This window comes from Gossypium hirsutum, chromosome A11, assembly GCF_007990345.1.
Source record: "Gossypium hirsutum isolate 1008001.06 chromosome A11, Gossypium_hirsutum_v2.1, whole genome shotgun sequence".
NCBI classification, from domain to species: domain Eukaryota; kingdom Viridiplantae; phylum Streptophyta; class Magnoliopsida; order Malvales; family Malvaceae; genus Gossypium; species Gossypium hirsutum.
Genome location: NC_053434.1, coordinates 87,245,664 through 87,317,752, shown reverse-complemented (window position 1 = coordinate 87,317,752; position 72,089 = coordinate 87,245,664). Strand labels below are relative to the sequence as shown.

Genomic DNA, 72,089 nt, shown 5'->3' with positions numbered 1-72,089 from the left:
GCCTTGATTGTGGCTACAATGAAGCTTTGCCCCAAATTTCAAGCTCACCATATCACGGTATTATTGGACCAGCCTCTCAAAGACATCCTAGGAAAAGTTGGCATTTCTAGAAGAATGATCAAGTGGAGTGTTGAGTTAAGTGAGTTTGGGTTAAAGTATTTACCATGAAAAGTTGTTAAAGTACAGGATTTAACTGACTTTGTAGTTGGTTGCTCATTTTCCCAACCATCTAAACCCTTTCAAATAATTTAAGGCATCTGATACAATTTGAAAAGATGTGGCACATCCTTTTTTCAAAGTTAGTAGCTTTGCAAGTTTTATTAGCAAGGAATGGTTCAAATAGTGGAAGGATAAGTTCCATTCAATTTACTTGAAATAAAAAAAGTATGGCCAATTATATAAAAACGACAAAGTAAAATAAATAAATGATGAAGAAAAATTTTATTAATCCATAACATTTACAAAACTCTCAAGCTTAACATTACAATCATTACACTGAGGATGGGTCAAGACCTTCTTAAGAGTAGTCAAAGGAACCAAAAGCCTATCTCAAAACTCCTACCAACCCTTATCCTTCGGGGTATGGATTGTGCAGGTCAAATTTCATCACTTCAAAATCTTCTTCCAAAAGAGGAGCTATGTTCACGCGATGGAAGTCGAATAGGCCATAAACAACCTAAAATGCCAATACTAGTCAATCCTTGAGGGGATCTAACACCTTCCTTTGGGCCAAAGCAACAAAAGCCTTATCCATGGCACAAGACTCCTTTTCCTTATCTAAGTCAAGCTTCAGTTGTGTGTTTTTATCCTCCAGTTCCTTGACACTCTCTCCTAACTGAAGGCTCATTTTCTTCTCCTCCTCTAGCTAATTTTTTTAGAATCTGCATTTCCTCAGTTAAGTTCTGCATTTTCTCTTTTGATTTAGAGGTTGCCTTTTTGGCTTCAACAATAAATTTTCTCTTTTCCTCTTTTAAGGATTTGGCAACATCTTTCGCTTTGGCATCTATTGTCTAAAGGGTTAAAATTTCTTGAGCCATCAATCATGCACTAAGTTCAAAATCACCAACAGATCCATAGACCCTGCATTAGAATTTAATGTTAACAACATAAACACAACTCAACTAAATTAGCAAAGCTCATAAAATTATCTGAAGCATTAGAGATAACAGACGGAAGCATAGTGGTAGGAGGAGAAGGTGGAGAAGAAAAAGAGGAATAATAAGAACCCTTAAGCAATAGAAAGGTTTCCAATAGCAACAACAATAAGAGATAAAGCCTTTTTAGTAGAAGAAATGATGGCCAAACTAGCATTAATGGTGAACGGATGGGTCAGGTTGTTATTATCACCATCACCTTGAAGATCAGCCCCAGTAGTAAGATCTTCAATATAATAAAGAATGACCTCCCACTGTTGCTCTTCACCCATAACTTCTTCAAAGGGAACTCTTTACCTTTTCTTGCTGACCTATTTCCTTGAGACAAGAAGAAATGCAATTACCCTTTTCAGCATGTTTTTGGCAACAACTTCAACCTCCTGTTGAACTATTTTGCTATCTATGATTAATCTTACATAAACAAAGAACGTCAGATATGAACTAGTAACTTAATAAAAATTGAAAATAAGATTTTATCTTACGGTGACATTTCCTCGTTAATCGAGCTGGAGGAAAAACATAGGTGGCCTTCTTTAAGAATTGGTTAGTCTAATGTCAAATGGTGCCATAAGGACCTCTACCTGGGGAAGTTCAAAGGATCCACTTCTACTAACTCAGGAATGGGCCACTTCTGGTCAAGGTGAACTCTTATAGCTACAAGATGGGTCTAAGGCTCAAGTGCTCTTCCTATTAGCATTCAAGCTATATGACAATCACTATTAAAGGGAAAGGATTCAACTCGAATTCTCCAATGTTCTTCTAGATTAAATCTTTTAGCGAGATCTCCTTTAGTGTAGATGAAACCTCATTAATCAAAAAGACAATATTTGAAGACCTTTCAGAGGGAGATTTCCTAATGAGCAATAAGCAAACCCTCCAAATTAATGATCGTAAATTGTATTTGAGCCTTTGGATCATTGGTTAGAGAGGGTTTGAAGTTGCAGATAACTCTAGGAGGTAGAAGCCATTCGATGGGGAAGCCCAAATCGTCCCCGAATTTTAGTTGGATAGCAACATATTTGCAACGATCAATTCCTATGTTTCTTGCTTTCCCATATGAGATATTTTTTGCTTAAGGGTGACCCTGCAAATAATAAAACTATAGTAACCCTAGTTGTTTCTTTTAGTTCCCTTAGATAGTTGGAACAAATTCTGAAACACTCTAAGCTTTAGATGTATTCCCTTCTATTGACACAAGATGATGAAGCTAGTCAACAACAACCAAAAAGTATCAGATAATTTCTTGAGGGTTATCTTATAAAAGTTTAACACATCTCATGCAAAAAGATGCAAAGCATGCAAAGGGAGCAGGAACCACAAAGAATTTTGGAAACTCTTGTTAAGATTGTTCTTCCTCTACTCTCGAGATATTTGTACATAGTTATCTTATGGTAGAGTCCCTTGTCTTGTAACAGCCCTGTAATGGTATACCAAAAATGTTTACTGTGAGCAACCATCCATGTCATTCGAAGAGGATTCTCTACCTTATCACCACCAACGCCTTCAACCGAAAATTTTTTCATTAAAGATTCAAAAACTTCTGACAAATTGGACTGAGTTCTAGAAAAAGACATTGTAAAAAAAATGAATGTAAGAAAAGAAAAATTCTTACTCTAAGAAGAAAAATTGAATGAACAATAAGAGAAACAGTGTAAAATCAAGAGGATTTGAGCAAAAGACTGATGAAAGCAAACCAATAGAGGAACAACACAAGAAATAAACAAATGAAAAAGAATAAAAGGGTTTTTATAGACCTTCCCAACAAAATGGTGTGTTTCGATGAAATAAGTGATGTCCTGACACCATCCAATACAAAAGTAGCATGTGACCGAACATAAAATTCTAGGTAAGACGCCATCATTGGTGTCATTTTCCTAAGTGTCACTATTGGGCCTCGAATTAAATGCTCTTAAACATAGTTGATGTTATTTGTTAACAGTTAAAATTACCCCAAGTAAAAGAAATTATATACCCACTACTTCATAAAACGGAAGGCCATTTAGAAATAAAAGACAACTTCCAAATGTCATTTGTCAATCAATATAATATCATGACACCAACAGGTTTTATGAAACGAAAGGATAAAGGAAAAAATACAAATATTGGAAATTTTGTATATATTTCATCAAAAACAACATGATATACAAAGGAAGGAATTACAAGCAAACTATACAAAATTTTTTTTACAGAAGTCTATCTTACTTGAGGATCCTTCCCCTTATTGTGAGAGCATTTGAACTTGCAAGCCCTTTCCCCTTATTACGAGAGGTGTTGGGATCAACGTCATCATCATCGTAATCGAAAGAATTGGAAGTACGGTTACTGATAACACCATTCGTAGTAGCTTTCTCGAATGGTTATGCTTGGGCTACAACATCTTCAGAGAGTAGAAAAGGATTACAGTGAGAACACCCCCGTAGTATACTCACCTACTAAAATAATTATGAAATTTCTCCTATTCAGGTCTGTAGGGCAGTATACATCGAAACTATGGTTATGACCATCATAGAGCATGTCAAAAGAAAGGTTGAAAATTTAATGCAACAAGGCTTAATGGACTGGAAGCCAATTGCATAGCAACGAGCACCTCGTGCACAACAATAACAAGGATAACTATTTCCACTGTATCTATTACTTTTTTAATTTCCACCTGTTTCCACATTTATTTCTTTCGAAAAACTCTCTCCTCGTTCAAGGATTGAGTTCACCTCTCCAACCTTTCAGTGACAATGTTAAGTTGTGCCCCCAGCTGACAAATCTTTCTATCTTGCTCATGGACCCACACCACATACTCCTCTTTCTCTTTCCGTCACGTCTCTTTCTCACTCTAAGATACACCTCTTGTAGGTGTGTGGCTCGAGGAAGCTTAGAAAGGGCCTTCTAAATGAGGACTTTGGCTCTTCGATTGTGCACTAACAACCATTAGACTTTGAACTGGAATCGACGCTGAAGATTTACTAGCAGCAACCTAAGGGAGAACTCCATGAGCAAGACACAACTGTTTACTCGAAGTAACCAAATAGTGAGAGGCATGGTCAGGGCTAGTAAGGTCATAAATCACTGCCTTAGCAAGCTTCGCAAAAGTCACCCTTTAGGAAAAATCTTCTTTTGTTCACTTCCTCCCGGATTCATCATCGATTTTATTTGGCCATTTGACACGTGAAAAAGGGACATCGTTTGCATTATATAGCCGATACAAGGGTTAATTTTAAAAGAGCAGATGATCCTATCAATAAAATGACCATTCGAATGGTTATTACTAGACTCGCCATCACTTGAAGAAAGAGGCTCTGAGGCAACTATGTGGTGATCATCTTGGAGTTGAGGAATAATTGGGTTGCTGTTTGGTGGCACCTCCCACACGCAATCAGGAAGGTGGCACAACTTAGTAATATAGCATATAGATTCTAGTTACACATTGAAGACGTTTGACTAACACAAACATTATATGAAAAGGAAAAGCATAAGAAGCTAGAGGCACAATGCTGTCATTTTTAAAACCATCTACTATATATTTGGTTGTGTAACCACTGACACCCCTATCCTCAAGACAGTACTTGAAAACACTCCTCAAAGTGATATCAAGGAGGATCTTCTTGGTTCATCATTTTGAAATGATGAGAACCATTAAGAATATCCTATAAGTGTGAATGATAATAGCAAATCCCAGTGGAAAGACACAACCATTCAATAGGAAAACCAAATCCTTTTCCGAAATTTAACTCTATGAGGATAAACTTATTATAATCAACTAGCATGGTAACTTTCCCGCCACAAAGTAAGTTTATCATTCAGGGTCTGTTTGAGAACTAAATTCGAACAACTCGAGAAACTGGTCTTCATTTAACTCCAACAAGAAAAACATATATCAAAACAACCGATCAGAAAGATATATTCCTTTCTTATAATCTATGATGAAAAAACCAATAAATAACCACTAAGAAAAACCCATCAGCTAACTTGGTGCCATGTGGAATTTGTACAGAACATCTCAAATAAAATCTGGGATGGGAAAGGTAAAACTCGCTTCCAGATGAAATAACGGGAGGTAGAACTCAGGCCTTCCACCAGTAGAAACTGGATTGAAGACTTCACTTAGATTATGCAACCCTTTTAGGATGCTAAACTCATATTTATGATGTTTACCGAGCAAACCACGACATAGTAGCAAAATTTTCATCTCCTAATGAGTCATGGGAGACTAATAGTTGAGACTAAAAACATGCTCATCATCCCCTTTCGGATCTCGTGACAGTAACTTTGTTAGATTTTGTTGTGGTTGTTTTTTTTTTATTCTCGATAGAACACGACTAGAACATCACCACATTAACCTTGAGTTTTACCAGATTGCTCATTTCCCCTAGCCATTTATTAGTAAATTTTTAACAAAAATGTCAAAGTAACTTTGATAACATTAGAAAAAAAATTATGAAGCAAATTGAAATGAAAGAATTCCAAAAAATGCATAAATTGTTCCAAAAATCAATAAAGACTAGTAAATCTATAAAAAAAGTCACAAAAACTTCAAAAATAAAAGGAGGCAAAGTAATCTTGAAGAACACCCAGAGAATATATAGACCTATCCCTCAAAACACATAGTTTCGAAAAATAAGTGGCATCCAATAGCAACTTACCACTTGTTCCAAAAGGATGTTGTTCATCATTATCAAAACTCCCTAGAAATGCAATCCTCAAAATAAACTTCTGATGGAATCTCAAACATTTGGATATAATGTTTCACCATAGAATAAACCCCTACCTGGAATAACTCGGAAAAGAGAAAGTTATCAGAACAGAGCATCTCAAGGAAGGCCACTTTTGTAACCCTTCTCTCGACTCAAAATGAGGGAATATTGTTATATCCCCATTCGTGATAAGACACATGGCAAGCCTAAAAGACATCTGAATAGTAAGCTTTCCATCAACAAGCTATGAGGTCACCTATGAACTCACCCTACCGAAAGGAATATTCGAATAACGGATGGCTTGATCTTTTTTAGGAACATGAAGTCATTTGGTCACCAAACATCATGTGGGATCAATTGTTTTATCCCACCAAAGTTAGAACAACAACAAAATTTCTCCTGTCACAGATATCATCATCCTATCAAAGACATCCCACCCACACACTCCGTAATGATGGCTAGATGGCAAATCCAACACGCTAACACCATATTACATGGGATCCTTGCCTATAAATACCCCAAGAACGATGAAAAAGGGATAGACTCTGGGAATATAGTTAGCCTACACTCTTTCTACACTCAGCCTTCAAACTCTCTCCACTTTCATTCTCTATAACCTTTAGCTCTCTGCCCAACTAAGTAAACCGACCTTCTTAGAAACCGTTCTCTTCTCTTCTATACTCCCCTATTGTTGAGCACTGTATCAATAAATTGGGTTCTATGTAATATTAGTTCCACCCCATTTTTTTTCTCATTTTAGTTTATGCATTTTTAGTTTGTTCTTTAGTATAATATTTTTAGTGTATATGATAGCTAATATATATGTTAGTTAAAATTGAACTTTTTTTTATTGCAATAGGTTTTTTTGCTTGTTTGCTATATATTTTATAGCATTTCCACGACTATTCACTTAAGGATCAAAATTACTAATTCTAAATTCTTAGTTAAAGTGGGCGTCAACTTAACTATGGCTCAAAATTATATGAAGTGCATTGGTGGGTTTGGTAGAATTAGGAGAATCAAACAAATGGAAAGAACAAAATGTCCGGTGAAATTATATTCTATGTTTTCTTTTTCTTTCTTTTCATAAAAGTTTTTGAAGCTTTATAGAAACTAATTAAAATAGTGCCTTTCGTAACTATCTAATTGTTCCTTTTATCAGGTTGTAGGCTAAAAAAATCGGAATTTAAAAATTTATGAGTTCGTAGAGTCATTTTAAAAATAAGAAATAATTTTTTTTTTAAAACTTAACTCTCATTTGATGTTAGCAAAACTCGATTCAATTAGAAAAAATTATTTTTTTTCGAATTTTAAGTTAATCGAATTGAGTTATTTGTTTTTTTAGTTAACTTGAATAAGTAATTCAAGTTTCGAGTTCGAGTTGAATTTCACAATTCAAATAACTCAAATAACAGATTGGTGTAAACACTCATTTGGTCTATGTCAATTTTAAAAATGAACAAATTATTCTCTCTCAACAAAAATTACAAAATAATTCAAAATAATTTTCAAAAATTCAAACTAATTTTTAAAATTCAAAATATTTATAAAAATTACAAATTTTATATATTTTTAAAAAAAATCTAAAAATTAAAACAAAAAACTAAAAAAATCCAAAAGAATATTTTTTAAAGTTAATTTTTTTTAAAAATCTAAAATTTTAATTTTTGGAGCTAAAAAACTAAATTAATGATTCAAGTTTATCAGACTAATAAGTATTTTTTTTCTCTTATTTTGATTTCAAAGAGCTTTCAAATATATATGGTTTTAAATTTATATGCTTTAACATGGAATTAGTTATATTGTAACAAGATTTTAATTTGACATCTTTTACAATTTTAATTTAACTCTAATAATTTTACTCGATTTAGCTCAACTCGAATTACATTTCACTCAACTAGATTAAAAAAAATTAAATCAAATTAGAATGATAAAATAAAACTCGATTAACTCAAAATCTTTTTATTTTATATTCCATTGAATACTCACTCTTATCCTCCATATCTATATATTCATTTTTTATTAAAAAAGGTTGTAAATTAACTACGTATATGGAGTGATCCAACAGTTTAGTAAAAGTGGATATGATCAGGTCATCAAACAAGCTAGTACTTATAGCTGAACAGCCCTTCTTTCACTTTATTATTAAAATTAAAAAGGTTTTGACGAAATGCAAAGGTGAGACCATTTTTCTTCATATACTTGGAAATTTGTAATAAATTCTTACACAACTAAAGAAGGAAAAAGGAAGCTATGGGGGCATTCATAATTACCATCCACAAATCAGCATAAGTAATAAGAATTTAATAATTAATTTCGTAAAATTTAAATTTTATAGTCAACATAAAAATCGAAGGTAAATGGAGTGACCTAAACTATAAATTTAGCTATGAGTGGAGAAGTGCATGTCACCCCAATGTGCTATGCAAGTCTGTTTCTAGCTCGTTTTGTCAATTTAATTAGTTTTACTCGTATAGTCGTGTCGAGATACAACCGGTAACTTGGATATCGAAGTGAAATGCTAAGGCTGAGTATACATGTAAACCAGCATGTGCATATGCATATATAAATATATAAAGGGTATTTAAGCGATTGTGAGATGAGCATTCAATCATGGATTTAGTTATTTGCACGTTCATGTGACTTTGGCATGTTAAAATTTCAACTGATTCATGTTATATTATATTATATATATATATATATATTATTTCTAACATGAAAATACAACCAATATATTATGGTGCTTGATTTGTGACATTAACTAGTGTTGTCTACTAATCATCCTAGGCAAAACATGCACAGCCACCACTTCCAACCCACATGGTGGCTCCACCTCCCAAAACCTGGTAGGCTTGTCCCTTACATCCACCACTATAATCCTTTCCCCTTTGGCTGAAACTGCACATATTTTCCCTCTCCCTGCTGCTATATGTTCTGCACGTTTAAGCTGTTCCAACTCGATCACTTTCACCCAACAATCTTTTTCACCATCGTATTTGCTTAACCTTCCTTTCACTTCATCAATCACATAAATCTCATCTTCATCCATCGAGGCTGCTGGTCCATTCCAACCAGCAACCATCCCTACAGGCATGTCTTCCCACTTATCCAATCCCACGTTATAAACTGCACCTTCTTTCAATGCATTTCCTTTGACATTAACCATGCAAAGTTTCCCTCTACACCCAACTGCTTCCACTGCTTCTCTACTAAACCTTCCATCTTTAAACCCCGCCTTGTTTTCCCATACCCAATTTTCTCTCTTCTTGTTTAGGTCCCACTGTTCCAATGACCTTGCTACATCTCCTTGGTAATGGGAGCCAAAACCGCTTGCCATGTAGACCACACCTTGGGCTGAGCCTGCAGCACACCACCGACGAGGGGCGGAGATTTGGGGGCCATAAAACCAGATGTTAGACTCTGGGTGGAAGACTAAAGGGCTGGAAAGAGCTGGGAAAAGATTTTGAGTGGTGGCAGCTATGACGATTAATTGGTTGGAGACTGTCAAGGATTGGATTGGAAGGTTGCGAGAAAGAAAAGAAGGGTGACGACGGAGGAGATGGAAAGAAGGGTTTTGAGGAGGGCTAGGAAGAGATCTCCAAGATGACGATATTGGATCAAAGGAGAAGAATACAATTGTGGATTGAGGAACAACTTCTCTAGGGAGTGCCATAGTGGGATTATGCAAAGGAGAAAGAAGAGCATAGAGGGAGAAAAAGGGAGGGAAAGAAGGAGAGTAAAGGAGGCGACGCCATGAATGGCAAACAGAGAAAAGAAGAGAAGGAGAAAGAGAAGAGAGACAGCGTTGAGCAAGATCGTCAGGGAGGCCTGGCAAAAAGGTTCCATTTTCAGAATCATTATCATCAAAGGGATCATTCTTAGATTGCTTGCAGCATTGAACAGTGATTTCCATGAAGGAGGTACTGTAGTAAAACAGTGGATCAATGAGGGACTGGAAGGAGAGCCTGCGAGGGATGAGAAGGGGGTGGCTTTTATCTTGCATGTTGGGGCTCAACTGGAATTTCAACTTCAAACATAATGGAAGATAAAATTACCATGAAGCCGAGTGAGTAAATGAAAGAGTAAAATTTTCATTTTTATTATTAAAATTTATTAGGTTATTCTATTAACTAAACAATTTAAATAAAAAATTTTAATAAAAAAATTAATTTACTTTCCAATTTAATATATATAGATTAATTTAGTTATTTTTAATAAAAAAAAATAAAATATAATTTAAGTTTTGGTACAACAGCTCATCATGTTTTTCTTTGCTTTTGGTCAGATATTTGACTGGCTTTTCAATACATTAATAACACTAACATCTTTTTGCTGTAATGACACTAACTTTAACGTACCGTACGTTTAGCCTTTTTCTTGTAGAAAATGTTTCCTAAAAACATAGAAGTTTCTATAAATTATTTTTAGAGTAAATTAATTAGATGATTAGTCCATTTCTAAGATGTTTTATTTTAAAAAAATTTTCACTCAACTTTTAGAATGTTTTTATTTTACTCACCTAAAAATTAAATCTTTAATAATAATTGATTGTACATGTTAAATCATGTCTACATTATATTTACATATTTATTTTGATAACCTAACTCCTAGTTTGGTTTTATTTTGGTGACCAAAAATAATATTATTTTAAAGTCTTGATTCAAGTAAAAAAAAGTAAAAATTAAAGTAATGCATTAAAAAATTATCATATTGTACTTCTTTAGAACTTTCGAAAAGGAAGTAAACAAATACAACATAACAAATTTTAAATGTATTATTTTAATTTCTATCTTTTTTTACTTTAATCCTTAATATTTTTTACTTAAATTAAGACTTTAAAGAAAAATCGGTAACCAAAATAAAAATGTAAACGTAATATAGAAATGATTTAATGTATATAATTAATCACCATTCAAGATTTAACTTGAATGTCTAAAATAAAAATATTCTAAAAATTAAACGACAAAATTACAAAAAAAAATTGGATAACGAATTTACCTTTTTTTTTCTTTTCACAAATGATAGAAAATATTTAGTAATTATACTTGGGATTAATGTCAACAAAAGATAGCAATCTCAAACTTTCTATCATCACCCTTATGATTTAATCGACTTAAGGGTAAGTTAGGATGGACAATTGAGCGCGGTGTAGTGTGTTTAGCTTACTTTTTGTCTCATGCTATAATATTTAATCTCACCGTTAACACAATTAAATGCACTGCCCATCCTAACTTACTCTTAAATCTTGTAATTTATTAAATATTACATTTTAGAAATTGCATGAATAAATAATATATATTTTTGGTAGAATTACAAAACGGGAGAGGAGAGAACAATATCAAATTTTGGAATTCTGTTGAGATGCTAATAAGGGAGCCTAGCTCAATGTTCCAAATAGGTATTCATGAATTTATATTAAACTTTATATTTTAAGTTAAATAATTTTATTTATACTATTAAAATTCTAGACTTTTGGTGTAAAAAAAAACATATAGGAAATTATTTAGTACCGTATCAGTTTTTAGACTCTACAAGTAGGATTAAGTATTAATAAATGTTCAATAGAGATATAGTCAAATATTAAAAATATATTTTTTAAAAAAACATGATAATTTTTTAAAATTATTTGTGAAATAAAAAATGTATTTTAAAGTCGGTTGAGTCTTAGTCTGATTGGCATTAATATTATTATCAGTGTAGGAAGATATGGGTTTAAATACGCTGAAGTACATTATTTTCCTATTTAAAGATTAGGCTATGAGTAGTTTTAGAAATTGTATAAAAAAATAGATATAATAAAAAATTATAATGAAGTTAATATTAAATATATATATATATTTCTAATATATCAAATACTAACGACAAAAAAAATACAAACTAACGATTCGAAGTATATCATATATACTTTAATAAACTTTTAACTTCTTTGAAAAGTATAAGAATCCTTTAGAAGGGAATAATAAAATCATGAAAAAATACGGAATCCTGAAATAAAGGCAGGCATGCATGATGTATGGTATATGTTCCAATAACTTTTTGGGTGTGGTGGCCTACTATAGATAGCCATATTAGCCTTTCATGTTTCTACTATTGCTATTTTGTACGACCACTTAATTAGATGTTTATAGTCCCCAAATAACAGTTACATTTTCCCTTATGAGGGGCCTAAAGGGACTTCTTTGTTATGCCTCTCAATATTTTTACGCAAAATTTATTTCTTCCAAATTATTTCAACTAATTTAATACAAGTTATATATAAATGAGCAGTTGAAGGTAAAATTCAATAATTCTTAACGCAAAGGAATTGAATACATTTATTTTTTTGGTTTGAGAAACTGGTTCAAGCTTTATAATCTATAATGGGTAGGCACGGCACTGTAGATGTACCTCCTCATCTATCCAACATTTCTTCCTTTTACTTATTTTATGTTTAGAACAAGTAAAGAACGAAAATGAAAGGAGAAAAAAAGATATGTATGCTTTTTTGTGTTTTACACTATTAAAGATTATTAAGTCCATAAAAATTTATTTCACCAAAAAAATCTATAATTTTTTTTAATAAAAATAAATAAACAAGATACATGCGTAGGACTGCAACTTTGCAAGTAAGGCTTTCAAGAATTCAACCTTCAGTTAAGGATAGTAAAGTTTGAATCATTTGATAGATTTAAAATTTATCAATTTCCTTTTAGTGAAAATTAGTTTGTCGTTTTGGCACATCTCTGTCTGTCGTCTTTGACACAATTTTTGTCTTTTTCCTGTTTTTTTCTTGCTTCTCTTTCTTCTTTGACTTTCTATTGCCTTGTTTCTGGTTGTTGCTCTCTCTTGTTGGGTGGTTTGATTTTGCCTTTGGTGTGAAAAGTAATGGAACGAGGCATTGAAGATCTGAGTTTGGATGATGGTGAAGAAGAGGCGTTCTCTATGCCGGGCGAGGCAGAAGAACAAAATGCTATGTATAGTTTTTGTTTGGTGGGATGTTTTCTTACTATTAGTGTGGTGCATTTTCCAGCAATGAGAAATACTATGGCAAATATTTGCCATCCCTTGGAGGGTGTGCATATTTCTAATCTGGGGGAGAAACGTTTTCTCTTCAAATTTTTTAATGAGTTAAATATTTCACGGGTTATTACAAGCGCTCCTTGGACATTCAATAATCACCTTTTGATTTTCCATAGGATTCAGGAGAATGAAGACCCGATGTTTGTTCCTTTGGTGTATCCAGATTGATGGATTCAGGTTCATGACTTGCCTCAGGGTCTTTCAGGGATACAATGGCAGTGCAATTTGGTAATTTTATTAGAAGATTTCTGGAATATGATATGAAGCAATTGTCCAATGGGTATATGAATTATATGTGCATTCATGTCCAACTTGATGATCGAAATCCTCTAAAAAAAGAAATAAAATTATGACTTCTGATTCAAAGTTCACTTATGCAAAATTTAAGTACGAAAAATTAACATTATTTTGTTTTTTATGCGGCTGCCTTGGTCATGGAGATAATTTTTGCCTGATGAGGCTACAAAATGGAATGCAGGAATTGGAGATGAGATGAGATCTGTCGTTGAAGGCTCAGGGGAGGAAGGCTTCCATTGTCAACAGTATCTGGCTAAGAGGGGATGGAGAGAATAGTTTTTTTGGAAAGTCTCGATTTGGGCAACAATCCAGCCAAAACTCAATACATAATTAAGGGCGTGAATCAAGGGCTAATATTAACCTTATTCTTGGGATTTTTGGAAGGTTCTAAATCTCTAGCTGTTTTGAATGGCTTTCAACAAGGAAATAATTTGTGTCATAATGGAGAAATGGATTTGGGACATGGGAAAAGCCAATTGGTGAGGCCTTCACTGAATGGTGACGATCTAAGGACAGCTCCAGGTGGGCTGAGTCAGTCAAATGGATTGGAGGTGGCAAATATGGACTGTGAATTAGAGGAAGAGCCATTCACCAATGAGGAAGGTAGAAAAAGACAGAGGTTTGATATTTTGGTCTCTAATGTTTCTACTGTTCATGATTCATTAGAGGTTTCTAGTGGGCATTCAGCTCATATTAAACAGATATCGGTGGCTGCAATTAGGCAAGTCGACCGGAATAAATGAAAATCTTGTGCTGAAATGTTCGTGGATTGGGGAGTCTGCAAGCAGTAAGAAGGCTTCAGTATATGCTGAAGATTTATCATCCCCAAATTGTCTTCTTTATAGAGACTAAATTGAGTACTAATAAAATGGAGGTTGTTAGGAGACGTTGTGGTTTCTTCAATGGTATTGATGTTCTTGCCAATGGTTCTCGAAGGGGTTGAAGTTTAGGCTGGAATGGGAGTAACTTGGTCAATTTGAAGAGTCTCTCAAAGAATCATATTGATATTGAAATTCAAGAAGATGAAGCAATTTCTCAATGGCGTTTTACCGATTTTTATAGGGCTCTAGATGTTAGGAATAAATCAGAGACATGGGATTTACTTCGACGTCTGGGGAGAAATAATTCACTACCTTGGCTATTTGGTGGCGACTTTAACGAACATGAAAAATAGGGAGGAATGCTAAGAGATGAGGCTCAGATGGAGGCTTTCTGTAGAATGTTAGAAGATTGTCAATTGGAGGATATAGGTTTCTCTGAAGCGTGGTTCACGTGGGAAGGGGTCAAATAATGGAACGGAATATTAGAGAAAGAATCGATAGAGGGGTGGCTACAGATGGTTGGCTTCAACTTTTCCTAACGTATTCTTTGAGGCATCTTTCGCATTCTTTCTCGGACCATTTTCCTTTGCTCATTGAGATGGATGACGAAGGGATGGGTAGAAGATATATTAGGTTTCATTTTGAAGTCTGGTGGGTTTTAGAGGAGTTGTGTGAGGAAGAGATAAGGAAGTTATGGGAGGAAAGTTTTGGTTCCTTTTAAAATTGTATGACAAATCTTGCTAATAGGTTGAAAGTTTGGGCAGGTAAGATTAAGTATAAAAGAGGGCGTGAAGCGAAATAATTGAATAGGAGATTGGAAGAATTGAATTATGATGAGAGATCGGAGGAAAATTTGGGTGAGCTTGTTGTGGTCAAACTTCACTTGAATATGGAGATGGATAAGGATGAGAGATATTGGGAGCAATGAACAAGAGCTAATTGGTTGAAAATGGGTGACAAGAATACTTCATTCTTTCATAAATATGCTTATCAGAGAAGATGTATTAATCGAATTCGTGGTTTACAAAGAAATAATAGGTCTCTTGCTATAGATGGTAGGAGGTGGAGAACATTGCTCGTGAGTATTCTTCTGACCTTTTTGTTTCTAGAGGAATTGGTGATTTGGAACACATACTATTAGGGGTTCATTCATGTATCTCAGACAGCATGAATCAAATTTTGATGGCCACTTACACAGAGGATGAAATTATTGAGGCGTTGAAAGGGATGGTGCCTACAAAAGCTTCAAGTGTTGATGGTTTTCTGGCAAATTTTTACCAAAAGTACTGGCACATTATTGGTAAGGATACTAGTGACTTTTGTTTGGATATTCTGAATCATGGAAAATCTTTGGAAGAAATTAACAAAACTCAGCTGATGCTAATTCCCCAAACCGCTAATCCTATTAATTTGAAAAATTATCTTCTTATTAGTTTGTGTACAGTTATCTATAAGATTATTGCCAAGACTATTGCTAATCAGTTACAAAAGGTTTTGGACGATTGTATTGATGACTCTCAGAGTACTTTCGTACTTGGTAGACTCATTACTGATAATGTGTTGCTAGCATACGAGGTACTTCATTCGTTGAAGAATAAAAGATTTGGGAGAAAAGGTTTCATGGCTTTAAAACTCGACATGAGTAAGGCCTATGATAGAGTGAGTGACCTTTTATCAAAGGTATGATGTCAAAAATGGGTTTTGCAGATCGGTTTATTGATTTTATTCTCTGATGTGTTAATTCTGTCCAGTACTCTATTTTACTTAATGGATAAGAAGGGTCAAGTTTCAAGTCTTCTAGGGGATTGCGCCAAGGGGGTCCATTGAGTCTGAACTTTTTTTTTTGTGTGGAGAAGGGCTATCTGAGTTAATGAGATTGGAAAGTCAGGAAAGGAAAACTTGTGGTGCTAAGGTTTGTAGGTCTGCTCCACCAATCACCCACCTCATGTTCGTAGATAACTGTATAAACACACACACATAATTTTTGATAACTTCTTGCTGCCTCTTCCAAAACTTCCCGATTTACTTTTTGTTAATTTACTGACTTAGTGTGAGATAGAAACATGCATGTCTCGTCGTAATAATGAGTGAATCAATGAATGAAAATGGAAAAAATAAAGTGTAACTCCATTTTTTATGTTTATGTTAAACCAATCACTGATCTTATACTTTGGGAAGAATTCTTTTTTTTTTTAATTGCTTATCATCCGTTTGGAGAGGTCTCGAATCGAGGGATTAAGGTATTGAAGGATATCATTGAGGAGTATAAGTCTTGCTCAGGGCAATGTGTTAATTTTGAAAAATTTACGGCTTTCTTCAATTCGAACGTGAATGATCACGATAAGAATGTGATTTTTCAGGTTCCTAATGTTCGTTGTTCGACTGACTCGGAGAAATATTTAGGACTTCCAAATATGGTGGGTCGTAAAAGGAAATTGACCTTCCAAACTCTGAAAGATCGATTGAAACAGAAGATAAACAACTGGAGTATAAGGCATATTTCATAAGGAGGCAAAGAGGTTTTTATAAAGGTTGTTTCCCAAGCAATTCCCACTTATACAATGGCTTATTTCCTTTTGCCAAAATCTCAAAGTCTGGAGTTGGAAAACATAATAGGTTCACTTTGGTGGAAAAAATCCATGAAAAATAAGGCATGCATTGGTGTGATTGGAAGTCTTTATGTGCACTTAAGGAAAAGGGCTGTATGGGTTTTCGTAATCTGAATATTTTAAGTATCGCGCTATTGGCCAAATAGGGTTGGCATTTGTTACGTAATCCTAATTCTTACTAATGCGTACTTTAAAAGCCAAGTATTATAAAGATTTTGATTTCTTGAATTCCAGGTTGGGAAATTTACCTTCCTTTACCTAGCAGAGCCTATGGGTTGCGAAGGGCCTCCTTTTGAAGGGTTTGGGCTGGAGGATTGGGGATGGATGAAAAATTTCTATTTGGGTAGATACTTGGGTTCCTGAAAATGACGACTTTAGAATTTAGAATATCAATGTTAACTCGAGACTTATAAAAGCTGCAGATTTGATTGATGTTAATTCTAGGAAATGGAAATTTGAGTTGGTTTATAATACCATTTCGTAGCAGGATGCAGAGAGGATTCTTTGTATTGTTTTGCCTTTGTTTGAGCATGAAGACTTTCTCATCTGGCGAGGTGAGCCCACTGGGGAGTATTTGGTCCATAGTGGTTACAAATTTCTTTACATGATGGGCAGAGTCAATTACAGGCAAATTACAAATAATTTTACAAGAATTTGCGGAACTTGGATCTACCCCCTAAAATAAAAATTACAATTTAGAGATTCTCCTGTAACTATCTACCTACTTTTAGTAACCTTCACTACTGAAGATTGATAGGTTCTACTACTTGTCGGCGGTGTCAAAATGGAATGGAAATGAGGGAATACTTGTTTCGTGAATGCCCTATAGCAAAGGAAACATGGGAGAAGTTAAGTATATTTTGGCCTATTCCAGATGAAAACAAAGATTTCAGAGATTGGCAAAAAATTATCTTTGAGTCCAGATCTATGGCTAATTGCAGAATGATAGCATATGCATTATGGGCGATTTGGACTTCCAGGAATAGATTTATTCATGAGAGTGAAATCAAATCAGGTGCTCAAGTTGTTGCTTTTGTGAAAAATTATCTAAAGGAACTTGATGGGTTAAATATGTCTGTACCTAAAAGAAGGGTTGTTCAGTATATGGGTTGCTCCAGTGGGGTTAAAGTTAAAATAAACTTCGACGCAACTTTCAACAAACATAGAAACGAGTCGTGTTCTGGGTTAGTGATTCGAAATGATAAAACAAAGTTTATTTGCTCAAAAATAGTCATGAACAAGAATTTACCGTCCGTTTTTGCAACAGAAGTGGTGGCGTGTTTCCAGACACTGAATGTAACACCCCTATCCCGTGACCGTCGCCAGAATAGGTAAGGGGCATTACCGGGCTTGTAACTCATGTCAGAACCGTAAAATTTTAAACTTTTTCTTGAAATAAAGGTCATTCATTTAGATAAGTACTAAGCACAGCCAGGGATAAAATTTAAACTTCTCTAAGTAAACATTCAAAAGATGCCATTTTCGCATGGCTTATATACATTAACCAAAATATTCTTCCGCCACTAGTCTATTTTATACATGCCATAAGATAATCCAAAACATAGCAGTACCAAACAGTGGATAGTGATAGTGTGACTAGTTGCTGATGATCCCCGAGCCTGTAGCTTCGCAATGAGATCTATAAAACAGAGGAAACAGAGTAAACGGAGTAAACATTACAATGCTTAGTAAGTTTTAAGCAGTGTCAACAGATAACAATCAAATTATAACATAGTTGTTCGTATTTTTATTTCACTCTTCCTTCGGGCATACCATCCATTTACCGAATATGCACATCTCATCATATACAATAGGCAGATAAACTTTCACATAAAAGTGAGCTCATGTGACATAGATATATCGTATGATTTCACATAACCTCTCACACTGATCCGATGTCACATAATCATAGGAATAGTCTCATAGATTGCTCTCGTATGCATCACATAACTACCTTATGATTTAGTGCAAATCAAGCTCACATATAAACTTGGAGTACATACCTGTTTAACCTTTCGCATTGAATATATTTATAAGCAATTCTTATTACGAAGTCTTACCCGGACATAATATCCACACGAAGTCATCGGGTCTTTAGAGCTCGGATATAGTACGAGCACGAAGCTTACGGACATTAATCAGTGATAATATTCTCGCATAAAGCCTGCGGGGTTTTAACCCGGATATAGTACTGACACAAATGCCCTTCGGGACTTATCACATTTATACACTTTCACATCCATCACGTTGGCCACTCGGCCCTGTCACATATATACACTTTCACATTCATCACATCGGCCATTAGGCCTTATCACATATATACACTTTCATATTCATCACATCGGCCATTAGGCCTTATCACATATATACACTTTCACATTCATCACATCGGCCATTAGGCCTTATCACATATATACACTTTCACATTCATCACATCGGCCATTAGGCCTTATCTCATATATGCATGTTCACATCCATCACATAGAATCCTAAATCAAAATATAGATTTTCATGTATTCACATCACAATTATCCAAATATACTTCACATACCACATATACTTTCACGTATACACACTGTCTTGGCTGAATCTACATCTATCATTTTCCAATATCACAATTTAGAATTCACGTATGGGTTTAATCAATAGCTTATGAGCAACTAAAACAAGTTTATCGAGGTTTACAACACAATCTCAAATTCAGCACAAGCTGTTTTTCCTGAGCAATAGTCACTAAATTATTTATAACTGGAGCTACAAAACTCCAAATCACTTTCCGTTAATTTTTCCTGAATATAGACTCGTATATCTTCCATCCATAAAATTTCCAGAATTTTAGGTTTGGCCAATCAATACCAGATTTTTCTTAAAGTTTCCCCTATTTCACTGTTTGACTAATCTGACCACTCTTCACTACGAATCAAATTTCTCATTTTACAGAATTCAAAATGTGTTGTATTTGATTTCATTTCAAGCTAGACTCATTAAGGAGTCTAAGCATATAAATTTTATCTTATAACCATTTTTGTACAATTTATAATGATTTTCTAAAAACAGAACAGAGGATTACAGTGTCATTCTGCGCTGTCTCACACAACTTTAAGATCTCATTATCGGAAATTCCTTTGCTTACACGGTTTCTTTTATAAGAAACTAGACTCATTAAGATTTAATTTCATGTCTCATTCAGCCTCTAATTCAAATCAATAAATTTATGGTGATTTTCTAAATTCATGTTACTGCTGCTGCCTTAAGCAGGTTTATCACAAATTTACTCTTCTGACATATCCTTTTAGCACTTCATAATATCATATCCATTTGGCAACATATCATATCAATAACTTACCTATACTTCATAATAGCCATTAGGCTATATGCATAAAAATTTACAATAGAGTTATGATTCTTTTAATATGTGCTTAACATATCATACTCAATCACATTATAGGCTTTAATACTTAAAACTTACAAAGGAATCAAACTCAATTACTTAAGAACTTACCTCGGAAGTTGTCGAACGATTACAAATCGACTATTCGGTTAGGTAGCTTTCTCTCTTATCCGAATTAGACTCCCTCAGCTCTTGAGCTTGAATAAACAAATTTAATCTATTACAAACCAATTATACAAACTCATGGCCGAATACAATAAGAGGACTAACTAGATTCTACTAGCCACTCATTGCTTTATTATTAACCTTACTTAATTATAAACACATTTGGCAACTACCTCAACCTCATTTAATACAATTAACACCGAATTTCTCATGTAAAAAGTACCATTGCCGAATATCATTTAGTTCACCTTAATCCATCTCATGATCGAATACCTCTAAGCTTAATATCATGGTATCGTAACTCAACATTTATCAATATGTCATTAACAAAGTATGCTCATATCAAATTTACTCCCAATTACATCTCAAAATTCAACAAGCTTATAACTCATTAATAATTAAATTCCATTTCAAAGTATCAAAACATTATCAAATGTATACTCATACTAAATGACCAAATGCAAATTAACTAAGCACTTAACAATTTTCTTTAGCCATTGAACTCATTCGGCAATGATAAGGATAAATTTAACAAACCTTAAATTTAACTTATAATTGTACATATCTCATTCAAAACACCCACACCAATTTATTATCCAATCAACCATATCCGAAAACCTATCATACAATTAAAACCCTTGTTCAAATTTTTATTCACTATAATACCATGGCCGAATCCCTCAATTAGCTAACATAGCCTCTTGTTTTCAATCTAAACACGTATATACAACCTAAATCCCTCTTTTAACACATAATTCACTATCTTGGAACTCATTTCTTAACTAATTTAACTTAGTCCAAAGCCGAATGCTATTTGAGCATTAAGCTCATGTTCTTTTTATTATTAAACAAGTATTATAACTCAACTAACTTCATTAGCCGACTACTCAAGCTCATTTGAGCCACATATAGTAATTTAGTTTGTTTATACTCAATTAGAAACATTTCTCCTCACAAATTATCAAAACATACACAATGTAACCCATTGAGCTCATGATCGAATGCTTCATGCATCCCAAACACAAAATCACATACATGGGTCATTTTAGGAGCTTTAAAACCAATTTAAATTTCTCAAAATCCAAAGAAAAACATATGAAATCATACCTTAATTCCCAATACAAGATGGCCGAATGCCTTAGGTGTTCTTCCTTCCATTTTTCTTTTTTTCCTTTCCTTATGGTTTCGGCAAGATGAAAAAAAAGATGATGGGACTTTGTTTTTATCACCCTCCATCTTCTTATTTTATTACTAACCCCTTATTTTATTATTTCTAACATAAACCATTAACACAACATGTCTATGACATGTTTTACCCATCACCCTTTTGTCATGGCCGGCCATTAGTAATTAAATGGGGGAAATTGACATGCAAGTCCACCCCTTTGATTACATGCACTAATAGATCCTTATAGATTAACCTATCATATTTCAAAAGTGTCGCACATAAGTCCTGTTAACTAAATTCACATGCAATTAACTAAATCAAAGCTTAAAACTTTCACACATTCATATTCACATATTTTAGACAATAATTATCATATTCAAATAATTTGGTGACTCGGTTTAGCGGTCCCAAAACCGCTTTTCGACTAGGGTCAATTTAGGGCTGTCACACTGAATCTAGGGCTACACCTTGGGTTGAGGGAGGTGAAGGTTGAGGGAGACTCCCGGTCGGTGATTCGTAAGCTACAAGAGAAGAAGGAGGACAGATCTAGAATTGCAGTGTTTATAAATGATTCTAAGAATCTGAGTTTAGGTTTCAGGTATTGTGCTTTCCTCTTTACCAATAGGGAATCTAATAAGCTTGCTCATCTTATAGCATCTAAAGGAATTAAAAAGAGGGAGACAACTTATCTAATGAATCTGGTTTCTTCTAATGCTGAGGAAGTGGTGGTTGACGATCGAAGGTGGACAGAGGTCATGAGAGAGACAAGGGGTTGGGGAACTGTAGATGAAGATGGAATTGATTTTTGAATTAATCTGTTGGTTGGAGCATTCAAGAAGGGTGGTGTCTTCAAGAGAGTTTCGGGGGAAATGAAAAGGTAATTTGATGGATTTAATGGATGATAATTAAGTAGTAGTTTGTTGTTCCCTATATGGCTTTTTGTTTTCAAGATGGGTTATCTAATGGAGTACAGGTGGAGCGAAAAGTCTTTAGAGCTTCCCTTTTATCGTATGCTGGATATTTGATTGGGTTGTTTTTTTCATTTGTTTTGTTTTTGGGCTTGATTTGGACCTTATTGTTTTATTTTGTTTGTTTATTTAGTTTATTGGGTTTGTTTTGGTCCTGGTTTTGAATAAAAATCCAGTAATTTATTTCAAAAAAAAAAGATACATGTGTAAGATTGATTGATGTACAAATCGTGATAAGTTTTATAATTTATGAATGACCGTTCTTGAAAACTAACTATTATCACAACAAAGGCAAGCGCACCTATCGAATAGTAGTATAGCTTATGGCAAGATCGGAATGTCGAACCCAAAGGAACTAAAAGTACTAGTATTAACTTTCTTTTTATCATCTGGCCTAAAAATAAAGGATTTGTTTTATCTAAACTAAATACTAAACTAAGAATGCACGAAAAGTGAATTGGGGAAATAATTTTTGGGAAAACTGAATGATTTGGACAATACCTAAGGAAAAATCCACCTAGACTTCACTTGTTATTGACTCTAAATTAGATGATTTATTCATTTAACTTGATCCATAGAAATCCCTAATTTATATTATTATCTCTCTCGAGACTAACAACGTCTAACCCTAGGTTGATTAATTGAAATCACTTTCTAATTAAAATCCCTAGTGTTGCATTAACTTGATTTATGGATTCCCTTATTAGGTTTCACCCTAATCCGGCAAAATTATGTCACCCTATCTCTAGGGGTACAATCAACTCCGCTTAATTATGTTAGATCTACTCTTAGACAGAGACTTTTTCTCCTCTGAATAAGCACATCAAAACTTGAATTAATATCCTGGAATATCAAAGCAAGAATTAAGAAAACATAATTAAGAACAAATCAAATATTTATCATATAATTCAGATAATAATAACAAGATCTGTCTTAGGTTTCATTCCCCTTAGGTATTTAGGGGGTTTAGTTCATATTTATGAAAGAAAACATATCAAAAGAATAATGATAACAAAACATAAAGAAAACCCAAGAACTCTTGAAGGGAATTGAAGGGAGATCTTCAGTCTTGAAGGTGAATCCGGCTTCTGAGATGGATCAATCGAATTCCTTCGAGTAATTCCTTGCTTCTTTCTCTCTGTCCCCCTTTCAGGTATCTCCTGGGGTGATTATATAGGCTTTAGGATGCTTCAAAACCCTCAAGACTGGCCTTTTTCGAATAGGACTAGACTTGGGCTCGACAGGGACATACTCGTGTGCAAGTGCTTCAACCTGTGTTCGAGTCTGTTGAATAGACACGGGGTTGTGGTCTACCCGTGTAAGAAAGTCCAGGCCGTGTTGATTTCCTACATTGGCCCATTTTCTCTATTTTCGGCCCGTTTCTTGCTCTTATAAAACATGAAATTAAAGGATTAGGAGCATCGAATTCACCAAATCTAAGGAGAAATCATCTATAAATGCGTTAAGCCTGGGATAAAAATATGTATAAATTACGGTTTATCAAATACCCCCAAACTTAAGCATTTACTTGTCCTCAAGCAAAATCCTCAACTCACAATTAAGAATTCATTTTTTCTCAACTTATAATTCTTGTCAATAATATCTCAGAATAAACCATAAGTAATCATACATTGAGAATTCGACTAAAAGAACATCAAAGTTTCAAGCATTCCAAGTTGAGCATTTTATCACGAAAACATTAGGTGTCTCCCCCTCATCTAGGTAATCACCTTTGATTCAAAATATCACATAATTCGACATCCTCACTAAAGATTCACTCAAATCACTCGAGGTGTTTAAGGACAAGAAATTTAGCACTCAACAGTCAATATGAAAAGTTATTACCATAAACTTGCATGAAAATCAAATCTCCACCACTATATAATAAGATGATACATCAATCAAAAGGTCTTTAGAGGGTTTTAATGTGGTTTTGGTTAGGGGGTGTGGTCACAAGCTGAAAGAAAAGGTTAGAATCGAGATTGAATTGAAAAATTACTTAACTAGAAAAATACTAAAATTTGATAAATTACATTCCTAATTAGAAGATCCTAGAATTGAGCTTTTCTTCATAGGATATGGAATTAAATACTTAAGCTCAAAAATAAAAATTTACTACTAATATGTATGTTTTTTTTAAGAACAAATCAAATATTATAGAACTTTGCTAAAAATAAAACATAGCTAAGCAATTTATTCAAATCGAATCTCGACAAAAAATAGGGATCAAATTAATTGAGGGGATTTCAACAATAATGGGTTATGGGTTAATATTGAGGGTAATTCAATGAATGGCTTGTTAGGCTTAAGGGGGTTCACTAAGGGTTAATTATGGAGGTAGGCTTTTATGGAGTGAGTGGGTTAAACCTAGGTGCCTTTATCATCTCAATATCAAATTAATGGCGTGGTCTTGACATGCATAATCGAAGCAAGTTCTAGAATAACAAATCAATATTGACGCACTCATAGCAATAATAAAAGTGAGGATGAAAGAAATAATAGATGCTCTAAAGGCTTAAGATCTCACAAAAATTAAGGCTTTTTAATGTTAAACCTGTGAATTTCAATTTAAGATAATACCTAAACTTGGGGGAACAACCTCAAAATTTTAATTCTCAAAAATCAACTTATCATGCTTGATTCTCTAATTCCTTAAAGTTTAAACAGTCAATGCATAAATGCATATGTTTTAATTCAAGATATATCAATAAAAATCATAAATTAATCAAAATTCATTCTAATAATGATATGAGAAGATTATTTGAGAATAAGGCAAAATTTAGGGATTTTTCTGATAATGATATGAATAACCCCCCACACTTACGATGTACATTGTCCTCAATGTAAAAAGATAAATTTACTGAAAAATATAGATATAAGATCATAAGATAGGGAGAGAAATGAAACTTCCTGAATGTTAAATGGAATCCTTGAATCATATTCATGGAGAGTGGTCAGCTAAGGCAAGTGTGAGATTGGAGGAGGATAGTCCGGTGGTGGTAGAGGTTCATTAGTCCACAATTCCTGCGCCAAGAGATTATTATATCTGGTGATAGCTATGGTCGTGGTCGAGCAGGACATGGCAGTCGTGGAGAACCTTTTCCAATGGAGTTGCAAATTCCTAAGTAATAGTGAGCTTTGGAGCTCTTTATAACTGCGATAAAATCAATAATTCTTTAGGAAATATAAAGTAGCATGATTACTTGTAAAGAAATGGCCGAAAATATAAATTTTTTAATATAAATTATAAAACCTAAGGATGTAGTAAAAAATAGAATTAAAGAAAAATAAAATAAAAAGTAGTTTTAAAAAGATAAAAGTAAAAACATAAAAATAATAAATAAGTCTTTAAACATATTTATCGCTAGATGGTTCAATAAGTGGGGCGGCGATGAGATGTGAAGGTGCTGACAAATCTGATGTAGAGTTGCATCAATGTGATCAAAGCGCTGAAAATATTGTTGCTCAAATTGAGTGAGGCGCTCAGAGATGTCAGAGAGTGAAGCTGCCGCATGAACTGGACGATAAATAGGTGGTGGCTGAGAGGCTGGATCCTCGTGAGGCAGAGGGACATCATCGGCAATGTCCTCTAGGTCCTTCTGCTCGGCTGACTGGACTAGGCGGTACTGAGGAGGATCAAATCCACGTCATCGCTCGATCATCCTCATATGCAGCATACTCGGGATGCCTTGGAGGGACATCTGACCGATGAGAGTGAGGGAGGTTGCTTGCGCCGCCATGTTGAGGAGACCGAAGTACCATGCCAGGCGAGTCACAAAAAGGCTGATAGATATGACTCCCTTCCTGTGTTGCTCCGTCTGAAGGCGAATGACGAGGGCGATGAAATAAATAAGGTCGAAGACGTGTCCATTCGCCATGCTCCATAAGAAATAGGCGTCGTGAGTGTTGACAACACCAGTGCTCTCTCGCTGTCCTGCCAGGGTGTGGGCTAGGATGGCATGTAGGTATCGTAGGGATAGGGTGAGAGCCGATGCCTTGGAGCGACTCGGGTCATAGGTGGCCGAAGCAGGGATAAGGGCCCTCCAGCAGTTTGAAGTAGAGTAGTGAATGTGGCGATGGAGACTCACGAAGTCGTCATCGTCCATGAACTCCTCCGTAACCGCCAAGATAGAATTGGACTGTTCCAGGATTATCGAACTCTGTCATAACAACTTGAAGGTAGAAGGTCGAACAGAGTTCGAGTGTGAGCTCGAGGTAAGTTGGCTCGACGATTTCAAAGAATAGCCCTCATAGGTCAGTCGTCAGGAAGGCCCAAACTGCGTCGCCCAGTTGGATTTGTTCTAGTACGGCCCAGTCAATGCAACGGCCCACAACTAGGGGTCAGGCCCGTAATACTGGAATAGCTCCTCTTGTGGTCCCGGTGGAAATTGAAGGAATAGGTGCCTGATCTCGGCGGTAGGACTCAAGGAGGATGTTGCTCCTTTGCGTTTCTTCGAGGCGGGAATGGCAGTCTTCTTGCCACGTGGATTTGACATGATATACCTGCAAGAAGAACTACTCTTATATCTTGATGAATGTAAAAGATATCAACAAATTCAAAAAGGAATTAACCATGAATTAAACTAACAAATGCAATAAAAAATTACTAACACTAACAAGACTCAACCAAAAGCAATCAAACTTGACAGAGATTTTATGGCAAATGGCAAAGTGATAGCATGACTAAATTAAAAACGAACTAGATGAAAATAGCTAAGTATGGTAAGAATATGGTACAAAGTATGTGAACTAAATCCTAGGAATAAGGATGATAAACAATTAGTAGCAAAATGATAGGGTAAAAATCATGTTAGTAAGCATCAAAAGAAGGTAAAAGAGAAGAGAAAATTGTTAGAAGAGGACCGGTGGTCGGAAGAGCGACGGGGTAAAGTTTGGGTGTGGTTGGGGTCGGCTACGGGCGTGGGTGATGGGGCCGTGTGGGTCGAGCAAGGGGAAAAGAGGAGAAAAGGGAGAAAAATAGGAGAAGAAAATAGGGCCAGGGGTGGCCAGTCGATGGTGGGGAAGAGAATTTCGGCAGCTAGGGTTAGGTTTTGGGGAAGGGGATGATGAATAGTGAAGGGTTTATATAGATTTTAAGGCACACGGCCGTGAGGCACGTCGGTGTGCCCTTATTTTAGCCCGTGCGTTTCGTGATTTTCAAATTTGGGCACTCTGAAATTTGGCCCACGCCCGTGTTCCTTGGGCGTGTTGGTGCACACGGTCGTGTCACACGGCCGTGTCCTGCTTTGTTCGTTTCTCCCACGCCTGTGTATGTATGCGCACGCTAGTGTTCTTTGAGAGGTTCGACCACGGGTGGGGGGGCACGGGCGTGTCGCACGCCCGTGTTGATTTGGTAGAATTGCCCACGGCCATGTCGCACGGTCGTGGTAATGTGTTGAATCCCATGTTGGGGAAAAATTTTGCTCTGTTTTCATACGGCCATACCGCACGACCTTGTCTCTTCCCGTGTTATGAGCATGGCTTAAGGCACGCCTGTGTGCCTGGCCATGTGGATGTGGAAAATCTGTACTCAGGGATTCAGTTAGTGATTTAGATGTTAAAAACTAAAACTTAAAGAAATCAACACTGTTAGTGCTCGGGTTGCCCCCAAGAAGCGCTTATTTATAGTCTAAGCTCGACTTACCTCAATTTTGTGTGATTACAGTGGATTAAGGAGTAGAAACTCCTCATTCTGCTATCAATTTTATCAAAATAAGGTCTAAGTCGAGTGTTATTTACCTTAAAAGTTCCAAATACAGTATATGTTACCTCGACTATACCATGTGGGAAGATGTTCATTACCGTGAAGGAAGTCACTCTGTCCGTATTGTGTACTAGAGTAGCAATTCGGGGGTCATTTTCATCTAACAATACTTTGTCCCCAACTTTAATTTGCCTTGTTTCATCCCTATGTTCATTGTAGTGTCGCTTCGATTTTTCGTGTGCTTTTGGTTTCTCCTTGACAGGTGTTTGTCATTCATCTAGTTCATCGACCTAAAATCTTCGTTGTTCATAGATGGGTCCTTTGTTGTTACTTGAACATGGCTCATGTATGCTCCTCGAATGTGTTTCCTGCAAAGGAGGTTACACGACATGATTAGAATTGGTAGCATGATTAATACAACCACCCTCAATATTCAATGTGTTATTCAAATTGCGAGCTTGAAGAATGATTGTTTCAACATCCACACAAAGTGTGAGTTCACCTGTACCAACATCAATAATGGTTCTAATAGTTTCTAAAATGGGTCGTCCTAAACTCAAAGGTATGTTACTATCCTCTTCCATATCTAGAACAACAAAGTCTACTGGGTATATAAATTTATCGATTTTAACAAGAACATCTTCAATAATACCCCTAGGAAATCTAATGGTTTTATCAGCCAATTGAATGCTCATCCTAGTTTGTTTTAGTTTCCCAAGGCCTAGCTGTTTAAACATTTTATAGGGCATTACATTAATGCCCGCCCCTAAATTAGCCAATGCATTATTCACATTCAGACTACCAATCAAACAAGGAATCGTAAAATTCTCTAGATCTTTCAACTTGTTGGGTAGCTTATTCTGTAGAATGGCTAAGCAAACTGTGTTCAATTCTACATGCGACGCCTCGTCCAACTTCTATTTATTTTTTAAAAGCTCTTTTAAGAATTTAACTGCATTTGGCATCTGCGAAAGAGCTTCAATAAACGGTAAGTTAATATGTAATTTCTTTAATAGTTTAAGGAATTCACCGAATTGTTCGTCTGTGTGGTCTTTCCTTGTCGCATTGGGGTATGGCACACAAGGTTTGTACTCTTTACTTACCGATTTCCGCTCACTGTGGTCCACCTCATCCTTACCTTTACTTACCACAATTCTTTGCGTCGATTCTGGTTCAAGTTCAATTAACCCTTCTTTTTCTCGAGCGGTAATCGCATTGAGTCGTTCCCCTGGGTTAGATTCAGTGTTACTTGGCAAGCTACCTTGTGGTCATTCAAAAATTAATTTGGCAAGTTGGCATATCTGAGTTTCGAGCCCTTGGATTGGCGCTTGTTGATTATTAAGTGTTGTTTTGGTATTCTGAAAACGAGTCTCTGACACTGAGATAAATTTCGTTAGCATCTCCTCAAGGTTCGGCTTCTTTTCCTGCTACCTGGGGGATGTTGTGGCCTTTGATTTCCTTGACCACCCCACGAGAAATTGGGATGGTTCCTCCAACCTGAATTATAAGTATTACTGTATGAGTTATTTTGAGGTCAGAATTATTGTTACCCATATATTGAACTTGCTCTTCCTCGGTGCTGGGGTTGAAGGATTGATATTCTGTGTGTACTCCTCCTCTATTTGAATTGCACCTCATCACTGGATGTACCCGAGTAGAACCACACAAATCGTCAATCTTTTTATTTAAAAGTTCTACTTGATTTGATAGCATAGTGACCGCGTCGAGGTTAAAAACACTGGCTTCTATTGTCAACTTTGTTCTTATGACTTGCCACTGATAGTTATTCAGTGACATCTCTTCAATAAATTCGTATGCCACTTCAGGTGTTTTGTTATTGATAGTCCCACCAGCAGCTGCGTCGATAAGTTACCTTGTTGAGGGGTTCACATCGTTGTAAAACGTTTGAACCTGCAACCATAAAGGTAACCCATGGTGAGGGCACCTTTTCAACAAATCCTTGTATCTCTCCCATGCATCATAGAGTGTTTCTAGATCCATCTGCACAAAAGAAGAGATATTATTTTCAATTTAGCCATTTTAGCCGGCGAAAAATATTTAAGTAAGAATTTCGTGGTAACGAGTTCAACCACTGTTTAGCTTTGTTCCTCAACGAAAAGGGAAATAACCGAAGGCGAATGGTATCATCAGAAATGCCGTTGATTTTAAAAGTGTTGCAGAATTCCAGAAAATTTGCCAAATGAGTGTTTGGATCCTCATCCTGCAAACCATCAAACTGAACAAACTGTTGTATCATTTGAATCGTGTTATTATTAGCAGTAACAGTAGGCCTAACTATACTTGACTCAATTCCTATTAAAGTAGGTTTAGCATAATCATACATAGTGCGTGGAGCAGGATTCTGATTTACTAGATCAGCAGCAATCGTAGGAGGTAGCGGATTTTTTTGATTTTCAGCCATCTCCTCAGTTGTGGTGGAAATATCGTCCTCTTGTTCTTCCTCTACGTATCTTAGGCTTCGCCTTATTTTTCTTCAGTTTCTGCGAGCTGTGCGATCGATCTCACTATCAAAAAGTAATGGTCCTGATGGATTTCTTCTAGTCATAAACTATATAAAACCTGCCAGAAGGAAAAAGAAAATTTAGTAACAAAAATCAAAATAAAATTTAAATTGCAATAAAATAAATGGCTAAAGTAGTAAAAATTAAGTGTTCCTAATATCTTAGTTCCCCTGCAACGGCGCCAGAAACTTGATTGATGTACAAATCGTGATAAGTTTTATAATTTATGAATGACCGTTCTTGAAAACTAACTATTATCACAACAAAGGCAAGCACACCTATCGAATAGTAGTATAGCTTATGGCAAGATCGGAATGTCGAACCCAAAGGAACTAAAAGCACTAGTATTAACTTTCTTTTTATTATCTAGCCTAAAAATAAAGGGATTTGTTTTATCTAAACTAATTACTAAACTAAGAATGCACAGAAAGTGAATTGGGGAAATAACTTTTGGGAAAACTGAATGATTTGGACAATACCTAAGGAAAAATCGACCTAGACTTCACTTGTTATTGACTCTGAATTAGATGATTTATTCATTTGACTTGATCCGTAGAAATCCCTAATTTATACTATTATCTCTCTCGAGACTAACAACGTCTAATCCTAGGTTGATTAATTGAAATCTCTTTCTAATTAAAACCCCTAGTGTTGTATTAACTCGATTTATGGATTCCCTTATTAGGTTTGACCCTAATCCGGCAATCTCTAGGCGTGCAATCAACTCCACTTAATTATGTTAGATCTACTCTTAGACAGGGACTTTTGCTCCACTGGATAAGCACATCAAAACTTGAATTAATATCCTGGAATATCAAAGCAAGAATTAAGAACACATAATTAAGAACAAATCAAATATTTATCATATAATTCAGATAATAATAAAAAGATCTGTCTTAGGTTTCATTCCCCTTAGGTATTTAGGGGGTTTAGTTCATATTTATGAAAGAAAACATATCAAAAGAATAATGATAACAAAACATAAAGAAAACCCAAGAACTCTTGAAGGGAATTGAAGGGAGATCTTCAGTCTTGAAGGTGAATCCGGCTTCTGAGATGGATCAATCGAATTCCTTCGAGTAATTCCTTGCTTCTTTCTCTCTGTCCCCTTTTCAGGTATCTCCTGGGGTGATTATATAGGCTTTAGGATGCTTCAAAACCCTCAAGACTGGCCTTTTTCGAATAGGACTAGACTTGGGCTCGACAGGGACACGCCCGTGTGCAAGTGCTTCAACCCATGTTCGAGTCTATTGAATAGACACGGGCGTGTGGTCTACCCGTGTAAGGAAGTCTCGGCCGTGTTAATTTCCCACGTTGGCCCATTTTCTCTGTTTTCGGGCCGTTTCTCACTCTTTTTACTCTCTTATGCTCACTTAAGTGTAAAACATGAAATTAAAGGATTAGGAGCATCGAATTCACCAAATCTAAGGAGAAATCATCCATAAATGCGTTAAGCCTGAGATAAAAATATGTATAAATTACGATTTATCAAATACCTATGTATCCAACACATTAAGTTAAAATGTTTGTATTTTTCAAAAATAAGAAATTTAGTCCCACTTTTAGGAATTTAGTTTCTTTATTTTTCAAGTTTTAAAATTCAGACTTAACTATATTGTTGATTTTTTTGTTAAATTTGTTATGACATTTTGAAATAATAAAAGAAAACTATTCACTATGTAGCCATGTAATTAAAAAAAGATGATGTAATTAACTTGAATTTAACAAAAAAATTTACAATTAGTCATTAATTTTGAAATTTGAAAAGTAGTGGGACTAAATTTTTAGAAATAAAAGTATAAGGACTAAATTGCTAATTTTTTAAAAGTATAAGGACTATAGGCATATTTTAACCTTTACAATATTGTAGACTAGGGTAAACAACAAAAATAGTCACTTATGTATGGTTAAGTTTACGATTTCGTCACTAAAATTTAATTTGTTATGATTCCGTTACTAATGTCATCAATATGTAACATTTCAGTCATTTTGTCCTTACCCAAAATTAGCAGCGTTATGAAAGTTTGGCATGGCACAAATTGTACAGTTAAAAGTTGTCATCCACGTCATCAACACATATTTTAAAATCTTTTTAAATTTTTAACCTTTTCAATTTTTTTTCCTTTTTATCCGTTTTCCTTTTTTTCTTATTATTTTTCTTGTTTCTCACTACTCTCACTTGTCTCTTTCATTTTTTTTTCTCCTCTCTTCCCTTTTGTAACCCTAGCCACTACTATCAAATACGCCACCATAGCTCCAATCAGAGGCCACCAAAATAAAAATCTCTTTCTCCTCTACCTTTCCCTCAGTTTAATGCTTTCAAAAAATCTAAAAAAGATCTTCAATTTTTGGACTACCCAAGCCCAAAAGTTCATCACCAATCGCTAGGTTGGCCCGATATTTTGATGTGTGCTCCTCTTCACCAATACCTCTTTCTTGACCATTACGATCAGTGAGCAAGTTGCTGGAACAGCTCTAATGGCAAAGCTGGGGGCTAGCAGGGGCCCCGACTCCCTCAAATGGAAAATTTTCTATTTAGGCCCTTTTATACTTTATAAAATTTTAAATTAGTAATGGTAAATTTGCACTTTGACCTTCTCCCAAAATGATAAAAATTTGTTTTGATGCTTTAAAAATTATAAAGATATAGGCTATTCAAATGCTGAAATTGCATTTTTACTATCGTAAAAATGAAAATTTTAATTTTGGCCTCCCAATAAATTTTTTTAGCTTCACCCCTGAGTACCTCCAACCTCTTGACTCAAGTCTAACCCTTCCTCTTTTTTTTCCTCCAATATTCTCGTATTTTTTTAACACCATTTTTTTCCTCTATTTTTTTAACCTCCTACGGGTGCTCAAAATCTTGTATCTGCTATAGTTCATCACCCCCTAGTGATAAAATCCCTAAATGTATGGTTGAAGAATTCAAGGGTAAAGTTGACGATAATCCTTTTAAAGCTGAGTATTGGCTTGAGAATGTACAAAGAGTATTTGTTGAACTTATGTGTTCACCTAAGGGCAGTCTGAAATGTGTGATTTCACTATTGAAAGATGAAGCATACTTATGGTGGTGTATGTTGACAACTATGGTTCCAAATAATCGAGTTAATTGGGATTTCTTTCAGGTAGAGTTCAAAAAGAAATATGTTAGTCGATTGTATCTGGATAGGAAGAAGAAAGAGTTCCCTAAGCAAAAGCAAGGAAATCGGTCAGTAACAGAGTATGAACGAGAATTTGTTTGTTTGAGTAAGTATGCTTGAAACATCGTATCATCAGAAGAAGAGATATGTATTCGTTTTGAAGATGGACTAAATAATGAAATCTTAATGTTGGTGGGAGCATTAAAACTGCGAGAGTTTGTAAAATTGTCAGAGCGGGTACAGTAAATGGAAGAGATTTGAAAAGCTAAAAGACAATCAGACATGAAGTCATGGGATTTTAGTAAAAGAGGGCCATCCAAGACTTCTCCGTAAAAGAAATTTTGTACTGATGCTAGTTATTTCACTTTTCCTTCAGGTTTCACTAGTAGAGATAGACGAAGATAGAGCAGCTTGAAATCTATAAATTCACCGGCTACTAGTGTGGGCAGTGTTAGAAATACTGAAAGACCTATTTGCAAACATTGTGGTAAAGGTCATTTCGATGAATGTCAATTCAAGTTGGGAACCTATTTTAAATGTGATTCCAATGAACATTTCCTCAGAAATTGTCCAAAGAAATTTAACGATTTAGTGAATTAAGCTTCCAAACTTAAGATTACTTCTCAAAGAGGTAAAAAGCCGGGTTATAGTAGAGGTGGTATCACGAGTCGTGGAAAATTTTTAATACAACATAACAATCAGAGGCTAGAGCACCTGTTAGGGCCTATGCTATTAGAGCTCGTAAGGAAGCTTCTACTCCAGACGTTATTACCGGTACATTCTCCCTTTTTTATATTAATGTTTATGCATTGATTGACCCTAGGTTAACTCATTCTTATATATGTATAGCATTAGTAAACAAAAACAATTTAGCTGTTGAGTCAACTAATTACACTGTCAGAGTCACAAATCTGTTAGGTCATTGTGTTAGTTAATCAAATTTGTAGAATATGTACACTGAAAACCCAGGGTCACTATTTCCCTATCGATCTGATGCTGTTTCCATTTGATGATTTTGATTTCATTTTGGGTATGCATTGGTTGAATGAACATGATGCAATAGTAAATTGTCAACATAAGCATATTACTTTGAAATGCCAAGATGGTGAACTTGTTTATGTTGAAACTTGTGGAACATGCCATGCTACAAATATAATTTCAGCGTTGTCTACTCAGAAATTGATCAAAAAGGGTTGTGAGACGTATCTTGCGTACATTCTTGATTCACGGGTTTTTCAGAATAAAAAATTGATCAAGTGCCAATAGTTAAAGAATTTGCTGATGTGTTTCCCGAGGAGTTACTAGGGTTACCACTGACCAAAGAAATTGAATTTGTAATAGATCTTGTATTGGGGACGACTCCAATTTCAATAGCTCCATACCAAATGGCTTCTATGGAATTTAAAAAGTTGAAAGCACAGTTATAAGAATTGTTTGATCATGGTTTTATTCGACTGAGTGTGCCGCCTTGAGGTGCACTAGTTTTATTCGTGAAAAAGAAAGACAGATAGATGAGTTTGTGTATAGACTACCAGTAGCTGAATTGAGTTATGATAAAGAATAAATATTCGTTACCTCCAGTAGACAATTTATTTGATCATTTAAAAGGAGCTATAATATTTTTGAAGATTGATTTGCAGTTGGGTTATTATTAGTTGCGAGTTAAAGAGCCGGACATGCCTAAAACTACATTCTGAACTCGTTACGATCATTATGAGTTTTTAGTAATGTCGTTTGGTTTGAAAAATGCCCCTGCTGCATTTACGGATCCGATGAATCAAGTGTTTCAACCATATTTAGATCGTTTCGTTATGGTATTTATAGATGACATTTTAATTTACTCGTTGAATGAGTCAAATCATGCAGAGCATTTGAGAGTTGTATTGTAGACCTTGTGCAAAAAAAAACTTTATGCGAAATTTAGTAAATGTGAATTTCATTACGGGAGGTTGGATTTATGGTTCACGTAATCTCTACTGATGGAATCTGTGTTAATCCAAAAAAAAATATCGGCAATTGTTGATTAGAAAGTACCAAAGAACATTTATGAGGTACGTAGCTTTTTGGGCTTAGCAAGATATTATCGACGTTTTATTAAAAACATTTCCATTATAGCATCTTCGATGACTAAACTGTTGCAAAAAGATGTTAATTTTTTTTGGTCCAATAAATGTCAGAAAAGTTTCAATTAGTTGAAGAATATGTTAACTGAAGCTTCAGTTTTGACTCAACCTAAAATCGGGAAAGAGTTTATTGTTTATAGTAATGCATCCCTTTGTGGATTGGGTTGTATTCTGATGCAGAGTGGGGAAGTAATTGATTATGCCTTGAGACAGTTAATGCCTCGAGATAGTTAATGCCTCACGAGCAAAACTATCCGACTCATGATTTGGAGTTGGCAGTGGTTGCGTTTAATTTGTAGATTTGGTGACATTATATATACGGTGAGAAATTTCATATTTATATTGATCATAAAAGTTTTAAATACTTGATTACTCAGAAAGATTTAAATTTGCGTCAACGTAGATGGCTTGAATTACTAAAAGATTATGATTTAGTAATTTATTATCACCCGGGAAAGCTAATATTGTCGCAAATGCTTTGAGTAAAAAATCTTTGTTTTCTTTGAGAGCCTTGAATAGAAATTTGATATTGGAACATGATAGTTCTATTTTGGAAAAGTTATTAGTAAAGTTGGTATTTTTATCGAAAATTCGATTACTTCAGAATGATGGTCCAAATTTCTTGTCGAGGTTGGAACTAGTGAAAAGTGGTCAAAAAATTGATTTTTGCATCGGAGTTGATGATTGTTTATATTTTTTAGATGGATTGTGTGTATCGATTAACCCTGGAAGCAACAAAATGTATGACGATATGAAATAAATTATTGGTGGCCTGGTATGAAACGTGAAATATCTGAGTTTATATCTAGATGTTTGGCATGTCAGCAGGTGAAAGCTGAACATCAGGTTCAGTCGGGTTTGCTACAGCCTGTGATGGTTCTGTAGTGGAAGTGGGAAGTATTACTATGGATTTTGTTTCAAGATTACCGTTGACTCCGAAAAAGAAAATATTCAATCTGGGTTATTGTTGACAGGTTAACAAAATTATTTCATTTTATACTTGTTAGAATTGATGATTCACTAGAGAAATTATCTGAATTTTATGTTCCAAAAATTGTGAGATTGCACGGTGTACCATTGTCGATCATATCCGATCGTGATCCGAGGTTTACCTTTAGATTTTGAGGTAAGTTACACGAGGCTTTGGGAACCAAATTGAATTTCAGTACCACTTTTCATCCGCAAACAAATAGTCAATCTAAACAAACAATACAACTTTTGGAAGATATGTTACGATGTTGTATTATTGAATCTGAAGGTAGCTAGGGAAAATATTTTCTGTTAGCTAAATTTGCATATAATAACAGTTATCAATCGAGCATAAAACTGGACCCATACAAGGCTTTATACGGGCGTAAATGTAGAAGTCAGTTATATTGGTTTGAACTGAATGAAAGAAAGTTAATAGGGGTTGATTTGGTTCGGGAAACTGAAGAAAAATTTAGGATTATTCGAGATAATCATAAAAGCTGCATCCAATCGTCAGAAATCTTATGATGATTTGAAACGTAAAGATATAGAATTTTTTGATAGTGAAAAAGTTTTTCTGAAAGTCTTACCCTGGAGAAAAGTGTTGCGTTTCGACAGAAAGGGAAAGCTTAGTTCAAGATTCATTGGACCGTATAAAATTCTAGAAAGAATTGGACGCGTGGCATATTGTTTGGCATTACCTCTAGAACTTGAAAAATCCACAATGTTTTCCATGTTTCAATACTTCGACGCTATCGTTCTGATCTGTCACATGTCTTGTCTATGGATGAGATTGAATTGCAAATCGATTTGATTTATAGCAAAAAAATCGGTGAGAATTTTAGCCCGAGAAATGAAAGAATTACGGAATAAACATGTTCTGTTGGTTAAAGTGTTATGGAATCGAAATGGAGTTGAAGAAGCTATGTGGAAATAGAATACTCTATGAAATCACAGTACCTGAATTATTTTCAGGTAAGAAATTTTGTGGACAAAATTTTCTAAGGGGGGAGAGTTGTAACAGCCCGTTTTCAGTGGTGTCGAAAATAGTGGTTTCGGGACCACAAATCCAACGAGTAAGTTCGTAATAGTTAGAATTTAAATTTCATGAGTTAATTATAATTTTTATATTGAATTTTTATTTGAAGAATTTTAGCTAATTAAATAAATAGTTAAGAATAAGTGGTTGTCCCATAAGTCAAGTAGTTTTGAAAAAAAGAGGTATTGGAATCTCGTTTTTGAAAATCGAACTCGTAAATATTTTTATTAAATATTTACAGAGTTATTATTTAGGTGTATGAAGGCTTGGTCCGAAAATTTTATTGCTTAATTAGTTAATTAAAGAAAAAAGACTAATTTGTAAAATATGTACAACTTAATCGTTATTGAATTAAAATGATTAAATGGCTTAATTAAATAAGTGTAAGGATTAAATGATAAATATACCATTTTTATATAGTGGGATGGCTTGGAGGTAAATTTTATACGTTTTGTATATTACATTTTAATGTTAAATTAATAATAAAGTAAATAAAACAAAAAAAAATTAAATGGTCATCTTCCAAGACATTTTCTTCCACCAAAATTGAAACAAGAAAACTCCATTGAAGGCTTGAATGTTCGACCACCTTTATTTCTTTGCACGTGAGTGAATTTTTCACTCATTTCTTATAACTTTTATGTTTTTGAGATCATCACAACTAGGTCTAGCTAACCCGTACCTTCGTTTTTGAAATTTTCAAATGTTTTGGATTTTTCCATTAATGAATTCTAGTTGTTCTTGAATGTAAGATGAAAGAATTATAATTTTGGTTGATGATTAAGACTATTTTGTAACATGATTTTAATTATTTTTAGTTAAAGGGCTAAATTGATAAAATATAAATATTGAAATGAAATTCATGTGAATTTTGAATATTTATAAGTTGTTCTAGTATTAGTAAAAATTCGGCTAGCATGGAAATGGATGAAATTGTGATAAATTGAAAGTTTCGGGTTTAGGGACTAAATTGAAAGAAATGTAAAAGTTTAGGGAAATTTTTTAAATATGAAAATTTAAGGGTATATGCATAGAAATAAGTTTGATGGTATATGTGAAACTGATATATTGAATTTAATCATTATATAGATCAAGAATTGAATTGTACGAAGATTAATCAGGGAAAAGAGAAAGCTCCGAATTAGTCTTATGAGTCGAGCGAAAGCATAATCTAGGTAAGCTCATAGTATAATAATATGTATATGTGTGTTTCTTTATGTTTATATATATTAATTGCTAGTTAATTGTAATAAATGTGAAATTTTATTGTTTACTTGTAAATTATTAAATGATGCAATTAAGTACAAATGGAAAATGAATATTTGGTAGTGGTAAATCTTGTAACACTCCTAACCCGTATCCACTACTGAAACAGGGTTTCGAAGCATTACTAGAATTTGCAGATCACTTAAAAAAATTTTAACTAAATACTTACCGATTTAATGCATCATATAAATAAATATATTACCATTCAATCAATAGCTTGGCACTTGTCTAAGCATCAAACAACAACATTGTTAGTATACTAGTACGTATTTCATATAAATTCAACATTGATATACTTATTTTCTCAACATGTCACACTTAAGTTTAATAATTGTCTCAACTTACATAATTTCCTTGTATCAACATATCAAAGATAATCATATATGTACATGTCATGAAACATATCATTCTCTTACCATTTCTTCATAAGTATATATCATTCATTTCATTATATCAATATTTCATGCTCCATAATTTCCATATATTTTATGTATATTTATTCTGGTACTAGTTTATATCAAACTTAACATAAATTATATTTCATGTACCTATACTTATTTCGTTTATCTATCTTCATAATTATTTCATACAACTATTTTGTACATGTATTTCCATATGACCAGTTCATGTAAACATTTCACACAACCATTTCGTATAACCATTCGTCATCTGATACATATTACCTGAATATCAATTGTTCAACAGATGTCACAGCGTCTCCCATCCACGGTCTTATTTATCTTTGACATGATGCCATAGTGTCTTTCAACTATGGTCTTACTCATTTCCTGTCATGTTGCCATGGTATCTTTCAACCATGGTCTTGTTCATTTCATGTCACGTTGCCATGGTATCTTTCAACCATGGTCTTATTTATTTTTCGTCATGTTGCCATGGTATCTTTCAACCATCGTCTTGTTCATTTCATGTCACGTTGCCATGGTATCTTTCAACCATGGTCATACACATTTCATATCATGTTGCCATGGTATCTTTCAACCATGGTCTTACACATTTCATTTCAGAAAGCACACTCCCGCGAACCTCATCCTTACAGCGGGATAACCAGTTCAGGCTAAATCCCTTGTAATATAAACTCATAGAGTATTGTCGGGATTACCAGTCCAGGCTAAATCCCCTGCAATGACAATTACTCTAATGAGCTTGGATCTAAATTACCAGTCCAAGCTAAATTCAAACCCTAATTTGAATTACCCGTCCGGGCTAAATCCATTTTACTCGTATTCTTCGGGAGGGCTATATCAGGATAGGACCACCCATCCGGGCTAGATCCTTTTTACCGTTAATTCCTTTTCGCTCAACTAGGATTTCTTCCCCCTTTTTATCAAATATATCAATGTTTCATCAATTTTCATACAAGGAATATTTAAATCATATTCACATCAATAACATACATTTCAAGTATTTAAGAATATAATTCAAGTTACACGAACTTACCTGGCGAAATTGCAGAAATATCAAGATTCAGGGCATTTTGGTAAATTTTTCATTTTCCCCGATTGTCAACCAATCTTGATCCAAAATAATAATTTCATTAAATTTATTAATTTAATCAATAAAACAATTCATTTCCTTCATTTTGGTCATTTTTGACATTTTTGACATTTTACAAAATTGCCCCTATAGTTCTTCTTTTATTCAATTTAGTCCTTAAGTTTAAAACATACAAATTATCCATTTTAAATGTAAACATGTTAAAGGTAGCAACAAACAGCAGTATGTATGTTACCCGGATGAAATACTTCTCTCAATTTCTCATCCCTTTTGCTTCTGTTCGTTTGGTTGCAACTCTCAAGTCCTTGAATCTCAAACTTACTTCATACTTTATCCAGAATTATTGCTTTGCTGCTCTAGCTTCAACAAGAGCTTCATATTTCATCCAGATAACTTGGTTCTATTTTCTTTTTGTGTGAAAAACCCAACAAAACCCTTGCTAGCTGAAAATTCATATATTTATTTTCCTCCTCCTCCTCTCCATTCCACATCCTTGATTTATATAACATGCTAACATTATCAATAATTTCACTATTTACTTATATGTATATTCAAAACTGTCTATTTACGTCATAGTCACTAAATTATTTATACCTTGAGCTACAGAACTCAAAATTAATATCCGATAATTTTCCATGAAACTAGACTTACATATCTTCTTACCATAAAGTTTTCAGAATTTTTGATTTAGATAATAAGTACAGTTTATTCTTTAAAGTCACCCTTATTCTACTGTCTGACAGTTTCGACCCTTTTTTACTAAAAATTAATTATCTCATTGTACAGGATTTAGATGATGTTCTTGTTTGATTCTATTGAAAATAGACTCATTCAGGATTTTAAACATATAACTTTAAGAACCTAATTATTTTTCTCCAATTTTTGATGATCTTGTTTGATGATTTTCCAATTTGTTATATCTCACAATTTACAATTTAATTGCTTACATCGTTTCTTCGATGAAAAACTAAACTCAATAAAATTTAATTTCATATTTTATTCAACTTCTAATTTTATTTCCAAAATTTTTGGTGATTTTTCAAAATTAGACCACTGCTGCTGTCCAAAACTGTTTTAGTGCAAGATATTAATTACCATGTTTATAACATCCTTATTTTCTTTTTCTACACTATTTCTCATCACTTTCTCTTATTTTTTCTTCACTAACATATCAAGAACATAGGACCATATGTAAGTAAACTCTACATTAACATCAATCCATGCTTTTTCAATAATATCAAACTTAAAAATATATTGAAATCATGATGTTCTTACCTTGTTCTATTGATTTCAATCTTCATCTTTATTTTCTCTCTCCTTCAGCTTCCATTTCTTGAATCCAACTTGATATTCTATCTTCCCATAGTCTCCTTAACATTTTTCTCTCTTGGTAGTTATGGAAATTCTTTTTGATTTTTGGGTGAAAATGGTGAATTTTTGGTAGAAAGACCAAATTGTAAAGAAAGCAAAACTTTCTTTCTTTCTCTCTTCCTCTCACGTTAGTGCATGGGAAAGATGATGAAAATTCTTCATCTTTTCTTCCCTTTTATACTAATTAAATAATAATAAAATAATAAAATATCTCATTAAAATAATATTTATCTAATTAAATAATTATAAAATATCATTAATATCATCATTACTTTCTATATTTCTCTCTCTTCCAATTGATCATTTTTCCCTTTATTATCTCTTAAAATTCCATCATTGAGTCATTATTTAATTTGGTGAAATTGTAATTTAGTCTCTCATAGTTTTTCACCTATTCAATTTGGTCCTAATTCATCCATTTTCCTTAGTTTCTAGATCATTTCACCCTTAAAATATTTATACTATTGGTCCTTTAACTTTTTCATATTTACACTTTAACCCCTCAATTTTTGAGTATTTACTCTTGTGCAACAAAACTTTTCTCACTTTTACAATTTAGTACTTTCTTGAATTAATATATCATAATATACTTCCCAATATTGACATAACTCAAAATTTCCCTTTTTGTCACTTTATTTTCTTATTTTACTATATCAAGGATAATATCCTATTGTAAAAATTTTCGAGGTATTACAAATCTTGTGGTTGTACAATATTGAAATGAATGTAACAAATTTATAGTATGTGTACGGAAATAAGAAGTGCTTCTCAATGGTTGATTTGTTGATATTATGAATTTAAGTACAATTCTCGATTGAACGTAGTAAACATTTAGGATACGATTGGCATGCCAATAGGTTTAGTTCGCACGCTCGTACGGAATTGCACTTCGGTGCCTCTGTATTTGTACTATGGTGCTCCTGTTAGCATTTTGATGATCTCTGGTGTGTTTTGTGGAAACCTGAGTATCCGAGTCAATTTGCTATAGTTTAACGAGCCATGAAATTTTATGTTTAAATGTTAAATTACTCTTTGAGTTGGATATATGTATAATGATATGTTTGTGTACATATGTATATGTGTGGAAGCATGGATTACTTTGGTTTGAGCCATTGTGTATATTGGATTATATGATTGAATGTTTTAGTACTAATGATATGTGATTTTTGAAATGTTTGTCAAGATTATAATGATTTAAGTTTAATTGGTGATTAGTTATAAGTTAAGGTAAGTTAAATTGAATTTTAACTATGGACTTACTAAGCTTTATAAGCTTATTTGTTTTGTTTTGTTTTCTATATTTAACATTTTTCGAAACGAGTCAGACAGATAAACTTCAACGTTCACACTGTCTAGACTCTTTTCGATAGCTTTTGTTTTTAGGTTATTTTGGTTTGTGGCATGTATATAGGATTTGATGTTGTTAAGGTTAACATGCTAGTTGAATTGCAATTAAGTTTATATGGTTATTAATCCGTAAATGGTGTTTCATGTTGATATTACTTCGGTATGGTAATGTTTGGTACACTTGTTATTAAGCTTTGTTTTGGTTTGGTATCTTTTGAGGTGTTTGAAATATGGTATGGCCAATTTGGTTGGTAACATTTGATAATGTATAGGTATGTTTTGCCTTTGGTATGTAATTTTAGTAGTTGATAGTTTGGAAGCATGGTTGTTAATTATATAACATGTATGAGAACGTGAAATTTTAGGTGGATTACTTGTTGTTTTTGCTTATAAGTTGTGGTGTCAATGAGGACACATTGGTTTGACACACAACTTGTATGAATTTGGTATGTTTTAGGTGTGTTAAATGTGTTTTTGAATAGGTCATTTGTCTAAGTAAGAATGATTGTTTTGGCTTGAAAATGAAGTCATTTAGCTGCACACAGTCTAGAACATGGGTTGTCACTCGACCGTGTGCCACATATGGCCTTCTCACATAGCCGAGTGTCTTATTGATTTTGAATGCAGGATGAACCACATAGTCACAGAAAGTTACACGGCTTGGTGACATGGTTGTGTGATCCTATTTTGAATAACCACACGGGTGGACACACGAGTTAGGACACAACTATGTGTCCTATATTTCGAATTCTACAGGGTTGGCCACACAGTCATGTCTTCGTGCCACACGACCTGGACTACGTCACATGACTGCGTGACCCTTGTTTCCAAAATTTTCTAATTTTTTGTTTTATTTTAAAGTAGTCCCTAAATGTTTCCAAACTATTTTTAGGGTCACATAGGCTTGATTTAAGAGTCGTAAATGCACTTATGCTGTAAATGAAATGTGTATTTGATTGTTAGTAATTAATTTGATTAATAGTTTTTATTTGAAGTTAAATGTTTTGAATTGTACTATAATGCTCCGTAACTCTAATTCGGCAATGGAGACAGTTTAGGGGTGTTACACTACTGATCAACATTCAAAATATTCAAAATAATGTTTTAAGTACAGATTAGTGGTTCCAAAATGGAAATATTTGACAGTCATCCTAACAACCCTAGTAAATACATGTTAACCACGAAAATAATAAGTCTCACAAATGGTCATAGATCTGGTTGATTCTCTTGATCACCATGTTCAACCTAAAAACTTAAATGTAAGAAGAAATTGGGTAAGTTGGTGAGAACTTAGTGAGTTCTTGGGAAAATAAATCCCACTAAAATTACTATTAGAAATTAAGAAATGGGATTCAAGTTGACAAATTAGTTCGCCATATTTGGCGGATACGTTCTTGGGTCCATAGACCAGCTAGCGAAAAGTACTGTGATCAAACTCAGCCTATTGGCGGATAACACTAGTTTCTAAACTCATAAATGACAGTCACAAGCACATTTGCTCCACGGATATGCACTTGTGTAAACTCCTTTTTCATGAATGACATGCTTACTATTTACTATTCATCCAATGTACATTACCACATGCACCCTTTTCTCATGTACTGTGCTAGCTTCTGATCCTAGTTCCCAGAGAACCAATTTTTCCTGTATCTTCATATCTGCTCATCTGAGTTCATTAACAAAAATCACCTCCGTATCCTCCTAACTTCTCTCCTCGTTTGAACACATAAGTGTTCCCTCACAAGGCTAGGTTTTCACCAGTCATGATTTGTGTGAAAGTGTCATACTGGAGGCAAAACATTTTATCCTATGTCTTCTTATTCATTATACACAACATCCCTCCATTGCCTCCTTACACCAGTCTGGATATGGAGCTTATGCACCAAGAAAAGAGTATTCATACCATGTATATATCAGGTTTCCTGAATCTGTTTAATTGTATATAACCATGCATGTACTGACTCTTTGAATATGTTTCCATAGACGTGAACATAAAAAAAAGAACAAACCCACTTACTTAGTTGTATAGTGAAAAGGATTAAATGAATTAATGCAAATACCAGACTCAAGGTATAGAGGAACTCACCAGAATACTTTACTTAGGGCTTTGTTTACTCTAGTGGTTCCTTCCCTTTAATACTGGGATCTTCCCCCATTTATTCAGCTAAAATAATAAAAAAACTTTTTTAAACATAAAAAATGACCAAAAATTTACAATATAGCAAGGATTTGTAGACATGCAAATATTTTTTCGATTAAAGTTTCCTTCCTACCCAGTATTCAAAAAAAATCCTACCAAACATCTATTTTGTTAGCTTCTATCTATTCAGCAAAGCTTAAAGGAAAGGTTAAGAATTTACCAGCAGAAAACTGGTATAGAAGCTCTCTTAAGCTTTAACATTTAACATCTTCATTAACAAATAAGAACTCCCCTGGTTTATTTGATGATAACAAAGTCTAGTAAAGAAGATGAATAAAAAATATTCTCCCAATTATCATTCTATCCTATTTATTGGTAGCTCACATCCAAATCCCAATCAGGATTATCTCTAATCATTACTCGTTCCCGCACTCTTCCACTAATTAATCACATCCTACGAGGTTCTCCAACTGTCCTAATTACTGACACGTTGCCTCCACTAGGATGCAGGTGACTTAAATGTATCCTACAAGCTATCATACTTACTTTAGTAGTGACACAAAAAACACGAGTAGTGATCTTATTAGCAGGAAAGTCTGCCAAATAATGTAACGCCGTGATAAATTTGTTTCTGTTTCTATAAATATCTAACACAAATATCTGTCTGCTTCAGTGGTTAAGTGTTATGGGTGTGTCTGAGAGGTCTTGGGTTCAAGTCTAATGTTTACAAATTTTGTTATTTTTTATCCTAGCCTTACTATTGTTGGAAGGTCTTATATTAAATTGCCTGCTAATTCATATTAAAATGAGCCTGCTGGTTTGAGTGGTAAAAGGGTTGTTGGTGTGTTGGAGGTCCTGTGTTCGAATCTTTGTTCGAACGTGGGTATTATTTTTGCTCGGTTTTGTGATAAAGTTTGGGTGGAATTAAAATTCTAAAGTGGTTGAGATTGAGGTGTTCGTGGGAAGTTAGGGGATATCAAATTGGATTTTATTTTATTTTATTTTTTCCCCAAAATTCTTCTTCTCTTTTGACGTTTCTGCTTTCTCATCTCATCTGTTCAATGTTTCTTATTTTTCCTACCCTTTTTGGCTTTTCAATTTGTTTCCTTTTATGTAATTTTCAGCTGTGTTCATTCGGTAAGTCCTATTTGGTTGGATCTTAATGTTTTCTGGTTAAGTGTTTAATGAGTGATTGTTGTTGTTACTCTCGGTTTAGGTGAAGGACAAGATTTGGCTAGGGGTTCTATAGCGATTTAAGTGTTCGGGGTTTTTGTTCGATAACAATAAGTTTTCACGTGTGTTGATTGATGTTGTAAGTCTTTGGTTGTGAAATAATTTCGATTGGATTTTCGTAAATGTTGCTAAATCCGGGCTCTAGAATGTTGATTTTTAGGTTCTGGTGGTTTCGACATTACTTCGCAGTGAAAAATGACCACTATCGACACCACACGGGCATGTGGCCGGCCATGTGAGTGGACATGTGCGAGACACGACCGTGTGGTTGACGAAGGCATAGCCATGCAAATGACAAGGCCGTGTGGTGGCCGGAGTGTGGCCGTGTGAGCCATACAGGTTAGGCCAAGCTGGACGAGTAGGCCACACGAGCGTGTGGGTTTTTAGGCCAGGTCGTGTGGGCCACACGGGCGTATGGGCCTACACGGGCAAGCCACATAGGCATGTAAGCCCATATTTCTAAAATTTCCCCTAGGATCGCACGGGTCGTTCTAATCGATTGTGGGCCTACCGTAGGGTCGATAAGGGCTAACCAAACCCTAAAACTATAGATCTGATAGCCTAATATTCTGTTCTGAGTATGAAAATGCTATACATGTCTGATTATTTTTATAGTTATACATAAGCATGTTGAGCATGTCTAGTATGTTATTCTGTATCTGTTTCTGTATATGATTGTGGGGTGAGATTTGTATATAAGGAGGAAGTATTCTATATAGCGATCATCGTCTATATTCTGACAGCTTGGTTGCATATTATCTGACACGTGTCGTAATGGAATGATATGGTGTGTAAGGATGGGTAGGTGTTTTTCACTCCAAATGATGTGATGGGATGGTCAGAGTTGGTGTAGAGCATGGCGGTAGGATTCTGTGTTTCTAATCTGAATATATGATTCTGTGTACTGTATCTGAAAAGGCCATGAGTCTGACCCTGTATTTGTATGTTTGCATGCTTATTTCTATTGGGTTACACACTAAGTTTATGAAAACTCACATTCGTTTGTCTGCTCTGTTCAGGTAATCCACAGACTTAGGCGGATCGGTGCGACGGAGACTCAGAGGTGACCACCCGTCCGTAAACTACTTTAAGTTATTAATTTATAGTTTTATTTATGATTTTGATTTTCTTTTTGAGAGTTTGTAATTTCAAGGACTCTCTGGAATTTATGGTTTTTAACTGTTAGTTTTTGGTTTATTGACAATCTGCATGATTTAATAAGATGTGTTATAAATTTGATGGTTTTACACAAAAAGGGGTTTTTTAAAAACTAACAAATCAGGTTTCTAAAATATAATGAATTTATTAAACTTCCGATGTAATAAGTGTTTTGGCAAACTAATTAATTAAATAACGTTTTTAGTATAGTCATGACGAACATGAGGTATCAAAATTTGAATGATTTATCAAGTCAACATCGTTTTCAAAGCCTACTCCTTGTGACATCATGAGATTCGGCCATAACGTCTAGGCCGGGTTTGGGGTGTTACAAATAAGGTTCTTGCCACTAGCTAGAACTCGTCATCTTGCGAAATGAAATTTTCCAATATTGGTGAAGTTCTATAAAGTACTTTGCCACAAAATTACCCACCTTATTCGGTCCAAGTCTCACAACTTAGGCGATCCTAGCTGGTGTAGTCTCCTGAACCGATCCGGTTCACTAAACCAGGATGTGACGTTTATATCTTACATGATTTGATTATGGAACTGATTAATTAATTAAGTTATTGTTTATCTAAAATTAAGTGTTTATTCAAGGGCACTTAGTATATAAGGGAATGGCGCCCCTAATGGAGAACCGAAAGGGTATCTTATTGAGTATAACTTGTACCAAGTAGTGAGACCTAATGGAGAACCGTATGCCTAGGAAGAGACTGAAAGGGTGACATAGGTGGTAAGCCTTAGTAAAGATGAGACCTAATAGGTATTCTAGCTAAGGGTGATAAAGAATCAATTAAGGTTAATTAATGGCTTAATTAGATAATTAGGGATTTAATCGATCTTAGGCCAAGAACTCGCATTGTTGACACTAGGAATAGGAAATTCTATTAGGTTAATTTAAGTTAATTAGTTGAATTAACACTTTAATTTGGATTCACACCACTAACTAATAACTCGATTAGATTAGTAATTATTTTTTGTAATTAATTTAATAATAATTTATCCAATCTAGAATCCCTTGGGTACGATCCTCGAAATACTTATCAAGTGTTTCGTTGTAAATAAACTATATTACAATTTGACCTATTCGCTTGTAGATATCGCAGTTAAACATATATTTATTTTATTTGCACGATTTTTAATCTAAATGTTTGCACATTTGGAGACTGTCAAATGTCGTGACGTGACGTGAACTTGCCAGTAAGTAATGTCGTGACTACAATCCTCCAATGTTGTGACGTGAGCTCGCCAGTGAGTAATGTCGTGATGTTCCCCTATTCCATGGTATCGACAATACCCATTATTTTCTCCAAGTCACAACATCCCCTGCTGAAGTCACAACGAAAAGCTTCTATTTTCAATGTCATGATGTGATTCCCTCAACATCGCAATGTCAACTCAGTACTTTGAAAAATTTTACATTTTAGTCATCAATCAACATTGATTCATTATAAGATCTTTCATAAGCTCATTTATAACTTGAATTTGATTGATTAACATATTATAATTAAGAATTGATCATAATGACTTGTATAAATTAGTTATTTAATATGCAAATGAAGTTGTAGTCGATCCGATAATGAATGTTTCATCTCGTATCTAGGACCCGACTATCGGTTCGGGTATAGGGTATTACACTTTTTGATACCATTGTTATTTCAACATGATTCGATATTTCCTTTTCAAAGAAACATTCCTTTTATGCTCCATCTTTTTTTTTTTACATAATTGCTAGCAATCTTTATTTTTGTTTTTCATGGTAATTTTTCTTAGATGCTACTTGATTGAATATACCTAACTACTAAATGCTTTTAATAAAGGGTTTAAATGTGCCAAAGGTCCTTGTACTCTTTTGAAATTTAAAATTTAGTCTACATACTTTAATTTTTAGACATTGAGTCCATATACTTTTTTTTTTAATTTAAAAATCTTGGTCCATCAATTTAGTTTTGTTGTTAATGTTAACAATGTCAAAGGTAAAATAAATTTATTAGCCTTCAACATTTATAGTTTTTGTCAATTAGGTCCTTACCCTTTAAAAGTACATAAAAAATAAAAAATTAATTTTTCATATTTTAAATAAAAATTATTAAAATTTAAAAAATAATATCTAAAAAAACTTTAAAATTAAAAAAATGATTTTAAGAATATAAAAAATTCTTAAATTCAATGTTATCTAAACTAGATCGAACCAGCCAGTCGAACCGGGAACCAACTGGGTATTAATTTGGTGAGAGGTAAAAAAATTGGTTGACTCTTGAAACGATATGGACTAGTTGAATCGAGCTAAAAAAATTAGTTAAACCAATTTTGAACTAGTTCGACTAGGTTCCCAAAACGACCAATCTGATCGATTCAAAATAAATAAATTATTAAAAAATTTTAAAAAAATTATAAAAGTCTGTTCAACTTCTAGTTTAACTGTTTTTTTTTAACCAGGGTCAACCAATCCGTACCGGTTTGCAAGTCAACCAGATTTTTACCTCTCATCAGACTTATACCTTAGTTGGTTATTGATCCAGACAGTCCAGTTTAGTTTAGACAACATTGAATTTTGGAATTTTTTATATTTTAAAAATATTTTTTATTTTTCAACTTTAATGAGTTTTTATTTTTTTTCATTTAATTTTTTTAAAACTTTTTTGTTTTTTAATTAGAAAAAAAGTATTTTTTTAAAAAAATTTACATACTTTAAACGGTATAGGCCAAATTGGAAGAAAATTGTAAATGTTCAAGGCAAAAAAAGTTTTAAAATTTTAAAAATTAATTGACCCGTGAACCAATATGGACTGGTTGAAGCGAGCGAAAAAATCAGTTGAACTGACAATTGAACTGATTTTTATAATTTTTAATTTTTTTAATAATTTATTTTATTTCAACCAGTTGGACTAATCATTTTGGTAACCAATTGGTTAGACTTGTTCGAAATTGGTTCAACTGATTTTTTAGCTCGATTCAGCTAGTCTGTAATGTTTCATGTGTCAACCGATTTTTTACCTATCATCGAACCAATACCCCAACCGATTCTCGATCTGACTGGTCGGTCTGGTTCGGTTTAGGTAACATTAAATTTTGGAATTTTTATTTATATTTGTAAAAACATTTTTTTTATTTTTGAATTTTAATTTTTTTTATTTTTCCATAATTTTTATTTTTAAAAAAATAAAAAATTATAATGTTTTCTGTTTTTATTTAAAATATGAAAAGAATAAAATTTTAAATTTTTTATGTACTTTTAAAGTGTAAAGACCAAATTAACAAAAGAATGTAAACGTTAAACACTTTTAACTTTAATCACAAGATTAAATGGAGAGACCAAGATTTTTAAATAAAAAAAAGTACAGATACTTAATGTCTTAAAATTTAAAGTATAGGGACTACATTTTAAATTCAAAAGAGTATAGGAACATTTCGCATATTTAAACCTTGGCTTATTATATAAAAAGCCATTTGAAAATAATTCAAATATCAATTGAGCCTTCAATAAAAAATAATACATAATTGAGCCCTTAATTGAACTTACGCACTCAATTAAGTCCTTGAATTGGCACATTCTATGAAAGCCTCTACATGGTGTTAATTTTATCTTTATTTTTTTTTAAATCATAAAAAATGCTAATTTTTTAAAATATTTGAAAATCTAAAAAGATAGAATTTGTAAAATAATTAAAAAATATTTTTAAAAAATTTAAATGCATAAAAAGTCTAATTTAAAAACAATAGAATTTATAAAAATTATAGAAATTATAAAATTTTGAAAAATTATAAAAAATGAAAAAAATAGAAAAATATTTTTTTAAAAATATAAAATCATTTAGAAAATAAAATATAGAATTTTTAAAAATTATAAAAAATTTAGAATTTTCAAAAATAAAATTAATCTCATTGTGGCTACGGTTGTGTCTATACTGTAACATCTCTCACCAGATTTGATCGTCAAGTCCGAGCTACAAGATGTCACCTACATTTCCGGAGCAACTACTATCAATTCAAACAGTAGTTATCAATCAAACATGCAATTAAGTGCTAAACACATTTATATTATGATAAACAATCAAATCTGAGTCTCAATCGAGCTTACAAAGCTCTTTTGTTGTCCCGAGCATGAAATATGACCAAATTGTAAAGTTTTAAAACTTCAGGGCCAAAATCGTGATGTCACTTCCTTCACATCGTGACATCACCAAATAGTATGTCATGTCGTGACCTCAGGCCACTCGATGCTGCAACGTGACTCACTATCAACTGACATCGCGACGAAGAAGGTTGCTCGTCGTGACGAGGACTCTATTTTTGGTAAAATTTGAGCCATTAGGTACCTATTTTATAGGTTTCATACAAACTCATTAATTTGTGCACAAATAACTAACTTCACTGGTACCAAAACACTTCTTAGCATACTTTGAAGTAACTAATGAATAACATCATTTACAACCAAATAGGTTAGTCTATTTGCATATCAAGAACAATAGGTGAGAAATCATTTACCATAATTACATTTAAAAACATATATCATTCAATATATATTCAAACCATTTCAAAATTTTCATTTCCATTAAGTTAAGGTTTTGTCGAGGAAACTATAGTAAATCGAACTGGGACACACAGGCTGACATTATAATAGGATTGCTCACATAAGCTGACATTATAATAGTTTTGCTCACACAAACTGATATTACAATAAGATTTCTCACACAAACTAACATTATAATAGGATGTAAAATTCCTAACCCGTCGTGCGTATAACTCTAATGGTATATTATACGTATTCTAACCTTTTTCTAACTTTACACGAGCATCATTTTAATATATATATCATTACCAATCTCTATAATTATTCATAATTCAATGATACCTTTTAAAATATCATAATTTTAATTTATGAGTTATATAATTGATCACAATTCATATTTACTCCTGGTCCATTTAAATATAGTCAAATTTTACACAATTTACAATTCAGTCCATTTTAATACCTAAATGCCAAATTTATTAATTCTACCTGATCCAAATATATAAATAAATTAGTACCAAAATAAACATAAAATAAAATAAAATAATAACTTTCATATGAACTTACTTGGTCAAAATAGCAAACAATTGAATTTTCAAAGACTAATCGACAATTTTTTGTTTTTCCCCGATTATCTCTAGTTTGATCTAATTCTCGATCTAATACAATTATTTCATTTAATTTATAAATATTGAACATTTATATAGTATATTCTGACATGAATGAGCCTATGAAAATTTATTTTTCAATATCCCTAAATTTTTACATTTTATTCAATTTAGTCCTTAAAATCGAAATAGCCATAACTTTCAATTTTAAGCTTCAATTTAAAATCAAACTCAATTAAATCATTTTAGGACCCTCTACTATCTATTATTACATAAATTTAACATTAATTTTACAATTTATACACTTTGGTCCTTTTGAACAAAACTAACAATTAAACTTTACAATCTAATCCTTTTTCACATCTATGCTTAAAATCTATCAATTTAACACCAATTTCTTTAAGAAATCATCAATAAAAACTTTCAAAAACTTTAACAATTTACATATTGGTACGTGGGCTACCTAAATCAAGCTCCCACGATCTCAAAAACTTAAAAATTACAAGAAAATGACTTAATTGCACTAACCAATTGATAGCCAAAGCTTGAAAACCCTTATGCCAATTTTTATTCTCTTCTTCTTTGAGGGTTCAGTTATGGAAGATTAAAAGGATATATAATCTTTCTCCTTCCATAATTTCAATTATATATAATAATTAAAACTTAATTAACCTTAGTTTATCAACTTAATTTTAGTTATCTTAAACCTTAATCACCATTAAACAAAAATGAGTGAAAAATGGCATCATCATCCACAATTGGATGCCATTTTAAACTCTTTGCTAATTGAAAATTTATAGCAATAAAAATTTTTATAATCTAGTCATTGTACCTTAATTAACTCTCAATTCGACAAAATTATTAGAAAAAATTTAATATATTTCTATACTAACTTCGTAAATATTAAATATCTGTAACAATTCATTTTTAGTGGTGCTGAAAATAGTGGTTTCAGAACCAAAAATTCAACGTATGAGTCCGTAAATATTAAATAATATTTACGAGTCAAGTATAGAATCATGTTGAAATTTATTATAATGATTTTTGTAAATTCATTGAATAATTAGGTTCAAGTTTTATGTTCCTAATGTCAAATGGTTTTAGGAAAATGAAGTATCGAGACCTCGTTTCTACGAAACGAGCCCGTAAATATTTACGGAGTGTTATTAGGGTCGTATTAAAATTTGGTTAAGAAATTTTAATATTTAGATAGTTAATTAATTAAAAGGACTAAATTGTAAAATATGTAAAATCTAATCACTATTGAATTATAATGATGAGATGGCTTAATTATTAAATGAAAGAGGACTTATATGGTAATTATACCATATATATGGTTAGTGGACAATTATGGGCAAAGTTTGGTTGGAGTTTTAACTAATTATGTAAGGGTAATATAGTAAAATAGTAAATAAGATAACATAAACAAAAACAATTAAGTGTTCATATTCCCCATTTTCACTTTAATTGGCTGAATCACCATGGAAGCAAAGCTTGGAGAATTTTGGTTCCTATTCTAGCTTGCATGTGAGTACTTTTAGCCCCTGTTTTTAGTAATTTTTATGTTTTTATTATCGTTTTATTTTAATCTAGCTAATCTAGGGGTCAACTCGTAAAACTGTTAAAAAGTTTATAAACTTACCATGAATGACTTAATTGTGTTTGTGAATTTAATTGATAGATTATTAAGCTTGGTTGTTAAATATAGGTATTTTGATAAGTGATTTTTGATGATTTTAATGTTTAGGGATTAAATTGTTGAAATAGTAAAATTCTATATAAATTGTGTGAAATGAGGGAAAATATGGGTTGTTATAAGACTAATGGAAAATTAGCTAGCATCAATTTTAGTTAAAAGTGGTTAATTTACAAGTTCCGGGTTTAGGGACTAAATTGCATAAAAGGTAAAATATTGGGGGTAATTTCATAAATTTCCCATTGATAAGGGTTATAAGTTGAATTAATTATATTAAGTTATTTGAATGATTTAATTGAATGAAAATTATTATTTAGATCAAGAAACGAACCAAATGGATCTAAACCGAGGAAAAGTTAATGTGTCAGATTAGTCGTCGGCATCATTTTTACAACTAGATTTGTCAAGGTAAGTTCGTATGATGGTAAATTCATTATTTGTTTTTTTTTAATAGAAGTTTAAGTAATGTGATACTTTTTATAACTTTTATTGAATGTAAATTGTTAACTAGTTACTAGGATGAAACTATAATATATACTCATTTGATGTGCATAAATGCAAAATTTGAGATTCATGATTTTGTATATGAAATGATATTATGAAAAGGAAGTTAAAGGATTGATGTGCAAAAATGCCCTGTTTGAACATTGTGAATACTGAGGATACAAATGACATGTTATTGGGGATTATACAGTTTCGGGTGTTGGTCTTGGATGTCTTACCGATGGCTGAGGTCTTGCATTTGTTGCAGATTCTCCACAGCTCGTGTAATAGCATCGAGTAGCTAGCATCCCGACCCACAGCTCGTATGAGTAGACCCATTTTACAGGTCGTGTGAGCACTATATGAAATGGTTACAGTTACATGTAAAGGCACACTATGTGTGAGCATTTCCTGAATATACAATGTTATTCTAGTTGGTTTAATAGGTAGTTAATGTTTAAAAATTGAAAAGTGTGTATATAAGATGAGCTGTGTTATTAAGCGTACGAAATGGATAATGTAATATGTATAATTGGATGGAAAAGGTAACTAGTAAAATATGTAATGGACCATTTATGCATTGAAATCCATTTCATGATACATATTATGTTTTATAGGTTGATATATTCTTAATTATATCTATTAACCATGTAGAATATTGTAGATAGGAAAGGAAAGTATTCATATGATTTATGAGCAATGTTTGAATGGTTTAATGCAAGAGAAAATAAATATATGATATGTCACATGTTAAATTATGAAATGGAAAGTATGTGTAATTGATAGAAAAGGAATGAATGATATAAGTTGGAAAGATGATAAATGTAATGTTTATTACTATGTTTTGAGTTTATGTGTACGATATGGATAAATTATAAGTTTCATGTACGAATTCACTAACATGTGAGCTTGGTGATGTATATAGGGAATGGTTAACTATTGAGCATGCAAATGGTAGTATACATGAGTTATATAAATTGAGCTTAATTGGTAAGTGAAGTTTAAGATTATACGAAGCACTATTTACTTATGTAGTTGTTTTTTCTGTCTTGTAGATCATCAGAAAGTTTGATCAGTTGGAATCGCGTCGGAGCATGATCACACTATCCATCCAACATTTTGGTAGTTTTCGGCTATTTTGGTTAATGGTTATAAATGGTATGTGATAAGGTTATACGGTCATTCTAGTTATTTGGCTTGTTTTGAGTTGTGTTAAGCTTGTTGTAATTAATGTTGTTAGTTGTTGGCATGTATATAATGGTATAAATATGTGTGGTTTGGAACCTTATCTGTGCTTTATTTATAGAAGGTATCATATGGTAGAATGGCATGTTGTTGGAATAGTTATTTGACATGATTGGTATAGGTTTAAGTTATGATCTTGAGATATTGAATTGAATTAAGTTTGTTATGTATATTGTGGTTCCTACATTGGCATATTGGTTAGATCTCAAAGGATGGTTGATTTGGTATGTTAAAGTGTGTTTTAATGTGTTTTAGTTATGTGAATACATGTAGGATTGGATTGGTTCGGTGTGCAAGAATTAGTGCTTGAAATAGATTATTTTAAAGGTAGTTTGTGAAGCACAATAGCTGTCATACGGCCATGTGCCACATATGGTCACCTCGTATGGTCGTGTGTCATTATTATTTTAGGTGTAGGTTTCACACGGTTTGAGACACGGTCTGCGACATGGCCGTGTGTCTCAAGTCAGTATGTAACACAGTCTGGCACACGATTGTGTGACCCAACGTTGAATGCACACACGTTTCGGCATACGGCCTGTGACATAGCCTTATGGCCTTATTTCGAATACCCACACATGTGGACGCACGGGCTGAGACACAACCGTGTGTCCAAACTTTGAATGTTCACACGGTTTGGGCTATATCACACGGCCTTGTGACCCCTGTTTCCAAAATTTTCAAGTTTTTCCAAAATTTTCTATTTTGTTTCAAATTGATCTCGGAATGTTCCTAAATTTTTTTTAGGGCCCTATAAGCTCGACATAAGGCCCGTATGTCTATAATTAAATTGAGTTATCAAATAATAATATTTAAATTGCATAATGGTTTCTGTTTTAAAGGTAAATGTTTTGAATTGTACGATAATACTTCGTAACCTTAATCGGCGATGAAGATGTGTTAGGTGTATTATAATATCAATATTTACAAACTCAATTTATGAAAATGGATTCCAAAATCACTGTTTCCAATACCATTGAACTGTTCCCCTTTAAGAAATTTCATCTTCAAAATTTAACTTAGAAAAGATTAGGGTACTGAGATTCCTAGTCTTTTTCGATTCCCACGTAGCCTCTTGCATATTATGACAATGTTATAGTACTTTTATTAATGCTATCTATTTATGTCTTAGTTCTTTTATTTCTCCTATTAGAATCTTTATTGGTTCTTCACCATACGTCAAATCAGACTGTAACTCTATTTCTTTGGGAGATAACACATGAGAGAGAATATATCTATATCTTCATAACATTAATACATGAAATATGTTACGAGTCTTTTCAAACTTTGAAGGAAAAGCTAGTTAGTATGCTACAGGCTCGATTCTTTCTAGAATCTCATACGACCCTATAAATCTCGGGCTGAGCTTTCCTTTTCTACTGAAACATAAAACCTTTTTCTGGGGCAAAACTTTCAGAATTATCTTATTGCCAATTTGAAATTCTATTTCCTTTTTTTTTCAAATCAGTATAAGATTTTTTTTCGATCCGAGGCAGTTTTCAAACAATCTCGAATAACTTCTACTTTTTCTTTTGTCTCACATACCAAATATGTTCTTGCTAGCTTTCTTTCACTCAACTATGACTAGCATAAAGGAGTTCTACATTTACAACCATATAAGGCTCCGTAAGGTGTCATTTTAATGTTCGACTGATAGTCGTTGTTATAAGAAAACTCAGCTAATGGTAGAAATATTTCTCAATTGCCTTCAAATTCAATCACACAATCTTGAAGATGCAGAGTTCAACCAACTTCTCAAGCGAATAGTCTATTCTAATAGGAATGAAGTGTGCTGATTTGGTCAATCTGTCAACTATCACTCAAAGTGCATCTTTTTTTTTTCCAATGACAAAGGCAAACTTGATACGAATTTCATAGTGACTCATTCCCATTTCCATTCCAGAATCATTATAGGCTGTAATAAACCTTGTAACATTCCATTTTTCAGTGGTGTCAGAAACAGTGGTTTCTGGACCACAATTCTGACATGTCAATCCATAAGGGTATGTTTGCTACAATTAAATAGAGACTTTAAGTGATAATATTTAAATTGCATAATGGTTTCTATTTTAAAGTTGAGTGTTTCGTTTTATATGGTAATACACCGTAACCCTATTTCAGTGACAGAAATAGGTTAGGGGTGTTGCAAACCTGACAGTACCTAATGTTCTTCTTTAACTTACTGGCATACCGGATACTTTTTCACATGTTCAGAGATCTTTCTTTTCATTTTCGACCACCAGAACAACTGTTTCAAGTCATTATACATCTTATTACTACCAAGAAATCCCACTTCTTGAAATCGAAACTCGCATTTACTGAACTTGACATATAATTGCTTTTCTCGCAAAGTCTATAGCACAGTTCTCAAATGTTAATCATGATCATTTTCATTCTTCGAGTAGATCAATATATCATCAACAAACACAACTACAACTCGATTCAGGTACAACTAGAAAATTTTATTCAATAGGTCCATAAAAGCGGATGGAGCATTAAAAACACCTAAACGACATTACAAAAAATTCATAGTTTTCGTATCTAGTTGAAAAAATGATTTTTGGCACATCTAGATCCTAGAATATGAGTATTTATACTATGGATCATCCTTACATGGCAATCTTAGTGCCAATAAGATTTGAGAATGGATAGCTTACCATGTCTAGTTTTAGGACCCATATCCCTCTTCGTCTTCCACGACATAGCGATGTTTCACAGGAAGTTATGGCTGCGCTAGACCCTTGAGTTTAAGTTGGGAGAGCTACGGATCAACGATGACGGTGTTGTGTTGGATGCGGTAGTGGGTGAGGTTGTAGTTACGAAGGTTTCGATAGTGTTGTGGCAATGATGGAACTAGTGCCATTTGGACGGAGATTGATTTCCACTGGGAAATTAAAACAAAAGGGATTTTTATTTGAATTATTTTTTGTTAAGAATTTTCAATGGAAGTTTAAGGAGGACAATAACAATTTCTAGATGTAGAAAGGAAATAAGGGTTGTGAATATCTATGTTTATTAAATGGGTTGGGTCAGGTATGTAATATTATTTTTATTTTTAAATGATTTTTTTATAATTTTTATAAATTCTAATTTTAAAATTTCAAAAATTTTAATTTTTTAAAAAATAAAATTTTTAAAAGAATTTTTGTGGTTTTTAATGATTTTTTTACAAAACTTATTTTTTAATAATTTTTATAAATTCTTTTTTAAATAAAAAAGTTTAAAAAGTTTTATGATTTTTAATATTTTTTTAAAAAATTAAGATAAATTACCATATTTTATCACGTGGCACAACTCTAGTGCACCACATGAGAAATTTAACGATGTCTAGGGGCTTCCATAAAAAGTGTCGATTCGAGGGCTTAATTGAGTGTTTATGCTCGATTATGGGCTTAATAGAATGTTGTTTTAGATTAAAGACTCAATTAATTACTGAATTATTTTCAAAGGGTTTTTTCATATAATAAGTCTTAGACTTTTATAAAGTTAAAGTTCAATTTTATTTGACATAAAACTCTAATACTATTTAAGTGATAATTAAGATGTTTAGAATTTTATTCAACTAATAACTTTATGTTACATAAATAAGATTAGGTCAACCTTTTTTATTAATAATGTCTAAATATTTCAATTATAATTATTTTAGTTAATAATTACAAATTAAATTATACTTGTAATTATAATTATCACAACTCTTTCTTATATTTTATGCTTAGAGTTTCTTTTAAGTAATAATTCTATTCTAAAATTAGTAAAATTTTGTTAACATCAATTTTTTTAAAATAATAATTGAAAATTAAATTATAATTATTTTTTAATGTGTCATCACAATTTATAAAAAATTTTAATTATTTTAAATGTATAATTATCATAATTTCAATTTTACTTTAATATTTTTAACTAATAATTTTAAATTAAATATGGTAATTATTTTTAAAAATCAATTTAGAAAAAAATTTCTCCAAATTTATAGTTTTATGTCATAGTCTAAACATTGTTTTTGATTCATACAATGATGTTGTGGTTTGGAGCTTAGCGTTTATTCTTTTTTTTTTTTTTTAGTTTATAACCGACTAAAAAGAAGGAAAATATTGAGCAGCACAAGTTTTGGGCCAACAAAAAGTGAAAGTTGTCCCTTTCGGAAGAGTTATATGGCGGCAATGAAGAGCCGAAGTAGGTGTGCATAATAATAAGAACATCATGCATGGCTGCCCATTGTCCATTTATTCAAGAAAATGTTTTAAAATCATTAACTTTCAAACTTCTAATACTTTCTTTTTTCAATTTGAAAGAATGAATTTAAATATTAAGCCGCATGTATTATTTATCAGCTACATCCTATGCTCTTCATCACCTTCTTCTAACTCCAAATTTTTATTTCTTTTAACTCACTTTATTTTAAAAGATAAATAATTTTTTTATCATATATGTTTTTTTTATACAATACTTAAAATTACTCATAATCTTTTCTTAACTTTTAAATAGAAGAATAATATTCTTCAACGAACTCAAACTCATCTTCTTCTACACTAATAATAATATCAAAAGCTAAAACTCAATTGATTGCTGACTTTTTTTCTAATTGAAAGAGTATAGGTAAAATAAAATAAATTATGGTAGGCTTGAGTGAATTTTTTGTGTAACATATTTTAAATATATATAATAATTAAATATAAGTTTTGTTAAAGAGGTAAAGTTAAAAATATTAAAAATGATAATAATTTGAATTCCAATAGCATGTTAAAGTATTTTCTTTTTAGATTTTATGAAAAGATAATATTTAATATTTAATAGATTTAATGTGTAAAACCCCTTAAAATTTTTTAAAAAATAATTAAGTCTGTATTTTTTTTTGCATTCAATTAGGTACTTGAATATTTAAAATGCATCAAAAGGCCCTCAAATTTAAAAAAAAAAATTAAGCTCCTGCATTTTTTGCACAAAATTGGGTACTTGAACTTTCAAAATTTATCATAAAGGCCCTCAAAATTAAAAAAAAAATTAAGTCCCTATTTTATTTTTTTTTTGCACTCAATTGGGTACTTAAACTGTCAAATGTATCAAAAAGGTCATTTGATCGTTAACTTTAACAATTGACCGTTAAAGTTAACTGCCTCTAGTTTTTTTCAGTTAAAGTTATCTCGTGTCACAACCACGGCGTTACATGTGGCAAAAAATTTATAAAAAATAAAATTTATAAAATTTATTGAATTTTAATAAAAAATATTAAAACATTAAAAATTATAAAAATAAAAATATAAAAGAATTATAAAAAATTTAAAAATTTAAAAAAATCATAAAAAATTATAAAATGCATCAAAAAGACCTTTTAACCTTTAACTTTAATGTTGACCGTTAATTAACAACTCTCAATACAGTGTGGCATGTGATGAAAAATGATAAAAAATAAAAATCAATAAAAGTTATAAAAAAATTATAAAATGCTTCTTTTACTACGATAATTTATATTTTTTTTACAAATTTTATATTTCTTTACATTTTTATAATTTTCTTATGATTTTATAAAATTTTATAATTCTTTTCTATATTTCGATATATTTTATAATTTTTTTACGATTTTTATAATTTTTAATAAATTTTAATATTTTTATTAAAATTTAATTATTTTTTATCATTTTTGTCACATATTTAACTGAAAAAAGTTTAGAAGGGATTTAAGTACAATGAAAAAAAAGGGACATGGACTTAATTATTTTTTTTTTTGAAAAACTTTGAGAATATGTTTGATGCATTCTAAAATTTAAGTACCCAAACAAGTAAAAAAAGAAAATAAAAAAAAGCAGGCAATTAATTATTTCTTTAAACAAATTTGACAACTGCTAGCCTATTTAATATATTGAATACCAAAAGTTTCTATGTCAAAAATTTCAAAATTACTAATACATAATTTCCATGAAAACAAAACTCATATACATATTAATGTGTTGAGAAGCCATCACATCATGCTAAAAGTTGAAAGTTTCACATTAAAGAACTGTGAGCCCCATACTCCAAGATTAAATGCCACCCCCTTCTCCCCCCTCCTTCCCCAGTCTACTCTTCTACTTTTCTTGATGGAAGCCACTCCTCAATGCACCAACCCAACCCATTATGATTCCTTTGATGATTCAGAAAATGGAACCCTTTTGCCAGGCCTCCCTGACGATCTTGCTCAACGCTGTCTCTCCTCTCTTTCTCCTTCCCTTATTTTCTCCGTTTGCCATCCATGGCGTCGCCTCCTTTACTTTCCTTCTTTTCCTCCCTTCTTCTCCCTCTATGTCCTTTCTTCTCCTTTGCACGGTCCCACTACCACAAACCCTGTCCCTGGAGGAGTTGATCCTCAAAACTCTATTGAATTCTTCTCCTTCGATCCAATCTCATCATCTTGGACTCCCCTTCCCACTCCTCCCCAAAACCCTCCTCTTCATCTCCTCCATCGCCACCCTTCTTTTCTATCCCGAAACCTTCCAATTCAATCTTTGACGGTCTCCAACCATTTAGTCCTCATAGCTGCCACCACTCACAAGCTTTTCCCTGCACTTTCCAGCCCTTTGGTGTTCCACCCGGAGTCTAACAGCTGGTTTTATGGCCCCCAGATCTCCACCCCGCGCCGATGGTGTGTTACAGGCTCAGCCCAAGGTGTGATCTATCTGGCAAGCGGTGTTGGCTCCCATTACCAAGGAGATATAGCAAGGTCAATGGAAAGGTGGGACCTAAACAAGAAGAGAGAAAGTTGGGGTTGGGAAAACAAGGCACCGCTTAAAGATGGAAGATTTAGTCGAGAAGAAGTGGTAGCAGTTGGATATAGAGGGAAACTTTGCATGGTTAACGTGAAAGGCAATGCAGTAAAAGAAGGTGCAGTTTACGATGTGGAACTGGATAAGTGGGAAGAGATGCCTCAAGGGATGGTTGCTGGTTGGAATGGGCCGGCGGCAACTATGGATGAAGATGCGATTTATGTGATCCATGAAGTGAAAGGAAGGTTAAGCAAATACGATGGTGAAAAAGATTGTTGGGAGAAAGTGATTGAGTTGGAACAGCTTAAACGTGCAGAGCAGATAACAGCTGGGAGAGGGAAAATATGTGCAATTTCAGCAAAAGGGGAAAGGATTATAGTGGTAGATGTAAGGGACAAGCCTGCCAAGTTTTGGGAGGTGGCGCCACCACCTGGGATGGAAGTGGTGGCGGTGCATGTCTTGCCTAGAATGATTAGTAGACAACACTAGTTAATGTCTCAAATCAAGTGCCACACTTATGTTTCTTTTTTGTATTTTGTTTCCTTCTCTATTTTATTCTCGTTGTAAAAATAAACAATACTATTGAGTTCAGAAAGGTTTTATTTATGTTTAAAAACTTTTAACTAAATTATTAAAATAGTTACTTTTATTTATCTCATGTTATATTTTAATTATTTATGTTTAAAATACTACGTTTTGGTTATTTACGTTATCGTGTTATAATATTTTAGTCACTAAGTATTGATTGTTGTTAATGGTATAATGGTAAGCTGACGTGGCACGTTAAATCGCCATCCCTATATTTTTTTCGTTTTGAGTAATTTAATTTTTTTCTCTTGTATGTTCTTTAAAACTTTCCTCTCTCTTTTTTTTTCATTATCTTCTCTTTATTTTCCTTTTCTTCTTCCCCTTTATTTTTCTATCTTCTCATATTATTCACGGCAGAAAAATTAATCTTTGCCTACCAAATAAACCAAGTTCTTGTTTCTTTCACATGATTCCTAAATTGAATTTCACTCAAAACCAAATATCAATGATTCTTAATTAAATCTCGATTTGAATATAACCTAATTTTGAAACTAAAATTAGATCTAACTAATCAATATAAAAAAAACCATATCATTAATCAAATCTAAATAAATTGAATTTTTTATATTCAAAACAATTTTTTTTGTTTCCAAATTTTTACAGAATCGTGTATATTATTCCTTTCCTTTCCTTTTATTTTCTGACGATAAAATTAAGCAAACGATAAAATTGATCTAAACCTTCTTGGATATTCCCAAGCAAGCTTGTTTGGAAACCAAGCATGGATGAACTGAAGAGAGAAAGGGAACATGGAACCAAACTGGTTTAGGTAAAGTTGAGGGTAAGTTTCGTATGGTGATCGTTTTAGTCATTAAGAGTGTAAGGCTTGTTTGAACAATCTGCGAAACAATGTAGCTTTGAGAGGGCGAGAATGTTGTAGATAAGATAGATAAGGTGGTTGCGAGGGTTGGTTAGGAGGTTAAGGGTATGGGCTCGGGACTCTTTATTGAGGGTGGACTGCCATAAGTCAGAACTGGCGAGGTCTTTGAGTGAGGTGAGCTTGTGTTATAGGTCATTTAGTTATCCAAATTGGTTCGTTAAAGTGATGATGGATGATGAGGGTTTGTAATTGTGGGGTGAGAATATGCGAAACAAGTTTTATTTTAGTTTCAGCTTTTGCCTATTCTTTTTTCATAAACATAAAAAAAAATTAACAAATGGAAAATATAGAAAAACCACGTTAAAAAAGATGAAGAAAAGGAAGAAAACAGAGAGGGAAGCAGAAGAGAATGGAAAATAAAGAAAAAAAGGAAAGTTAAAAGAATATAAAAGAAAAAAAATAAATTGTATAACACCCGAAACTCAACCTAAACGTTATGGCCGAATCCAGAAGTGTTACCAAAAAGGGTTTTGAAACTGTTTTTATTTCAACAAAAACCATATAAAGTTACTTGTTATAAAGTGTCTAAATTTTACAAAACATATTCATTTATTTGTTTATTATCGAAACTGTCGTGAGTTTATTCATTTGCCAAAACATAACTTGCAGCGGAAATCTTAAAAGTCATTATATTTTAGAAACTCAGTTCGTGCTTCTAGAAAAACCTTTGTTTGCGTAAAACTGTTGTTTTCGTAAATCGTTTTGACAAACAACGCAAGATAGAAAACAATCAAAACTAAAACCAACAATTAAAACCATACAGTCTAGAGAGTCTCAAAAATTACAAATTCTTACATAAAACTAGAAATTTAAAAATACCGAAAACTCAAAGGCAGTTTTAACTAGTGGCCACCGCTGAGCCTCTGTCGCACCAACCCGCCAATGTTTGAAGGTTACCTATACAGAATAGACAAACATATGTGAGTTTTTATAAACTTAGTGTGTAACCCAACAGAGATAGACATGCAAATGTACATAGTATTCTTATATGAAGAACATATACAAATACGGACCTAAGTCCTTAGAAGATATAGATATTAGAATCAGATAATCCAGACAGATATACAAAATCCTACCCCCATCCTTTAAACACTATCTCCGTCTATCCCATCACACCATGTAGGGTTAAAAACACCCACCCATCCCTACACATCATATAGTGTCGATGCGACACATAACAGATAATGTGCAGTCAAGCTACCAGAGTATAGGCAAAAGGTCACCGTATAGATCACTTTCTCCGCATATAGAAATCGCACCCAAGTATAGGTACAGAATATAGATACAAAAATAACAGATTTAACATGCTTAACATACTCGTATACAGATAACATATATACTTAAATAATACAGTCAGACATACATATTAGTTTCCTACTCAAATCAGATTATCAAAATATCAGATCACATAAAGAAGGGTTTGATTAGCCCTTAATGACCCTACGGTAGGTCCATAGTCGATCGGAACAACCCGTGCGACCCTAGGGAAAATTTCAGAATCTTGGGCCCAGACGCCCAAATTGGCCTTGCCCGAGTGGCCCACATGCCCAGATTGGCCTTGCCCGTGTGGCCCACACTGTAATGCCCTAATTAATTTATTTTTGTTTTTGTGAAATCTGACAATAAATGAGTATTTGCTTCAGTGATTAAGTGATTTGTGTTTGTGTTTGAGGTCTTGGGTTCAAGTCCCACTCTTTGGGAAATATTGTTATTTTAGATCCAAGCCTTATCCCTGTTGGGTGGGCTTATATAAAATTGTCTATTAATCCATATCAGAATGAGCCTACTAGTTCGAGTGGTAATAAGTTAGCTTGCTAGAGGTCTCGTGTTTGAGTCCTTGTGCGAGTGTGAATGATAATTTTTGCTTCGGTTGTTTGACAGAGGTTTGGTAGAACCGAAACTTTAAAGTTGTTGGATTGAGTTGTTAGTGGGAAGTTGGGATTTATCTAATTTTGTTTTTATCAAAGAAAAAAAATTTTCTCTCTCTTCTCAATTCTCTCTAACGTTCTCTGTGTTTTTTTCCTATCAAAAGTTTATTTTTTCTTTTCTCTTGTTCTGTCAAAACCTTTTGTTTCAAAATCACTGTGATATGAACCTTTGGCCTCTTTATGTATTTAGGTAAGTGAATCTGGTGAGTTCTTGCTCGTTTTAGAGTCAGTGGTTAATGATAATATTTGTCGATGTTGTGTTTCGTTAGTTTGATTTATGGGTTTTGGCAACAATGAATCGTGAAGAACGGGGGTCTTCTATTACGAAATTGTAGTTGGAATCCTTCAGGGAAGTGGGTAAGTGTTGAACACTTAAATTGCACCATTGTCGGTATTGTTGGTTCGGTTTAATTAAGAATTAAAACTAATTGTGCGAGCGTGTCATGTCGATTTTTAGGTTTTGATAAGCTCAGGATTGCAAAAGCATCAAAACTGAACTAGGTGTGCAGCTAAACCATGAGAAAACAAGATTCGACGAAAGCCAAAAAAGGGGACTGTCGACGCCACAAGGGCGTGTGGCTGGCCGTATAAAACACACAACTGTTTGACTGTCGAGGGTGTGGCCGTGTGTGAGGCATGACCATGTGACGGTGATTGTGTAGTCGTGTGGGCCCACACGTGCGCGTGGGTTTTGGGCCAGGTCGTGTGGGCCCACATAGGCAAGCCACACGGGTATATAGGCCCAAAATTCTAAAATTTTTCTTAAGGTCACACGGTTCGTTCCGATTAACTGTAGGCTTATCGTAAGGTCAGTAAGGGCTAATCAAACCCTTTTTCATGTGATCTAATATTCTAATAGTCTGATATCAGTAGGAAACTGATATGTATATCTGATTGTACTGTGGAAGTATATATGTTATCTATATACGAGCATGTTAAGTATGTTAAATATGTTATTTTTGTTTCTGTATTATGTATCTGTGTTTGGGTTGGGATTTTTATATGCGGATGAAGTGATCTGTGCAGTGACCTTTCACCTATATTCTGGCAGCATGACTGCATATTATCTGTTATGTGTCGTTTCGACACTATATGGTGTATAGTGATATGTGGGTGTTATTAACCCCACATGGTGTTATGGGATGGACGGAGATGGTGTGTAGAGGATGGAGATAGGATTTTAAATATCTGTCTAGATTATTTGATTTTGAAATCTGTATCTATTAAGGACTTAGGTCTGTATTTGCATCTATTCTGCATATATGATTATTGTGTACATTTGCATGTTTATCTTTGTTGGGTTACACACTAAGTTTATAAAAACTCATATATGTTTGTCTATTTTGTACAGGTAACCCTTGAACATAGTGGGTTGGTGCGACGGAGGCTCACGGTGACCACTAGCTAAAATTGCCTTTAAGTTTTCGGTATTCTTAATATTTTGGATTTATCCGAGAGTTTGTAATTTTTTGGACTCTCTAGACTTTTTAGACTGCTTGGTTTGAATTTTTGGGTTTGATTTCATTATGATTTCTAAACTGCGATGATTCAACAAAATACCGACTTTACGTGAACAAATGTTATTTTTGAAAAACAAGTGCGGTTTTGTTTTAAATGATTTTCAAACTTTCGTTGTGAAATAATTGGTTAACTTTAAAGAAAAACATGTAACGATTTCAGTAATATATATAAATGAATATGTTTTATAAAACTTGAACATTTTATCAAATAACTAAACATTGATTTATTGAAGTATCATCTATTTCAAAAATCTTCTTCGTAACACTCACGGATTCGACCATAACGTCTAGGCCGGGTTTGGGGTGTTACACACACGGCTTGGCCCAAAACCCACACGCCCAATTCGGCTTAGCCTGTATGGCCTACACGGCCATACTCTTGCTGTCACGCGGCCATGTCTCGCACACAGCTGGGCACAAGCCCGTGTGGCATCGACAATCCCCTTTTTCAGCTTTTGCCGAACCTCATTTTCTTGTGCTTTAGGTACACACCTAATTCAGTTTTGATGCTATAGAAATCTCGAACCATCCGAAACCTAAGAAATAACATCTCAAATACTGATTTAGCAAAAATTTACAAATCAACAACATAACACGAAACAACGTACAAAACTTACCGTTGATAAGAACAGATACTATCACAATTTAAATAGTTGGAGAGAAAACCATAGGTTCACCGTCTATTCCTATGCAATACGTACACAGAAAATCAACTTCTTTATTTCACACTGTTACGGTAATTCAAGCACAAAAAGAGTAAATTAACCGATTACACTTATACTTACCCACACGAAAGGAAAACAAACGATTTAACGAATTTTCCAACGAAAAGAACAATGGATTGATTGATCAAAAATAGAAAGAAAAGAGGAAGCAAAAAGAAGATACAGAGAAAAAGAGGAGAAGAGGGAAACTGACGTCAGAAAGTTTTAAAAGAGAGAGAAAAAAATAAAATAGAATAAAATTAATCTAATTCGAATACAATCCCACTACACCACAACTCCACTAACCACCAAATCCCCCAAAATTCAACCACTAACCTCATCCACTCTCAAAATTTCAACTTCATCTAAATTCCACCACACGACCGAGACACACAAAAGAACAAATTACATTCTTCGTTCGCATGGTTGAACACAAGACCTTAGACAAGCTAACACCTTACCACTTGAACCAACAGGCTCATTCTGATATGAATTTACCAAAAATATAATATAAGTTCATCCAACAGGGATAAGGCTAGGATAAAAATAAGAGAATTTGCCAAAAGTGGGACTTGAACACAAGACCTTATACACACACCCAAAACACTTAATCACAGAAGCAGATACATATTTGTGTCAAGATTCACAGAAACAAGATTAATTTATTCAATTCTTTACAAACTGCTCAAAACGAAAAAATATAGGGACCAATTGTAGAATTTAACTTAAAATTTTTATTTGAAATTATAACAGCTCGGTTTAGACCCTAATCGAAACAGTGGTTTTGGGACACGAATCTAAGTCAAAAAAATATTTTAATATTATACTCCTTGCTTAAATTATGTGAATTGATATGTGTGAAATTTTCATATAAAAATTTTATCATTTGAGTGTTGATTTGTGAAAAAAGGCTTAATCGCGTAAAATGAAAAAGTTGCTATGGCTTTTATTATGTGGGGCCTTATGTTGTAAATAGACCATTTTAAATTTGAGTGGACATTAATAGCCTTATAATATGTGTTTTATAGTGTTATTCATTAATGTTATTTAAGTAATTTGTTTATTATATGATAATTAAAATAAAACAAACCAAATGGTTTATCATTTCTTATATTTCTCAACTGAAAATTAGAAATGAAGAAAGCCAAAGATTAGGTTTTCATTCGGCTATAGTTGAAGCTTGATTAAGGTATGTGTTTTAATCCGTTTTTGATAATTTCTACGTTTTTGTGATCGTTGCTTCGTGTTTTATCAAGCCCATGCCTCATTCTGATTTTATTGGTGATTTTGAGTTATTCCATTGATGAAACTATGAGTTTTATGAAGTTTGATGTTAGTAAATGAAGGATATGTGTTAGATTACTAAGTTTTGTCTTTAAATTTTTGATGAAATTGAGTAATTTGGGCTAAATTGTGAAAATGATATTTTGAGGGACTAAAATGTGAAATAAATGAAATATTTGGGCTTATATGAAGTGTAGGAATATTCGGCCAAGCATTGATTGAATTGGATTATGCATATTTTGTAATTTTATAAAATATGGACTAAATTGCGAAAAATGTGAAATGTCAGGGGCAAAAGTGTAATTAGCTCATTTATGTGTTTTTAGATGAATTTGATTGAATATATGATTAAAAAATTTGAATTTGTATTGAATTAGATCAAGAAATGAGATAATTGGATTTGGATCGGGGAAAATCAGAAATTATCAAATAATCATTCTGATCCGTTCGTGTTAGCACAAGGTAAGTTCATAAGTAAATAAATGTTGTTAAATTCGATTGTATATATATATTGTGCCGAATTGAATTATTACTTGTGTATATGTATATGTTGAATTGAATTAAGCATGGGAGCAATATTTACAACCTTGAATTGATAGAGTAACAACGTCTGAAAGCCCCATACGAACCTTAGGAATAGTTAGGATACATATGTCACGACATAGGATTCTGATATGTGTTATCGTGTAAGACTACGTCTGGGGCGTTGTTATCGATTTGTGATTTACGTGTAAGACCATGTCTGAGACATTGGCATCGTATATGATTTCGTGTAAGACCTTGTCTGGGACAGTGGCATCGATATTTGATTACATGTAACACCACGTCTGGGCCGTTGGCATTGTATGAGCTTATGAGCTATCTGAGTATCCTTATTGATTCCTAACAGTTCAACGGGCATTCCGAGAAATAAATGAGTATATGAATGTGCATCCTAACCAAGTATGTTGCGATGTATATGAAATTAAGCAATGAAAGTGAGTATGATTATGATCAGTTGATATATGATCTATGTGAAAATGAGATGTGGATACTAGTTAGTGAATAATGATTAAATGAATTATATAAAAATTGTGGTATTGTAATTGTGTTTTGCTATATATGATTCAGGTACATATGATTTGTATATGAAAATTCTGATATGAAATGTGAGTATGATTCAAATGACGATATGTGAAATATATGATAATGAACGATATGTTATATATGCTCGTTATATGAAATTGTGGTTCTATGTTTCGGACATGAGAATTATAAAAAAATGGAACATGGTTTGGATATGTGATTTGTTATGGTTATTCGGGTTTTGAAATGCATAAAAAGAAATTGATATATTTCTATGTATGAAATGTAATAAATGACCATGTTTCGGATGGTTATGTAATGAAATTGTGCAAGATTAATTTATACGAATGATCTAATGGTCATTATTTGAAATTAAAAGAATGGTTTATATGTTCACCGATAAAATAAGGCTAATGAAGTTACTTAATGTGGTGATGTTGGATTATATAAGATAAGTGATTGAATATGTGTATGAAGTTAACTAAATTTGGCTTATTCAAGTTGAATTATATACATGATCTTGTGAAGATTTAATTGCTTATGGCTTACTAAGCTCTCGAAGCTTATTCTGTGTGTTTTTCCTATGTTTATAGATTTTTGGAGATCTGCTCGGGTTGGTAGTCGATGGAGACGCCATCACACTATCCGGTTATCATTTTGGTAAATAATGTTTTGAGATTTGGTTACGTGGCATGTATAGGCTATAAGTATGTGAACATGTTTTGAGATGTACATATATGTTTTGCCAAGTGATATGGCTTGATAATGGATGTGAATATGGTTTGGTTTTGTTATGGTTTATGTGATAAGAAAATGGTATGATTTAATGCATATGAATGATTAAATGAAATGGTCAATTTGGTATGTGCTTAATTGTTAAATTTGGTATAAGTTTGGTATGAAGATGGATAAGAATTGAAATGTTGGTAACATATGATATAATATGACTTTGGCTTATGATTTGATATGATTGAGTACATATTATAAGCTT

General features: G+C 33.2%; 2 protein-coding genes and 1 non-coding gene across 3 annotated transcripts; 2 read left to right on the top strand and 1 right to left on the bottom strand.

The window, feature by feature from the left end:
- Positions 1-8,516: 8,516 nt before the first annotated feature.
- LOC107904845 (F-box/kelch-repeat protein SKIP25) lies at positions 8,517-9,800 on the bottom strand. The gene has a single exon (XM_016831352.2). The coding sequence runs from the start codon at positions 9,750-9,752 to the stop codon at positions 8,601-8,603; it is 1,152 nt and encodes a 383-aa protein (XP_016686841.2). The 5' UTR covers positions 9,753-9,800; the 3' UTR covers positions 8,517-8,600.
- A 20,148-nt stretch (positions 9,801-29,948) lies between these two features.
- Positions 29,949-30,054, top strand: LOC121210341 (small nucleolar RNA R71). Its single transcript, XR_005905455.1, has one exon. It is a non-coding gene; the product is annotated as a small nucleolar RNA R71 (small nucleolar RNA).
- A 32,273-nt stretch (positions 30,055-62,327) lies between these two features.
- Positions 62,328-63,782, top strand: LOC107890908 (F-box/kelch-repeat protein SKIP25). Its single transcript, XM_016815515.2, has one exon. It carries the CDS (start codon positions 62,356-62,358, stop codon positions 63,616-63,618), a length of 1,263 nt encoding a protein of 420 aa, XP_016671004.2. The 5' UTR covers positions 62,328-62,355; the 3' UTR covers positions 63,619-63,782.
- Positions 63,783-72,089: the final 8,307 nt, after the last annotated feature.

What these genes read in the sequence shown, in the direction of transcription:
- LOC107904845 (XM_016831352.2), bottom strand. Translation starts at nt 9,752, where the DNA reads ATGGAAATCACTGTTCAATGCTGCAAGCAATCTAAGAATGATCCCTTT.
- LOC107890908 (XM_016815515.2), top strand. Translation starts at nt 62,356, where the DNA reads ATGCTAAAAGTTGAAAGTTTCACATTAAAGAACTGTGAGCCCCATACT.